Genomic DNA, 72,089 nt, shown 5'->3' with positions numbered 1-72,089 from the left:
GCAGTGTTATCCAGGAAGCATAGTTTGAATTTCACCTCTCACTACAGAGCCAGCAAAGATCGCTCTTCAGAGAGATTGTTAATAATTGACAGAGCCTTTGAGGAGGCAAAGAAGAAATTATCAAACCCTCTGAGGAGCGATGGTTGTTGTGGATTTTCTGGGTTGTATAGCCGTGGTCTTGGCATTGTAGTTCCTGATGTTTCACCAGCAGCTGTGACTGGCATCTTCCAAGGTGTAGCACCAAAAGACAGAGATCTCTCAGTGTCACATTGTGGAGAAGATGTTGGCAGGTAATTCTGGTATATCTACTCAGGAGGGGTGGGGTTGAGCTGAGTCATCCTGTAAGAGTTTCCCAGGGTGTGGAATGCTAATGGAGGGAGGCTTCACTGTATCCTGAAGAGGTTCTTTTGCATATGGATTGGTGCTTGATATGCTAATCGCTCCTCTGAGGAGCGATCTTTGCCAGCTCTGTAGAGAGAGGTGAAATTCAAACTATGCTTCCCGGCTAACATTGTGTATCCCTTCACTTTATTATTTATTTATTAGATTAGATTTTTAGTCCGCCCTCCCCGCAAGCGGGCTCAGGGCACAGCACAACATTTTAATTTACATAAAAACACACAAAAGCAGATAAAATATTACAATAAAATTTAAAACACTACATAAAGTAAAAACTCCTCAGATGGTGATGGAAGAGTTACTTCATTTCAGACATGGCCCATATATCAATATCTATAGATATATATTCGGTGGTGGACAGATCTTTTCAAGTCAAGTCAAGTACTTGAGTATCCTCGTGTAATTTGTCTCGTGTAGTTTAGCTCTCAGTCATCTGCAATGTGGGGATAACAATACTGATAATAATACTAACACAGTAGGAAAATAATATACCTGAAGATATGGAAGTCCTAATCATTGTTGGCTTGGATCCTAAGCACCTTATTCTGGGAACGGTGATTTTTTTGGCCAGTTTTTCCCTCTCAGTGCATCCCCCCCCTCTTTGACTCCCAGGATGTCGCTGTCGCTTCACTCATCCAGAGGGACACAGCTTCAGGAGGAAAAGAAAATAGCAGCAGGACAGGAGGTGGAGAGGGAAAGTAACCCTTCCGCACTTCAGCTGTTTGTGCTTCGTAAGATCCAAACTTTATTTTATTTTTTAGCTTTAGCTGGGAGACAACACTAGGCTCATTATACGGTACTGGAAGCAAGCAAAAGCTTTTGGGGACCTCTGGGTCAAGAAAAGGAGGGAAGCTGTGATCACCTCATTCTCATATGTCCTGCTGCAGATACTTGTCCCGAGCAAGCAGCAAAACTCCATAAATCCACAAACAGATAAGTAACACTACTGATGGATGGTGTATTCCTAAGGAGAATTATATCCTTCTAAGTCTATTGACTGCAATAGAAAAGTGTGACTCTGCTTAGGTTATAGATCCAGAGGAGTTAGCCATGTTTGTCTGTAGTAGCAAAATAGAAAAGAGTCCAGTAGCACTTTTAAGACTAACCAACTTTACTGTAGCATAAGCTTTCGAGAACCACAGTTCTCTTCATCAGATGCATGGAGGGTAAGAAGAAACTGGTCAGATATATAGGTGGAGAGGGGAGGGGGGAGTAGATGCAATCAGTAGCTTCTGAAAATGGGATCAGTTTGCTTCTGATCATGAAATCAGTTACTTCTGATAATGAGATAACCATTCATAGACTCTATTCAATCCAAGCCTGACAAATTCATATGTAAATTTGACTCAGTCAAATTCACATGTGAATTTGTCAGGCTTGGATTGAATAGGGAATGCAATGCTCATTTTCCTCTAGAATTCCTGGTTTCTCAAAACTAGCACCATTTTAACTAGGAATGCTGAGACGGAGAATTTCAGCACGAATGAAGTTGCCAGGTGAATGTATCTTCCATGATTGACTTGCCTAGATATTTTGCTGGTGGCATTCACCTCAAGCACTGCGCTAAGCAGTTTTGCACATGCGCAGTCACCGCTTGTGCTACCAGACCAGACTGTGCCTTGGTAATAGGTAGCATGTGGCTGCCTTCACTCTTGTACAGTCTGCAAACGAAATCATTTTGATTATCAGGGTAAAGTTACAGAGAAGACAATGGTTAGGTCATTAACGTGACCCGCTTGTCAAGCCTGGAATCACTCAAATTTCATCTCTTTGAACTTGTGCAATCAGATACATATTTTAAACAACCCAACAGGGGATATGTTGTCTGCGTCCTCTTTAACCTGAAATGATTGCGAGAATGGATTGCAAGATTAAATAGATTTGTGGGCAGACGCTGAAGAGAAATCTAAGTAATAAGTCTTAACTCAAAAAATCCCAATTTTTTCCTTTTAACTGTGCGCATCTTAATTCGAGTCAATGGCAGACAGGGAAAGGAGAGCATTTAGTGAGAGAAAGAATCTGGATTGTAATTAGAGATGGGCACGAACAGCAATACGAACTAAAAAAAGCCACGAACAGCCCAATCAGCTGTTCGTGAACAAGCTGTTTGTGAGGCCCCATTCTAAATGAACAGGCGGTCGTTGCAAGCCTCCTTCATTGCTGTTGGTTGCTGTTCGTCAAGCCAGACAGTCTGGCACCTACAATCAATTCCCTTGGCAACTGGAGGCAGGGACTGCCTGAACTCTGCCTGAACTCCTGCTGTTGCCCTGGAAAACCCAATCTAAGCCCAATTTAGCTTGATAGGCAAGTCTTTCTTTCAAGCGTGGAGCTCCAAATTTGTTACAAGGAAGTAAAGAGCAGGGGGGAGGGGGGCTCCCAGCTCTGGTTCTGCAGACAGTAAGGGAAAGACAGTTGCTGTTGGCATTTTGAGAGAGAGACAGGGAGAGTGCATTGGAGCTTGAATTTTATTTGTGTGTGGTGGGATAGGGATCTACCTCTTCAAGTTCCAGAGCTGCTGCCAGGCTCTGGGCCAAGCTGTTATTGATTACTGGTACCTTTCCTGCTGCCTGCTCAGGTAAGGTTTCTGGGATTGGAGCGGTAGGGATCTACCCCTTCAGGTTCCAGGGCTGCTGCCAGGCTCTGGGGCCAAGCTATTATTTATTATTGGTACATTTCCTGCTGCCTGCTCAGGTCAGGTTTCTGGGAGTGGTGTGGTAGGGATCTTGATGGCTGGAGGACAGCCTGCTGGCTCCCACGAACAACAAACAATGAACATGTTCATGACAGGATCATGTTTGTCAGTGTTCGTTGTTCATTGTTCGTGGATGGCAACAAACAACGAATACCATGTTTGGTTGTTGTTTTTTTCTGTTTGTGCCCATGTCTAATTGTAATCATGTAAATGGATACGTCAAAAATGTTCAACAAGCTACCGGTTCCCTTATTGGAACCCACAAGCAGAACATAAACCAAAGAGGCAAGTTATTATGCATCCCTCATTTTGACTGTATTTTTATGTGCATGATTGAAAATATCCATAGGTATTCATCTAGTAACACTGTTGATGGTTGCTCAGAATCTACAGGAATACTGCACTTGATTATATAGTTTTCTTGACCTTCTTACTCAGTTTATGAGGCCTTGAAAACTACAGTTCCCATTAATCAAAACAGAAAGCCTGATTAGGAAGAGTACTTTCTTGGAAATGCTGGGTGAGATAGAGCAGGATAAATTACGGGAAAGAGAATCCACTGTTGGTCCTGTCCTCTGTTTCACATGTGCACCCTTTGTAAGGGTAAGTATGGCTGGGGAAGGAGGCAACTGGTGGGGAGGGGGGCAAGGACCAGTGTGGGTGTATACTCATGTTTGCATTTTGTGGCCCCCTTCCTCACTATTTGCAAATGCCTGTCAAACAAACAGATGCGTGCAAAATTATGAGCAGCTCCGGGACAAACACACCTGCCGCTAATCACTATACAAATGCTAAATATATTATTTTGCTTTCCTTTGTGTTAATCTGATGAAGGATTTTGTACAATTCAGAAACTTTCAACCTTCCAGTTTTGATCTGATGCAAAATAAAATCTTGCTGTGCCTCTGTACATGTTTTATTCTCTGTTCTCTACATCATATTCCCTACTTTGAAATTTCTATTCCTGAGGGTAACAGCAACATGGTAGAAAATCACAATGAATCTCACATAATTTTATAGTCTCTTCTTTGGCAAGGGTTTCAGTGGCTTTGTCTAAAAGTCTTAACGGTGGAGCTGTTAAACCGAGAAGTGTATGCTCAGCGTTGTAAGAGTACCATGCAAAATTAGCTATTTAAAAACCAAATTTACACCTGACGGCGATATTTCTCTTTGCTATTCATTCTCTTAAAATGAACAATCTTTGCAATTACCTTGAGAGTTGAAAACAGTCTTTGTCAAAACCGAGAGGAATTGCTGTTCCCGAGCTGCTATTAATGTAATCCTGAACTGTTTACTATTTAAAACAACTTACAATTACTGTACATTTTTATAGCGCAAGCTTTAAAACATGTCTCGAGGTGAAATGGGTATTTTATGGTATTCCATGGTGGAGCTCAGCTATGGAGCTGTTTGTCAGCCTCGCACAGTTGCGAGGAACACAACATCAAGAGGGAAAGAGATGGTAACTTGGGATATTTAATAAGAAAGCAACACAAGGGTGTGCGTGTATTTGTGTGGGCCTGCGACAACAGTTCCTGAAATGTGATAATCAGATATCAGTTTCAATTAACTCTTATCATGGAAACGTATGCCTGAATGAATCTATGAAGCTGCCTTTTACCAGGCCCGTAATACATCACATCAAGTACACACACATCCACATATAATATACACAGGGCTTTTTTTCAGTAGGAACATGGTGGAATGGAGTTCCAGAACCTCTTGAAAATGGGCAATGGGCAGAGGGCAATCTAAACTCCCCTCTGTCTGGAGATCAGGGGGCGGGGCCACCAGCCATGTGACCATTTTCTTCGAGGGCAACCCACTGAGTTCCACCACCTCTTTTCCCAGAAAAAAAGCCCTGAATTGTGCTGGAATGCAGGCGGGGAGTCTGCCACGAGCCTCTCTGAACGTCCGGAGTTCAACCAAGCCGACGGGGGAGCAGGCAGGAAGCGTAGTCCAAGGAGCCGAATGCAAGGGTCAGAGCCGGGCTGGTCTGTGCGCAGGTGCTTCTGCAATGAGGGAAAGGGCGTCCTGGCTTAAGAGCTCTCACCTCCAGGGCAGTGCTGCATCCTGCTAAGACTCAAGGTCGTTACATCGTTGTTTGACTGCCTGAAGCCTTGCACTTTGCCTCCTTTCCTGTGCAGCAAGATGCTGCCTCCCTCTGCACTGCCTATCAGGCTCAGGGGAGCTGGGTGGAGATGCTGCACTGTCTCAGGAGCTGGTGCAGGTAAGGGAACAGCCTCTGTCCCTGAGTCTGCCCTGGATTCCTCAGCCTGCTCCGGCAAGGGTCCCTGCTGTTCCACTCCCTGCTGGTCTTCCAAGCAGCTGCCTCTGGAGGGGCTTGGAATAGTCCCACTCCTGTCGTCCTCCCCGAGGTCTTCATCCTCTGACAACTCAGAGGCCACAACATGAATACACACATGATTTTTCTTCACACATGCATCAAGTAATGAATGCATTATTTTTGCGCATGCACTGAGTAATTCTTATGTCACACTAAATATGTATACAGCTGAACACATCATTTAAACCCTCTGGATGAGATCTAACCAGCTTTCCCACTGTTGAAAAAAGTGAAGAACGGCTCCCTTTTGACCATCAAACACTATGTGGTGGATTCCGGGTCCTGAATGAACAAAAACCACATGAGATGGGGGCTATAACAATGAGGATATGCAACTTCATTCCTATTCAATAATTAATTCAACAGTTGCAGCAGAGGAAATACTAAACATCTCTCCGAGAGGTAGATTTGCATCATCTTCTTGAAACTACAAAATCATTTTGATTTGGAGGTTTTGTCAGTTTTCTTTTTTGAAAAAAAATGGTGTATGTTTTATGAATTACTAGCAACAGAGCCTGATTTTTAATAAATGGGCCCTAGAAAACCCAGGGACACTAGGCTTCCTGCCGCTGCGTTGCTCTCCAGAGGGGCGGGCGGGTTCGCCTGGCCATCCCACCCCTGTGACATCCTCCAGAGGGGTGGGCCGGCTCACCTGGCTGTCTCACCACCGTGGTTCCCTCTAGAGGGGCAGACTGACTTCCCCTGACTGCCCTGCTGCAGCAGCGCCCTCTGGAGGCTGCATTGGTTACAACACACTTTTTATCCTGGTGCTCCTGTGCAGGCGCACCAGGATAAAAAGTGTGTTGCCACCAATACAGCTTGCCTTTTATACAGAAAGATCCCCTTGGGCCTGCACTCTACCCATTTTCAGACATTAAAAGCAAATATGTTGCTTATTTCATCCCACTCCTGGACAATGCTGGAAATGAAGACCCAGATAGATATTGACTGGATGGAATCTAGCAAGGCTGGGGGACAGTCAGCTGAGAATCTAGTGGATCAAAGAGAAGAACTAGGTCTTCCAAGCTGAGCTTAGCAACCAGCAGAAGGGCTGGGGGTGGGGACACAGTGAGGGGGTGGCAGCACACGCTTGATGATGACTCTTCAGCAAAAACCAGACGTGACAGTGTGTAGCTCTAGGAATTGTTAGAAACTCTATGGTAAAACTGCAGAAGTTATGTCATCACACCCGTGATGCTACTGGCTTGCCAGGGGCCAGTTGGTGGCAGACAAACTCCTGGTGATTCCTGCCTCTGCCCACCAATTGCCAGCTGATTGGTGAGAGGAGCCAGACATGGGAGAAGTGCCTGCATGGGAGGAAGGATGAGGCAAAATGTGCGTGTGTGTGTGTGCCCATGGGCCCTATCAATGATGTCATTTCCAGCACGACCCCAGAAGTAATGGATTGTGCTATACCCAATTCTTTAGAACTCGGCCTTAAACACTAGGTTTTGGGCTGAATTTTAAAGAATTGGCCCTGGTACAACAACATGCAATTTATATACCACCCTTCAGGACAACTTAACACCCACTCAGAGCAGTTTACAAAGTCCAAGGCAGGCCATGGCAAACCGTCTGTGTTCATCTCTTGCTTTGAAAACCCTGCAAGGATGCAATATGTCAGCTGCAACTTGATGTCATCTGAAATATACAAACACATCCAATAGATGTGATCAATTCTACTCCAAAGTCCTGGGAGGTCAAGTAATTAAATGATATGCGTGAGGAGAAACTAAGGCTTTGTGGAAATGAGCATTACAATGGACTTAAACACCAGAAGTTAATACTTTTTAAAAAGTGTTTCTTATACCTATTGGCTGACTGGTTTGTTCACTCTCTATTTATATGATTGGCTGTTGAGCAAGGAGGGTCAGATCTGTTGGGGGTGGGGAGAAAATTGGACTTCCATCGAGCTTCGTGAGCAAGTGTGAAATACCATCGTTTGCACTATACTCAGGGCTCATTTCGAGGGGGAACACATAGGAACACAGTTTTGGCAGTTCCCCAAAGAGGTCACATGTCAGGTGGCCCCGCCCACCTGACTCTCAGCCATTTTGGGCCTGTTTCAGCCTGGATTGGGGCCAAAACATCCCAGATCAGGCCTCTGATGGGTGGCGGATCACTCTCCTGCTCATCAGCGGCCTGATCCTGACCATTTTGGGCCCCTTTTCGGCCATTTTCAGCTCCTTTTTGCCATTTTTGGGCCCAATTTCGGCCCTGAATGGCGAGGATTGGGTCCAATACAGCCAGGATAGGTGATGTCAGGGGGTGTGGCATACACAAATCAGTTATGCCAATGACACACTTCCAGTGATGGCAAGGGGCGTGGCATATGCTAATGTGTTCTGCTAATGAGTTCTGCTAATGAGTTCCTCCAGCTCTTTTTCCATGAAATGACCCCTGACTGTACTATTCTGTCCTGTCCTGTCTGAATATATGAAAAGTAACCTGGTAAAGAGGCTCAGACTGTTCATGAACAGCTGATCAATGAAGGATCAGTTCCTTGTCTGCAAGAATCAGTCTCCTCTCCTGGTAAGACCGTGAGATGAAACTATGCTCAAATTTCCCTAGTTAGTCCCCCAAATAAACTGGGAATTGATGCGGCACTATAGGAACTTTCTTATGGCAGAGAAAAGGAAATATATCTTCAGAGATGGCGCTTACAACTTCCTGCGTTAATTGCTTATTATTATTATTTTTAAAAATCTACTTCTCAATTGATACAGAACATCTTTTTTAGCTGAACAAAAGAGTTTAGTTTGCACTCCTATGTACCCTTATTTGGGAATAAATCCCATTAAACTAAATGGGCTTACTTCCCAGTAAGCAGGCACAAGATGGGGAAGTAAATTGCTTCTTCTGCCCATTGCAGACTTCCTAATTAATAGAAATGAACTATACTGAGCTGTGGGAAAACCCTGCAGTGTGAAGAAATGGCTTTTGGGGGGAATTAAATGTGCAATCCTAAAAAGTGTTATTCCTGTCTAAGCCCATGGATTTCATTGGGATCAGATTGGAGTAAGTTGCTTAGAATTACACTGTTAGTACTCTTTGTTAAAGGTCTGTGTTTCATATCCTGCAAAACTAAATATACTTAAGACTGTTAATCCAATGTGTAACTTTTGTGGAATTATATTGCTGAATTTCACTCAGAGAAAAACTGTTGTCAGAAAGCATCGTAATTTCACAGGACGTCTAGCAGGCTCACATTAAAGCAATCACAGGCTTTATTTTTCCCTTAGCAGGCTCTAGGTGGAGACATCCATCTACAGGATTTTAATTTTAATTTTAACCACAGCTCAGCAGACATAGTACACCCTGGAGGGAGAGAGAAAGAAAGGAAAGTAAATAAGCCCAAGAGAGTCATTTTCATTTCTGAGTATATTGCAACTTGCATTTAAGAAGAATATTTTGTGGGGATGAAGTTGATAAACAACATTCCATTTTTTCCCGGTATGCTTCATGACACGGAGTGATTACCCCATGCACTTTTCAAAGGCATGCTTCCTGTTGTCCAGCTAAAAATAAATCACAAAAGGAGATGGGCACAAACAGAAAAAAACCCCGAACATGATGTTCGTTGTTTGTTGCCATCCACGAACAGGGACTCACGAACAACCACAAACATGGCCCTGTTCACGAACATGTTCATGGTTGGCTGTTCGTGGGGGTCAGCAGGCCCTCCTCCAGCCATCATCCAAGTCAAGGTCCCTACTGCACCACTCCCAGAAAGCTGACCTGAGCAGGCACCAGGAAAGGTACTAATAATAAATAATAGCTTGGCCCAGAGCCTGGCAGCAGCCCTGGAACCTGAAGGGGTAGATCCCTACCGCACCACTACCAGAAACCTTACCTGAGTAGGCAGCAGGAACGGTACCCGGTTCTCCATCTGCATCAGAGGCAGGCAATGGCTAACCACCTCTGGTAGTCTTTTTCCTCTGAATTCCCAGCAGGGGGGGGGGCGGGTTCACCATAAGTCAGCTATGATATATTTTCGAAGGCCGGAGAACGTTAGTTGTAGATTTTCTGGGCTGTATGGCCGTGGTCTTGGCATTGTAGTTCCTGATGTTTTGCTAGCAGCTGTAGACAAGTTTACATTGGGACCACACCACATAGCATCCAGACAAGAATAAAAGGACATGAAAGACACTGCAGACTTGGCCAACCTGAAAAATCAGCAGTGGCTGAACATAGCCTAACTCAAACAGGACACAGTATCTTATTCCACGACACTAAAATACTGGACAACACATCCAACTACTTTGTCAGATTGCACAGGGAAGCCATTGAAATTCATAAACATAAGTACAATTTCAACAGGAAAGAAGAGAGTTTAAGAAGGAATAGAGCATAGTTTCCAGTCCTGAAAAACACCAGACTAACAAAATACTCTACATTTTACTAGAGCCCTGCAGATAAGATTAGCATATCAACCACCAATCCATATGCAAAAGAACCTCCTCAGGATACAGTGCAGCTTCCCCTCATTAGCATTCCACACCCTGGGAAACTCTTACAGGATGACTCAGCCCAAACCCACCTTCCTGAGTAGATATAAATTACCTGCTAACATTTTCTCCACAGTTTGACACTGAGAGATCTCTGTCTTTCGGTGCTACACCTCTGAAGATGCCAGTCACAGCTGCTGGCGAAATGTCAGGAACTACAATGCCAAGACCACAGCCATACAGCCCAGAAAATCTACAACAGTCAGCTATGACTTGATGGCACTCTCCACCACCATGTTTCCTTATGTAAGACCTCAAAAAAAAAGCAACAGATGGGAAGGATCCAGGACTGGCTGGTTCTTCCTTGTTTGAAACATTTCCAGGAGGTCTACAGAGATGAGTGGCTCCAGAGAAAATGACTGCTTTGGAGGGTAGACTCTATTGTCATTATAGCCTACTGATCCCCCCACCTTTCTCAAACCCTGCCCTCTCCAGGCTCCACACCCCCAAATCTCCAGAAATTTTCCAACCTGGAGTTAGCAACCTTAATTTTAAGCCTGGGCTTTTGACCAGGCCTGCTCAACTTGAGACCCACCAAGCCTAACAAAGCCACGTATTTCACCCTCAGGTACTTGATTCTTTCCGTTTGTGGCATCCTACACGGACTCCAAAACAGAGGCATAGTGTTTGGCCCTCCCAGTGTTTCACTAGTGGTCTACATCATGTGCAACTCTTCTATGCCCCAGTTTGGAACTAACTGGGTGTTCAGGTCCCCTGGTGGGGGCAGAGATCCCCTGCTCCCAGCCTCTGCCCCCCCCACTGCCCCCCACTTGGCCAGCTGGGGGGAAAGGCCCCAGGGAATGGGCCCAGGAGGCAAGAAACCTCTTGGGCCGGTGCACAGTGGTGCACAGTGGGGGCACTCCCCATGGGCACAGTGACATCACTTCTGGAAGTGATGTGATTGCATCTGCTGGGAACACACGTGCGAGAAGATCAACAAGGTTAAGGGGAGCAGGCAACCCCAAGCAAAGTCCACTACAGTCAAGCCCACTAAGATCCACTGAGAGACTGAAGGAACTGGCAAGAACCTTTGGGCTGAGGACAGACAAGAACACAGCTTAGAAAGCTGTTCTAGCAAAGGCCAAGAGATGTTGTACTGTGGGGAGATGTGTACTCCATGTCCTTTGGAGGGACAGAGGCTGGTGCACTGCTGAGATGCTTCCAGTTGCCTTGATATGGCAATTGAGGAAACTCCCTGCTGTTGATTCTTCTAGGGCAGGGAGTTCTCAGTATGAACATGAGGAGGAGGGCAGGGCTACCTCTTGAGGTGAGGAAGCAGTCTTCATTAGAGGTGTTGCACATTTTGTTTTTGAACATCTTTGATGGTTAACACTACCACGTTTGACTGGAACTCTTGAGAACATTCCACGATGTAATGCAAACTCACCCTATGGGAGTGACACTTCCAAGGAAGTTTTCATAAAGATACTCATGAAGGTAATGAGTGAAGCATGAGTGGAAGCCAAATTCAACATAAATAACCAATTATGTTATTTTCTTCTAGCAGTCAGGGGCTGCTTACTACCTGCCAGCAATTAACCGCAAAATATTACTTTCCTGCCACTGTGAAAATCAGATGCAACCGTTTAATTCATCCCCTTCTTCTTTTTTTAAAAAAATGAAAGTATACCTCTTACCATTGCACACTCAAATGAAATAAAATTTCCCTGGCCGGAGTCAGCCAGATCGGTCCCTTTCATGAATTTTGATTGGTTGCTATGGCAACAGTGACACACTCCATTTAGCACTGGAACTCTTGCCGCAACAGAAGGAACGGCAGAGCAAGACTGGAAGCGAGTCCAGTGCTCAAAGCACATCAAAGTAAGCCATTCATAATCTGATTCTCGTATGATGTCTTCTCCATACTGGAAGAGACCTGCAAGTGACTTCCATTTATGGCTGGATGAACGATTAGGAGCCGTACACTACAGAGAAGGGATCCAGCCAAGAAGTTGTTATGGCTCTGGCCTCTCCTTGATGGACGGGGAGTGGAAAGACTTAGCGGAGAGGGGAAAAAGGAATCCACAAATCAACCAGAAGAAACATAGGAAGTTCCGCAAGAATAGAGTTACCAATTCCACGTTGAGCAATCCTGGAGATTTAGGGGTGGACCTTGGGAAAGTCAGGGGTTTGAGGAGACAGGACCTAAGTGATGTATAATGCCATAGAGTTCACTCTTCAAATTAGCCATTTTCTTCCGGTGAACTGATCTCTTTATTCTGGAGATCAGTTATAATTCTGGGAGATCTCCAGGCCCCACCTGGAGATTGAAAAATCTACTTAAGAAGAGCCCCCCTTCAATGGTCACAAACAGCATTTAGAGACCTAAACTAGGGATGCTGGAATGCTTGCTAGTTCCCCTCCAGTCCTGTTCACCAGTCATGATCAGGCAGCCCATTTTTCAACAGACTTCTATTCCTAGCTGCCTGGCAGGTTGCTTCAATGGGTCCCTTCCAAATCAAACACTACAGCACAACTGGCATTTTGTGCCTCCTATTTCTTCCTGCCCTTCCTGCTGTCAGGTTCTGCCAAGGGCACCACCCTGTGCGACGCTGGCCTGCCTGACTTCAGCCTTAAAGGATCTTCATCTTCTTTCCTCCACCTCCTCTCCACTGCTCCCTCGTCCTCGTCCTCGTCCTCGTCCTCGTCCTCGTCCTCGTCCTCGTCCTCGTCCTCGTCCTCGTCCTCGTCCTCGTCCTCGTCCTCGTCCTCGTCCTCGTCCTCCACAACAAACAACCCACACCACCCTGTAGGTGGACTTTCCTTATATCCTGTCCCTCATTCCTGGCTCCACCTGCCAGCCACACCCCTTGTTTTCCCTCTAGCCATGGCCTTGGCTGCCTCAAGCAGCTGCACCTGGGGTAGCTAGTCTGGCTTCTTTGGGCAGCTACAGTTGTGCTCTCTTGGCTGGCTGTCAAGCCTCCTCTGGTCCGAGCTTCAGGACCCTGGGCAGCTACAGCTGTGCTCTCTTGGCTGGCTGCCAAGCTCTCTCTACTAAGGGCCTCAGGAAGCCCCACCTGTGGCTTCTTTGCTTTCAGCCCCACCTGGTTCTAGCTGATTCCTTCTAGCCTGCCTGGAGGCTGGGGCGTGGTCCTGTGCTGCCCTTCCTCTACTACAGGTAAGGTTACTGGCTGTCTTGCTGCTAGCTGGCTGTCCCTGCTTCCTGGGCTTTCTCCCTCTTGTCTGATCCCCTCCTGGCTGCCCTCACTCTCTCTGCCTGGGCTGTTAGCTTCTCACTGGAGGATGGGGCTAGTCAGCTTCCACCTGCCCCATCTAACCCTCTGAGGCTTGGGTGCTTCTTTCCCTTCCCCTGGTGCTGGTGGGCTCTGGCCCTGTGTGTCTGTTGGGGTGGCTGGGAACCTGTCTCTTGGCTGCCTCCTGTCCCCTCCTCCTGGCAAGTCCAGGGGCTGAGCCTCAGACCCCAGACACCTGCATTGCTGACCTGCTCACAAGGCCATTGTTTCAACACACAGCCAGATCAGTCACAATAACTCCCCATTAACAGATCATTGCAAGTCTTCCCAAACTGGCCAGCCACATGCTAGCTCGAAACTTTATCTGGATAGGCAACCCCTGGCATACATGCTGAAAAGTAGCACACTAGAATATTTTGATTAAGATGGCAGCTCTCTTGACCCACTGAAGAAACTGGGGTGTAGCAAGGCTGGAATAGCCTCAGGCCACAGCTGGGCAATTAAAGGGCAGTATGGAAGCCAGCAGGGTTAGGGAGCAAGCAGTTTGGAGTGTGTCCATTCTAGGAGTTTGTGTATACTTTCCCATTGGCACCTTCGTACCCTACTAGGATCTGCTTGTCACACATCTTCTTAGACTAGAATTATGTTCAAGTCCAGCAGCACCTTAAAGACCAACACAATTTTTCCAAGGTATAAGCTTTTGAGAGTCAAGCTCCCTTCTCCAGACATCTGCATCAACAGTGAAATCACTGACAGCTCTGAGGCAGGCGTATTTTAGCAGCTTCGACTCATACAACCGCAACAAAAATCTATAGCCTCCATACGCAAAATAATTCATTCTTTTTTTCTTTCATTTATATGCAATGTCGGGCTAAATAAAATCTCATCTCCCTTCCCCCTTTTATTACTGGCACACCATCTACAGCAGGTAGTTGTTGGATTTTTAAAGCATTTGGGCCCAATAGTTTGCCAGCTTCTCATCTACAGTGTTTTTTCTACCTGGGAAGGCTTTTAGATTAACCTCTGAGAGCTAGCAGAGTGCAAACGGAAAAAAATAATCTTTCAATGTTGTGATTTGTGTACAAGTTACCTGTAGGGCAGGGTGTCATTTCCTTACAGAGTCTCATCCATAAAAGCTTAGAAATGTGTCAGTCTTTAAAATGCTGGAGGATTCCAGTTAAATGCAAACCAGGAAGATGTGGGAACAGGCTTCCTTGGGAGGTGGTGGACTCTTCTTCTTTGGAGATTTTTAAGCAGAGGCTAGATGGCCATCTGACAGCAATGCTGATTCTGTGAACCTGGGCAGATCATAGGGGGAGGGCAGAATGGGTTACATCAGTGCTTAGTTCTTGTGGCCTCTTCTTACATGCCCAGGGTAAGGGCGAGCACCACCTTGGGGTCAGGTAGCAATTTTCCCCATGCCAGTTTGGCTAGGGATCCTGGAGGTGTTTTGCCATCTTCTGGGCACAGAGCAGGGGTCACTGGGGCAGTTGTGAATTTCCTGCACTGTGCAGGTGATTGGACTAGATGACTTTGGTGATCCCTTCTAACTCCATGATACTATGAGCCAAGCTACAAAAGACGAATTACACAAGGAGGTGCATGTGAAAAGAGTTGTCATGTAAGCAGGGAAGCTGAGTTTAAAACAGATCGGAAGGCTTTGTCAATTTCCCCTCCCTACAGAGCCAGGGAGATCCCTGCTCAGAGGGTTTGTTAATTTCCTCTTTGCCTCCTGAAGGCTCTGCCAGTTTCACCTCTCCTTCCAGCAGGCAAAGAGGATAATAACAAACTGTCCCATGGCTCTGTAGAGAGGGGAAATTGACAAAGCCTTCTGATCTCTTTTAAAACTCAGCTTCCCAGCTAACATTGAGACTCCCTTCACGTGCTCCACCTCCTGTAATTCGTCTCTTGCAGCTTAGCTCTAAGATTCTATGTCTGCTGCAGTTGAATACATGAAGTTGCCTTAGACTGAACCGGACTTTGGCCCATTGCAGCCGATAACATCCATTAAGACTGGCAGCTACCCTCCAGGGTTGCAGGTAGAGGTCTTCCACATTGCCTGCTATCTGATCATTTTGCTGATAATGGTAGAGGATAAACCTGGGACCTTCTGCATACCAAGTAGATGCATTGTCACTGAACCACAGCTCCTCCCCTTCAGATAGTTTCTTCACGCTGCACTCCAGCGGAAAGCATTTTGCCTTGATAAAGACATAAGTAATTTCCTTCTTCTGCCTTGATTTCCATAAGCATGTCTGAAGGATACGCCTGATGTGGAGTAATTATTCCCACCCTTGATTCCAACACAGAAAGATAATTTCCTTCTGTTATTTTGTTGTAAAAAAAATAAAAATATGATTGCATACTCCTCCTAAATAGACTTGCAAAACTTTCAAAGCAAGATGGATTGCTCCTACTTATTCCACCCACCCTTTCTCCGGGAAAGAAAGTTTCTTCAGTACTGAAGGGGATGGCATGCCTGAAAGATCTGATTTATTAAGAATTAAACCTTTTGGGCCTCGTAAAATTAGGCAAACAATTGCAATGTTGCAAAAAAACAATATATATCTGAAACCTCTACTGAAAGGAAAGCTAGAGGCTTTTTGTGAATTTGACATTTAATAAAACTTCATTTAAAAATCAGAGGAGATTAGCAAAGTATACAGCAACTTTCTCTGGAGCCTTGCTATATTGTGAGGTTTTCATTTTTAAAAATGCTGCAATGCATATTATTTTCTGGAGCCCTTGATGAGAAACCATTATAATATGGTTTCTGGATGAATTATTAGCTATATCATCACAACGCAAACCAGGAAGAGAGGGACGGGATAAGTCAACACCAGCTCCAGATCTTCTCAGGGCCAAGCTAGAAGTGATGAGTTACACTTGAATGGCAAGTGAACAGACTGAACATGTATCCCCCCCCTGTTCACTTGCGCTCTACTTGTGCTCCACGCGATCAGAAAGAATTCATCTGTATGCTTGCTTTTCAAATTTTCTGATACCATACTCTAGTGTATCTCTTTCACTGAATTACCAAAGTGTTGTTTATTATTGTACTTTGCTCAGTGAATGTCCTTGCTGTTGATTATATTGTATTTTCACTTGCACTGTGATCTTAGTGCACTTGGATCTTAGTGAAAAAGGTTGACAATAAATTAGTAGTAGTAGCAGGGCTTTTTTTCAGCTGGAACGCGGTGGAACGGAGTTCCGGAACCTCTTGAAAATGGTCTCATGGCTGGTGGCCCCGCCCCCTGATCTCCAGACAGAGGGGAGTTTAGATTGCCCTCCGTGCCATGTGTGCAGAGGGCGATCTAAACTCCCCTCTGTCTGGAGATCAGGGGGCAGGGCCACCAGCCATGTGACCATTTTCCCTGAGGGCAACCCACTGAGTTCCACCATCTCTTTTCCCAGAAAAAAAGTCCTGAGTAGTAGTAGTAGTAGTAGTAGTAGTAGTAGTAGTAGTAGTAGTAGTAGTAGTAGTAGTAAAATATGCTATCCTGTAGAGGCATTTGGAGGTAGACATTGGCATCAGAGGATGTTCTTTGGGCTGGTTTATATCAGTTCTCATGGAATGAACTCAAAGGGTTGCTGTTGGTGAACAAACAACTTTATTGTAGCATAAGCTTTCGAGACCCACAGCTCTGTTCTTCGGATGCATCTCACAAAGGCAGCTGTGGTTCTCGAAAGCTTATGCTACAATAAAGTTGGTTAGTCTTAAAGGTGCTACTGGACTCTTTACGATTTTGCAACTATGGACTAACAGGGCTAACTCCTCTGAATCGATGCTGGTGATCAGCTATCTTCAATGCGAAAATTATCTTGCCAAGTTCCACAAGGCACGATCTTATCCCCATGTTATTCAATCTCTACATAGAGTCTCTAGGAGAAATAATTCAAAGCTATGGAATTGGATGCCAAGGCTGGCATTGCCACAGGACAAGGTGGGGCAGCTGCCAGGGCTCTTGGCTTCTGGCGAGGTCCACTGCTGCTGGTTCCCTCTCATGTATCTCCTCTGATGCCTGTGTAACCCCTGTGAGGTTAATTATTTTAGCCTAGTGGGGTGGAGTCAGAAGCTAAAGGCAGGCTGCTGAGGAGGAGGCTGTTTGCTGGGGAGCTTAATAAATTATAAGCTCTTATCACCGTGAATAAAGTAATCAAATGTTATATGTAAAATATGATTTAAAGTGGTGTTTGTGTATTGTGTTTAGTTGGTGTTACTGGGGTTGTATTATTTTTGCAGGGCTATAATTCCCAACAAGAAGACGGAAGCCTGGGGTACAGTTGCTTCAAATGGATGAGAGAGGACTCCTCATCACTTCCTGGATGTGGAACTGTTTGCCTTTTCAAGGACATTGTTGATTTGGAGAGTTTTTTTGTATGGTTGCACTTAAGAGTTGATTTTTTTTAAGTTGTATTTTATTAATTGTTAAAAAGTTTAAAAGGAAAAAAAAGTTATTTCTTAAAATTGTGTGAAAGTTGCTTCCTAAGCCCCATAGAACCCATGAAAAGAGAAGTTACGCCTGCACTCACTCCTTTCAGCTGCCTGCTTGTGAGTGCGTGATCACCTCTGCTCCCGGCTGCCTAGTTCTGCTGGAGAAGGGCATATGGGTGGCGCACAAAGCACCAGCAGTCCTGGTGGCCATGCAGTGGCACTCCTAGCTGCATCCACCACCCAGCTCCATTAGGGCAAGGATTTGCAGACAACGGCTGATTCCGCACACGTTGGATAATGCACTTTCAATGCTCTTTAGTGATCATTTGGAACTGGGGTTTCATGTGTGAAACACAAAATCCACTTCTAAAGGATAACTAAAGTGCATTGAAAGTGCATTATCCAGCGTGTGCGGAAACGGCCACTATGAGCAGCTGTGACTGCAGGCGGTGGGAGAGCTTGTGAGTAGGGAAAGGAACGGCACACGGGGAGGTGAGAGCATGTGGGCGGGAGGGCAAGAAAGGGAGCCTAATAGTTGGCATGAGGTGTGTGTGTGCGATCTCTAGGGGTGTGCGATCACTGGTATTAGAATTTCAGTGAATACACTCTCTCTGTGGATTTATATAAGAAATGAACTATAGCGTGTAGTGGAGGCTGGCAAATTTGATCCTCTTCCCCATGATGTGATTGTGAGAAATTCACTTTTTGAGCAAAGTTCTGTGTGTTTCAGTGCCATCAAGACTGGAATTACTGTAACATGCTCTTTGAGGGATTGGCTTTAAAATTGCATTGGAGCAAAAAATACTGCAATCAGGATATCCACAGGAGCAGTTGATTTGTATTGTAGCCAGGGCTTTTTTTCAGCAGGAACGCGGTGGAACTGAATTCCGGCACCTCTTGAAAATGGTCACATGGCCGGTGGTCCCACCCCCTGATCTCCAGACAGAGGGGAGTTTAGATTGTCCTCCATGCAGCAGTGCGGAGGGCAATCTAAACTCCCCTCTGTCTGGAGATCAGGGGGTGGGACCACCGGCCATGTGACCATTTTCACCAAGGGCTATTTAAACTTTAAAAAACTCCCCCCTTGTTCCAGCTGGCCCAAAGTGATGTCATTGTGCAGTCCTGAGTTCCATCACTGAGTCCCACCACCTCTTTTCCCAGAAAAAAAGCCCTAATTGTAGCTACTGACCATTTTCCAGTGCTTGTGTAGGTTTCCAGTTAGTTGTGTGGCTCAATTCCAAGTGCTGTGTTTCACCAGTAAATCCCTAACAGGCATGAGGCCAGGCAGCTCAAATCACCTTCTCCCTTACACAGGTCACTGTCAGAGAACCCCCTCTTCCAAAGAGCTAATGGGTTGTTATGTAAGAAAGGGTATTTTCTGTTGTGGTGCCATGTTTATGGAGGGATTTTTGCTTCTCCTCTACTACAGATGTTCTGCGATAAATAAAGGCTCTTTGGGAGACCCTTGACCCTGGTACTTTGCCTGATAACATTTTTTGCTGTGTTCTATTCTTTTGTACTTTTTGTGACCTGCTCTTCCTTGTTGGAGCTTTTCATGGAGCCAGTTGTTTTCTGCTTTTTTGTTTTGTGTTTTTTCAAGCCTTGATTTCAAGCACCCTGGGGATCTTATTGAAAAAAGAAGAGCAGGAGACAAATCTTTAAGTGAATGATAGTTAAGAATGTACGATTCTGTGAGTGCCATACTTTCCCCTAGAAGCAACGGCTTCCATGCCAGGTGTTCTTTTAGAAGGGCTTCTTGCTCATGCTTGCATTCGTCACATGGGCAGTCTCAACCAATCAGGAATCACAGAATGAGAATGACACTGTCAGAATGCTGCTTCCATGCCATTTGTTCTTTTAGAAGGGCTTCTCTCTCATGCCTGCATTCATCACATGGGCTGTCCCAACCAATCAGGAATCACAGAGTAAGCATGACACTGACAGAATGTAGACGAAGCCACTCTGACATGGCAACAGGCTGACATTAATTGAGCAAATATGAAGCTGATTCAAAGGGCAGGAAATGCTCTCTGGATTAGTCCCATGGTTGATCCTAGGCAATCAGGGGTTCATCTATCAAAGACAACGTTGCCATGATAATATGCAGCAATCAGATTTGGCTATGCCCTGACACTACTGAAAAGCAACAAAGTCCATTCAGATTACGTCAATGTTTCCTGGTGAGCATGTCCAAAACAGTTACTGGGTAAAAAAGGTTGAACAAAAGGGTTTGGCTGCCAAAGAAAGAGTTCACAAAATACAGTAAGTCATTTCAGCTCGATATTACGTTGTCATCAGAAATTGCAGACTTTGTAGAGTGTGTAATAACATTCTGGGCAACAGCACTTTCCTTCCTCTGATGCCGTTTTCCCATTCCCCTTTCAACTTGCAGAGCTGTTTTTGTGCATGAGCACCAGCAGGTAAATATTTCAAGACTGGGTGTCACTTTAATGGGAAAGCAAATAATGCACAAACTGTATTGAATGGGAGATTAACCCCGAAAAAATAAACACCTTCAATTTCTTGACCTGTAAGAAACCTTTTAAACAACATACTAATTTTGTTCCCTTCAAATTATAGCCTCCCCTTTTATTTTTTGGGCAGAATCTACCATCTTCTCTTTGGCTCCATTCCCCCCCTCCAAAACGATGGGGGGGGGAGGTCTTACGGTTGGTGCCTCGTTAATTTCTTTTAAACTACAGATGGTAATAAAACCCAGGAATGAAATGCCTAATGGGGCTGATAGGGTTTTCCGAGCATGACAGTCAGCCAAGCAGAGCAAACCAGCTCAAACCCTCCATGGCCAATTATCTGGGCTTGTCTATAAAAGAAAGAGGACTCAGCAGTGTTTAGCTATTGAAAATCTTTGCTTGCACTCATTACTTCTCCCACCTATGCCCTCCCCACATCCCCCTAGAAAAAAAATTGATTGTGAGCACTTCAGTTTGGGATTTGCCATTTGCCCATATCTTTTACATAGGGTGGGACTGCTGTCCTTACTTTCCTCCATAGGGGTCTTCTTTCTGTCTCAGTCCTTGGCAAGTAAATCCCCAAGTTTGGAGAAGCAGGGAAATGGCCATTTAAACTTTCCCTGCTGCTTGCAAGCGGCAGGTCCCTTTAAATGGCCCAAAGCCCACAAACCCTGCCCCCCTACCGCCTGCCAGCTGATAGTTTAAAGGGACCTGCCCCTTGCAAGTGGCAGGAAAGGGCCCTTTAAGCTATCAAATGCCCCTTTCCCTGCCGCTGCTAAGTGGCCAGAAAGGGGCATTTAAACCCCACGAACTGGTTCGTGACCTTGCCCCAGTTCGTGGAGTTCCCGGTTTATGAAAATGCCACGAACCCCATGGTTTAGTTTTTTTGTGGTTCGTGCCCATGTCTAATCTATTCTAGCAGTCACCAGGGGGAGGGGGGAGGAGTTATCCAGATGAGGCTTGCTAAGTGGAGGAGAAGGGGTTATTTCATATTTGACATATTTGCACTTTTAGTAGCCTCTCCCAGGCTGCTGCCCCCCCCTCCCCCAAGAAAAACAGAAAGGTATGATGTTGGGTGGGAGGGAAGGCATCGCCCAATCTCACCAGATCTTGGAAGCTAAGCAGGATCAATACTTGGATGGGCGACCACCAAAGAAGATTATGCAGAGGAAGGCACTGGCAAACCACCTTTGCTTCTCGCTTGCCTTGAATGCCCCTTGCTGGGGTCACCAAAATCGCTTGCAACTTGACAGCAGATACACAAACGCACCATATAGGACAGAGGACTGAGATAACATTAGGAGAAACTCCAAATGGTAAGAGCAGCAGTATCAGTTCCCTCTAGTCCAATCTACTGCTTTGGAACATAAGATGAAGAACAGTAGAAGAAGAGTCCTGTTGGATCAGACAGGTGGTCCATCTAGTCCAGCACCGTGCTTCACACAGCAGCCAACTAGTTGCCCTGGAGGGCCAAACAAAGGCTGATTCCTCACACATTGGATAATGCACTTTCAATGCACTTTATCAAACGTTTGAGGTGGATTTTTTGTTCCGCACACAAAAAAATCTGTTCCAAATGATCTATAAAGAGGATTGGAAGTGCATTATCCAACATGTGCAGAATCACTCAAAACTGAACACAGAGGCTGAAGTTTTCCACTGATATTGCCTCCAGGCTCTGGTATTCAGAGATTTACTGGAGCTGAATGTGAAACTTCCCTTTAGTTATGACGGCTAGTAGCCACTGATAGACCTGGCCTCCGTGAATCAAGCAAGCCATTCAGAGTGTCCTTGACAGATGGCTGTTTGGCTTCTGCTTGAAGACTTCCAGCAAGAGAGAGCTCACAAAGCCCCCAACAAGGAGTGATTCTGCACACGTTGCATAATGCACTTCTAATTCTCTTTATAGAACATTTGGAACGGATTTTTTTGTGTGCAGAACAAAAAATCCACCTCAAATGATTGATAAAGTGCATTGAAAGTGCATTATCCAACGTGTGCGGAATCAGCCTTGTTGGACATCTTTAAGCAGAAGAAGGGGTCAGGTAGCAATTTTCCCCAGGCCAGTTTGGCTAGGGATCCTGACGGTGCTTTGCCATCTTCTGGGCATGGAGCAAGGGTCATTGGGTGTGTGCATGTGGTGAGGGGGGGGGGGAGGTATTCATGAATTTCCTGCATTGTGCAGGGGGTTGGACTAGATGACCCTGAGGTAACTTCCAACCCTATGATTCTATGCATTAGACCATCAGTTCATCAGTGACTGGCAGCAAGACTCCAACATCTCCAGTAGGGGTCTTTTACATGATCTGCTATCTGGTCTTTTTACCTGGTGATTGATCCTGAGACCTTCTGCATGCAACACAGAAGACCTTTCATTGATCCACAACCCCTCTGCTCCAAGGAACTTCTTGGAGGAATAACACCACAAAATGTAATGTGCTATAATAAAAATAGTAGAGGGAAGGAGTTGGCTTCCTGGATTCCATGCCATGAACCTATTGTAGTCCCCCCCCCACACACACCTGTTTGCAAGACCACCTGTCATCACTTCAACTTTGATCTTAAGATGAGAAAGGAAGAGGCTCAGCAGGGGATGGGAAGAGAAGGTGTGGGTTCCTCTGGAAAAGTGAGAGGATCGGACAGTGATGATTAGATCGTAAAAGAGGATCATAAAATCAGGTCTGCCCTGGGTGAACTAAGACTGTAGAAGAAGACGAGCGCATTCCTTTCATTTTTTTCAACTTCATGAACAAAGAGCCGATCAGCACTTTGATAAAATCAAGTCTTGTTATTGAATTTTCTTCTAACTTAAAAATGTTTCCCTGAATATCACGAACAGTTGGCTCTTTCCTCAGAATAGACACTGTAATTTGGACAAATCTGGTATTCGAGCTGCAGCTTTCAAAAACAGGGAAGGTAGGGAAATAAACGCATTTTCTCCCAGGAAAATGATGTTATCACAGGACAGCAAGCAAACTTCCAACTTTAAAGCGATTCTTTGGTTTTAGATTTCTTTTATCCACTCCCATTTGAAAGGAACTGACAATATATTGATGGTATAGTGGACAGAGTATCGAACTAGAAGATTGGAGACCTGGGTTGAAGGCTGCTGGGTAATCCTGTTGGGTGATCCATTATCTCTCTGCATAACTTACCAAATGGGGTTGTCAGATTAGGATCTGGGAGACCCAGGTTTGAATCTCCACTCTGCCACGAAGCTTACTGGGTGACGGGCCAGTCACTCTTGCAGCCTCGCCTACCTAAAAGGGTCACTGTGAAGACAAAATGGAAGTGGGGAAGAATGATATTGTAACCTGATTTGGATTCCCAATGAGGAGAAAAGCACGGTAGACAGATATAAATGAATGAATGAAGAAGAGGAAAGGTGAGATATGAAACTGGTTTTGACTCAATCAGACCAGCATTGCCTATTCAGACTAGCAGTAGCTGTCCAGGGTGTCAGCGAGAGGTCTTTCACATCACCTTCTTCTTGGTCCTTTTCACTACAGATGCCAGAAATTGAACCTATGACTTTCTGCATGAAAAACAGACGTTCTTATGTCGAGCTGCAGCCCCACCAACTATGAAGAATATGTAGCCTTGAGATCTTTGAAGGACACATGGGATAAAAATGTGGGTCTTTTTGCTGTTGGTGGGTCTACCAAGCACTGTTCTGCTCCTGGCCTGAAGGTGGACACTACACACTACTATGTTACTCCGGACTGCACTTAGCAGTGATTCTTCTTGGACCGGAATAGGAAGGTACACAACTGAATTGCCGTTCAAGACACATCTACCCGACTAGGGCAGAAGGTGATTTCCAATGAGGCTTTTAAAATACATCTCTGCCTTGAATTATTGATATTAATTGGAAAGTAATTCCAACTTGGTCCTATAGTAAGAATATTTATTAATTAGTGTCATACTATTGCAATGTCTGGAGTTACTCTGTAATATCTATGGTTGACCACCAAAGAAGGCCAAAATGTGTCTGGTCAGGGTCATATAAGGTTCTTCTTTGAGCTTTTGTATGATTTTAATCTAAATTAAGGCTATATTTGGGCCTGTGTCTTTATATTTTCCTGTAATAAATACATGTTTTTGTATATTGATATATATTTATGTTCTATACTCAGGAATTTTAATACTTGGTCCTTTGATTGGGATTTCTTTAACCTTCTTAATTCATGGGGGGGAATAAAAATGTGCTACATAGACACATGTATTTACATAAAAGCAGGGATCATTTCGAGGGGGAACGCACAGGAATGCAGTTCCGGCAGTTCCCCAAAGAGGTCACATGTCAGGTGGCCCCACCCACCTGATTCTCAGCCATTTTGGACCCATTTCAGCCTGGATTGGGGCCAAAACGGCCCGGATCAGGCCTCTGACGGGTGGTGGATCACTCGCCCACTCAGCAGTGGCCTGATCCTGACCATTTTGGTCCCCTTTTTGGCCATTTTCAGCCTCCTTTTGCCATTTTGGGCCCAATTTTGACCCTGAATGGCCAGGATTGGTTCCAAAACAGCCAGGATAGGTGATGTCAGGAGGTGTGGCGTATGCAAATCAACTATGCTAATGACACGCCTCTGGTGATGTCAAGGGGCGTGGCATATGCTTTTGAGTTATGCTAATGAGTTCATCCAGCTCTTTTTCTATGAATTGACCCCTGCATAAAAGGATGAGGTGGACGTCTAATTTTTTAGGCTGATTTTAGAGAAACAGAATTTTTTTCTTGTCAGACACATAGATTGTGCTAATTCTGAACTTCAAACATATGTGCTTGATGCCTTCATTTGTCATTACCACTGCTGTTTTGGGGCATGTACAGCCCTTCCCTCCCCATTCTCCCCCCTTCCGCTGCTGCTACTAATGTGTCGTTCTCTTCCCTGAAGTAGTCATATGGGGTGACCCTACCCAATAGGTGACACAGCAATGCTACCTCTTACACGATGACATCACTTGAGGTCGGGGTTTTTTTTTCTGGGAAAAGAGGTGGTGGAACTTAGTGGGTTGCCAGCACAGGGGGCAACTCTTGTCGGGAGGTGGTGCCCCTGGTACCACATGTGCGTGCGCAAAGTGCACGCATGCTCCCTGGGTCAATGACATCACTGGGTCAGCTGGAACAAGGGGGGAGTTTTAAAAAATTTAAATCACCCTCGGTGAAAATGGTCACATGGTTGGTGGCCCCACCCCCTGATTTCCAGACAGAAGGGAGTTTAGATTGCCCTCCGCGCTACTGTAGCGGCATGAAGGGCAATCTAAACTCCCTTCTGTCTGGAGATCAGGGGGTGGGGCCACCAGCCATGTGACCATTTTCAAGAGGTTCCAGAACTGCATTCCACCGTGTTCCAGCTGAAAAAAAGCCCTGCTTGAGGTCATTAAAATAACAACCAAACAGATCAGGCCATGTGATGACATTACAGTAGAACAGTGAAGGCAAGTTTGTGAAAACATTTGTCAAAATCAGCGTTCAAGTTTCAGCTCGGTCATTTGTTTTTTAATCATATTCCTGTGCATCTGTTCTGGAAGAGTTTTGTCAATGCCAATTTAGCCTTTGCCGTGTGAAAAAGCTCGAGAGATGACTCGGTGTCCTCTCAAATTTATCAGCATGCCATTCTCATTCAAGGTATAGAACTATGTATCAACAACAGAGCAGAATACAGTGGTAAATAATTTAGATTTAAATTATTGGCTGCTAAATAATTTAGACTCGAGATATGTCGCTGTTGCTTAGAATCTTTCCAACAGTGTAACACGAGCTAAGCAGTATAGTCACTTGCATTTGGATTGGACCCTTTGCCCATCAATGACAGCTAAATAGAACCTTCTCCATGCTCCGAGCAGCGGACCTGTTAGCTGGAGATATGCCTTCATGTCCTGATCATAGGCTTCCTGGTTTCCCATGCTGGAAACTGTTGGAAGAGGACGATTTAACACTGTCCCTTTCCTCAGGTTTCAGAGGGGGACAAACCAAAGAGTTAGAAAGATAGAGAGGTCAGGACACTCTGTTTTTCTGTTTACTGCTCTAACTGTCCTTTGATATGCAGATTGCTATTCTCAGGATTTCCCCCTCCTGACTTCCTCCCTCTCACTTCTCTTTCTGGCTTTGTTCCAGGCAACACTTAACTCCTTTTCCTCCCTCCAACTTGGCAGCAGGGATGCAGGCCTTTCCTGCCATCCATGTCCATCCTTAGACTAGATAAGTAGTTAGGATCTGTCTTTCTTCCTTTCCTATCAGAGTATGGAGTTCCTACAATAAAGAACTCTCATTTCTTTTCTAAATATAAAGCAAGTGTTTGCTTTTATTATTTTCATTCCTGCACACACACCAGCCAGAAGAACCAGCTCACAACTACCTATAATCACGCTTCCTACGCCAAACGATAGCCTCTGCTAACAGCCCAAACATGGAATCCTTTAATTAGGTTTCTGGGGCCTACATAATGATTTATTTATCAGAAATATCACTTTAGAGCAGATGTGCTCTGATCAATCCATCAACTGAATTCTGGCCCTAGATTATCAAAGTAGATCCCCCCCTTTCTTTCTAGGGGGAAATTAATTATGCTCCTTTCTCCCAAGAATCTTCACTCCCATTCCATCAGAAATCTCTAAAAAACTTAATCTAGTCCTTTGTAGGACCAAGCTCCAATGACCGTAGACAGCTCATGGCAACTATGTCAAGTCAGGAAAAGTCAATACAGCAGGAAAACCCCAAATTCTGAAGTAGCCATCCATCAGAGAAGGGGAAAATGCAAGAAGGGCTGGAAGGAGATCAATCAGTCAAAGTACATGTGCAAAAGACAGTCCATTGAACCCCCCCAATGGCTTCTCTAAATTACTCCAAGTTGCTAAAGCAATGTATTGTCGAAGGCTTTCACGGCTGGAGAACGATGGTTGTTGTGGGTTTTCCGGGCTGTATTGCCGTGGTCTTGGCATTGTAGTTCCTGACGTTTCACCAGCAGCTGTGGCTGGCATCTTCAGAGGTGTAGCACTAAAAGACAGAGATCTCTCAGTGTCACAGTGTGGAAAAGATGTAGGTCATTTGTATCTACTCAGGAGGGGTGGGGTTGAGCTGAGCCATCCTGTGAGAGTTTCCCAGGGTGTGGAATGCTAATGGCGGGAGGCTTCACTGTATCCTGAGGAGGTTCTTTTGCATATGGATTGGTAAAGGGAAGATTAGCACATCAAGTACCAATCCATATGCAAAAGAACCTCCTCAGGATACAGTGAAGCCTCCCGCCATTAGCATTCCACACCCTGGGAAACTCTCACAGGATGACTCAGCTCAACCCCACCCCTCCTGAGTAGATACAAATGACCTACATCTTTTCCACACTGTGACACTGAGAGATCTCTGTCTTTTGGTGCTACACCTCTGAAGATGCCAGCCACAGCTGCTGGCGAAACGTCAGGAACTACAATGCCCAAGACCACGGCAATACAGCCCGGAAAACCCACAACAACCATTGCTAAAGCAAATTTATATAAAAGGGAAATGACTTCTGGTTGGTTCCCTACAGTCACCTGACTCCTGAGGTCAAGAAAGTTCTTATTATGTGTGACCTCCATTTATTTGAGAGGGTTCTGAGACATGTTCTAGGACACCTTCAGGTTGTGTGGAACAGATCCAAGGCATCTTGGGCATAGCTAGTGCAGATGTTCGATCCTTTAATCCACTGTCCTGCTGGCAGAGTCAGTAGTTCAGCGGCACTGGAATGTCCTGTTGGAGTGCAATGGTACCTGAGAGAGTCACTTTTCTAGCTCAGCCCAGTAAGATTTCAACACACTGACTGCAGATAAAATGCAGTGGAAACTGAAGCAGATGCTGACAAGCTGAAAATGTACATAGCAACGACATGGAAAGAGTTACGAGAGTGTGCTAAAGTAACTGGTGCTTGTGTTGGCCTCGGGAGCTATGAAGCCCCCTTACTCCGCTGTACATTGATCCAAGCAGAGAGGTAGTTTTCTCTCTGCCATGCCTCGTTAACGTTTTCATGTCAGCTGAACTGTAGCATCTTTCCTAATATCATTGGGTGAATGAGGCCTTCCAAAGAATGTTCTCCACCAAGCCATTGGAATAAGATGAAGCATCTTGCCCAAGTGATAAATCAGGGCAAAAGGAATAAGTGTGTTGCATTTCTTTAAAGTGGTGGTTTTCAAAATGGTTACCCTAACCTTTCTAGGTATCCGGGTCAGGGGTTAGCGTCTTCAGGTACCTACCAGGAGAGACATGCCACTGGTGGGTGAGCTGTGATTCCCATATTGCTGAATCCAGGGCTTTTTTTCTGAGAAAAGAGGTGGTGGAACTCAGTGGGTTGCCAGCACTGAGGGCAACTCTTGGCAGGAGGTGGTGCCCCTGGTACCACTTGTGTGCACGCAAAGTGCACGCATGCTCCCAGGGCCAATGATGTCACTTTGGGCCAGCTGGAACAAGGGGGAGTTTTTAAATGTTTAAATTGCCCTTGGTGAAAATGGTCACATGGCTGGTGGCCCCGCCCCCTGATCTCCAGACAGAGAGGAGTTTAGATTGCCCTCCGTGCCGCTCCAGCGGCACGGAGGGCAATCTAAACTCCCCTCTGTCTGGAGATCAGGGGGCGGGGCCACCAGCCATGTGTCCATTTTCTACAGGTTCTGGAACTCCATTCCACTGCATTCCAGCTGAAAAAAAGCCCCGGCTGAATCTATTGCTGCTTGTCATGTTTCTCTGGGAGGTGCTGGCAAAATTCCTCCACTCTGGGACAAATAGGGCCACTTGCATCTCTCACTGTTCATGAACCTGTGCTGTGCAGCCATATTTATTCATTCTCTACCTGCCTGCTTGTATCTGAAGGAGAAGGAGAGGAGAGGAGAGGAGAGGAGAGGAGAGGAGAGAAGAGAAGAGAAGAGAAGAGAAGAGAAGAGAAGAGAAGAGAAGAGAAGAGAAGAGAAGAGAAGAGAAGAGAAGAGGCTCTGCCTTTCAGAGCTGGTGGGGGCAGCTCTGAAAGGCATATTACCTACAGCCCTCAAAATCTGGAGGTGACCCCTGACGTGTTTATTTTTCTACTCAGAGTCCTTGTGCATCAGAGAGACTATCATCCCCCTCGTAATCACAGAGGACCCTGAGGCATTTCTAAGGTTTGCTTTCAATTTATTTGAGCTATTGTCCAGGTGTCTTGCACCTAGCTGTTGCTCCGTGACACGGTGCCGAAGAATGGGTTTGACCCTCCCCGGTGGCAGAACAATGCAGGAGAAGATTGTTAACAATGTCTTTCTAGCTGTTTGCTCACCGCAACTGAACTTTCTCAATGAAGAACCTCAGGGTTCCTCAGAAAATGCTTTGAAAACCATGGCTTAAAGCCACGTCTGTCAGGGGGGTCTTCACCATAGATAGATTAATAATGGCTCTGGTTTCCTGTGCTTCAAAGAAACCCAGCCATTTCTGCTTCAGAAACATTGTAACCAAAGGCTATTTCTGTCAATAAAAACCCCCAGAACTTTGGAGTAGCTTTAATTGCTCCTTCATGTCCAGGCTTGGAAGGCCAAATGGGTCATTTTCATTACAGCCTATTCATTCGATTGCCAAAACCAACTCACAAATAAGCATGCTCGACCACTCTTTGTGGCAGCGCTGGTTGAATAAGCCACTTTGATTGCAGTTCCTCTTCCAGCCATTAAATTCTCTCTCCCACATGAGTGAGAACCAGCTGTGCCTTCCATATTTCCACAATGCTGATGCAAAAGCTTTCATTAAAGTCTATTTCTGCTTTGACCACTACCCAGTCATATAATCCAAGAATGGTTAGGGAGCTCAACTACAGGAAAATGCTAGGCTGAAGCAAAAATTCGCAGGCAAACATTTTTTGGGGGTCCAACTAGGGTACCAGGGTGAGCCTAACAACTGGCAGAAGGGCTGGTGGTAATGGAGAGTGCCCTCGAGTCATAGCTGACTTATAGCGGCCCCTGGTGGAGTTTTCATGGCAAGAGACGAACAGAGCTGGTTTGCCATTGCCAGCCTCAGCAACTCTGGTCTTTGTTGGAGGTCTCCCATCCAATTACTAACCAAGGAGGACCCTGCTTAGCTTCTGAGATCTGACGAGATCAGGCTCACCTGGGCTATCCAGGTAAGAGTCTGGATAGCCCTGACCTGGCTATCCAGGAGGGCTGGAGTTCAGACCAATGAGATGTGCATGATATCACTGATGTTGCCATGTCACTTTTGGGTACAACCTGGAAGTAGTAAAGGGTAGCTCTAGGAATTGCCAGAAACTCTATGGCTGGTTGCCATTGGACTCAAACAACGTGTCAAACACTTTGCAGCTATGCAGTAGTTGTGATGGGGCCTTCATTGCCGTTTGTCTTGCATCTGATTTTGCATCTGCCCAGAAGGTGAACCTGATTCTCCCCCAGGATCATGGGTAGTTGGGTCAGGTAATTAATTGATGTGGGGAGAGAGAAGCTACAGCTCCCATAAAGGTCTGCAAAAGCACACACATGCAAAATAGCATTGATAAGAGTGTTGGACTGGATGGGCCACTGGCCTGATCCAACATGGCTTCTCTTATGTTCTTATGTTCTTATGTGGGGCTTACCCAAGACCACCTACTGAGCTCATGGCAGTAGTGGGATTCGAACCAGTAGAGTGCTAATTCACAGCCAAACCACGTAACCATTGTGCTACAGTAGCTCCAGCCCCCTCGCAGGCATGGTCATGACCTAGATGCAAGAGAGAATAACAACTGTTGGTCTTTTGTCTGCTCAAACGTGTAGCCCCTACTGTTGCAGGATACCTGGTTTTTGGCCACTGTGTGACACAGAGTGTTGGACTGGATGGGCCATTGGCCTGATCCAACATGGCTTCTCTTATGTTCTTATGTTCTTATAACAGATTGACAAACACCAAGCAATCAGACTTCGGAAAAAAAAAACCAGAATTTATGAACACACGAAGATACCTTATTCTGAATCACTCTACTGGTCCATCACAGTCAGTATTTTCTGCTCAGACCGGTAACAGAGTTTCAGGTGGAGCTCTTTCATATCACATGCTTCTTGGTCCTTTTAACTGGAGGTGCTGTGGATTGAACCTAGGGTGGGACTTTATGTATACAAAGCAGAGGCTTTGCCCCTGAGCCATGGTCCCGCCCCATACATAATTTTTTTTTGGCTGCAAAGACTCACATCAGTCTTTGTGACAATGTGCATAGACAAAACTCTGCAGACTGAAGCACCGCAGTACAGTTGGAATACAGAGCCTGCCAAACATGCTTGAATTGCTCAAAAGAGTCAAATTTACTGACACGCCCCCCCCCCATCTTTCTGCTCATGGCCAATGTGAGCCCAATCAGCAGATCCTCAAATATCCTTAATAAAATATAACATAGAAAACAGACAGCTGGAAGGTACCCCAAGGGTCATCTAGTCAAGCCCTCTGCACAATGCTAGAAATTCACAGCTACCCCCACCTCCCCCAGTGCCCCCTGCTCTGTGCCCAGAGGAAGGCAGAAAACCTCCAGCATACCTGGCCGATCTGACCTGGAGGAAAATCCCTTCTTGATCCCGAAATGGTGATCGGCCTTACCCTAGGCATATAAGAAAGGGCCGTGAGAGCCAAACACCAGCTGATGCTACACCCTCCAGTTCCCTTCTGCCCCTCTGCCCTGAACATACACACATCACTGTGGTTTGCTGGGATACGTCGTTGCCTCACTCCACAAGCATGGCTTACATCACTGGACCTTAGGGAGTGCCCACGATTTTGAAGCTGCAGTTACTGCTCAACTGCTCTCTCCAGGTGGTGGCCGGGACAGAATTGCTCCCCCCAGAAATCTTGCCACCTAGACACATTAAGCCAGCTCACTCCTCCCTTCTTTGGCATGCATGCCATCTTCCTCGACCTCCTGCTGTTCTCTGCCAAGCAGCCAGAAGGCAGGAAGCAGTGGTTGCTCCAGACTACGGGTCATTATTCATACATTTCTCCAAGCTAACAGCAGTGGCAGACAGAAGCAACGCAGCCACCATCTAGACAAAAAAAAAAAAGGCCTGCTGCTGAGTAACACCTTTTGCTTATTCATCAGGGCAGGTGAGCTAGAAGCAGCTATAGAGATGCTGTTTTGGTATTATGGTAGTAGAAAAGAGCAAGAGTCCAGTAGCACCTGTAAGGCTAACAAAATTTGTGGTAGGGTATGAGCTTTTGTGAATCGCAGCTCATTTCTTCAAATACCCTATCTGAAGAAGTGAGCTGTGACTCACAAAAGCTCATACCCTACTACAAATGTTAGTCTTATAGGTGCTACTGGACTCTTGCTCTTTTTTACTGCTACAGACAGACTAACATGGCTACCCATCTTGATCTATCTGTATTATGGAATAGCATGCTTTTTTTAAAAAAAATCCTATACACAGGGCTCATTTCAGCCTGGATTGGGCCCCAAACAACCCGGATTGGGCCTCTGACGGGTGGTGGATCACTCTCTCACTCAGCAGCGGCCTGATCCTGACCATTTTGGGGCCCTTTTCGGCCATTTTCAGCCCCTTTTTGCCATTTTGGGCCCAATTTCGGCACTGAATGGCCAGGATTGGTTCCAAAACAGCCAGGATAGGTGATGTCAGGGGGAGTGGCATATGCAAATCAGTTATGCTAATGACACACTTCTGGTGATGTCAAGGGGCATGGCATATGCTAATAAGTTATGCTAATGAGTTCCTCCAGCTCTTTTTCTACGAAATGATCCCTGCCTATACATAAATAAACCATCTTTACTGTCCTTTCTCAGTTCTTGCCTGAGTGTCCTACTCATCTACAAAAGTGTCACTCTCAGCAGTGAATCCTACACATGCACTGCCATATATTATACCTGACGGGAAGGACTGTGGGGAAGGCATTATTTAAAGAATCCCAATTCCCTCAAAATCTTGGGAGGCTGCGCAAGTCCTCTCAGTTTGATTAGAATCATAGGGTTGGAAGGGTACTCCAGAGTCATCTAGTCCACCCCCCTGCACAATGCAGGACATTCACAAATACCTCTCCCACCATGCACATCCCCAGTGACCCCTGCACCATGCCAAGAAGATGACAAAACAGCGTCAGGATCCCTAGCCAAACTGGCCTGGGGAAAATTGCTTCCTGACCCCAAAGTGGTGATCGGCATTACCCTGGGCATATAAGAAGGGGCCACAAGAACTAAGCACTGATGTAACCCTTCTTGTCCTTGCTCTCATTAGAGCCTCATTGCACCATCAAAGGCGGCATTTGTGGCATCTCAGTCAGTCCCATGCTAGCAAATGTTTGCTGAAGAGCTAGCCATCTACATTGTTGTCAGTAGTCTAGACTAGAGATGGGCACAAACAGCAATACAAACTAAAAAAAAACCACGAACAGCCCAATCTGCTGTTTGCGAACAAGCTGTTCATGAGGCCCCATTCTAAATGAACAGGTGGTCGTTGCAAGTCTTGTTCGTTGCTGTTCGTTGCTGTTCCTCAAGCCAGACAGTCTGGCACCTGCAATCAATTCCCTTGGCAACTTAGGCAGGGATTGTCTGAACTCTGTCTGAACTCCTGCTGTTGCCCTGGAAACCCCAATCTAAGCCCAATTTAGCTTGATAGGCAGGTCTTCCTTCCAAGTGTGGACTGGAGATCCAAATTTGTTACAAGAGGAAAAGACCAGGGGGGAGGGGGGCTCCCAGCTCTGGCTTTCAGGGAGAGACAGCTGCTGTTAGAGAGACAGGGTGTGCACCTTGGAGCTTGAATTTTAAGTGTGTTTGGTGGGATAGGGATCTACCCCTTCAGGTTCCAGGGCTGCTGCCAGGCTCTGGGGCCAAGCTATTATTTATTATTGGTACCTTACCTGCTGCCTGCTCAGGTAGGGTTTCTGGGAGTGGTGCAGTAGGGATCTTGTTGGCTGGAGGAGAGCCTGCTGGCCCCCATGAACAACAAACAACGGACATGTTTGTGACAGGATCATATTCATCATTGTTTGTTGTTCGTGGATGGCAGTGAACAATGAATACCATGTTCGTGTTTTTTTTTCTGTTTGTGCTCATGTCTAGTCTAGACTGGGAGCTGCTAGCCATTCAGCAACCACACATTTGATCTATGCTGCCTAGAGAGATCTCTGGTCTTTGCAATTATCTCCTAAGAGATGCTAATAAAGATATGCTTTCCTTTCCCTCTCACAACACTGGAGGCCTGGCAGTGCGCATTCTGGTGAACCACCCCTCAAGCCAATGCTCAACACAGCTAGAAATAATTTTGCCCGTGTTTGGCCTAGAAATAAATGAGTAGCCAACCAGAACCTGGGGAAATTGATTTGGCTGCATGCTAATCAGGCAAGAAACTTTGCCTCATTGTTATGGATTGGACCTCATTAGCATGAATAGTCCCAGAGATCTTTGTAGCACCATTTGGGCAAGAACAAATGGCAATTCGGGCTGGGGAAGGAAAGGGAAGCAACCAGATACAAGCTTTGTAGTCAAAGGACATCAAAAATGGAGTTTTGGTCTGCAGATTGCTTTTTTCATCTGTTGACCCTCACCGGCCCCCGTGGGCCCAAAATGATCACATACAGGACTGTGCAATGTGTGCTGCTGAAGATGGATTTCTGAAATTGTATTTGCTGCTTTTATGCTACTGGTTTCTATTGTTTTTACGTCTTTTAAATTGATGTGATCCACTCTGAGCCTGCTTGGTGGGGAGTGTGGACTGTAAGTCCAATAATAAAAACAATTAAAATAAATAAAAAGTTTGACCTCTTCTTGACCTCCTCTTCTTCCTCCTTCCAAAGTTGCTCTTGCCAGGATGGGGTAGCAACTATGACTGAGCCAGGCTGTGCTGTAGTGCCAACAGCTTGCGATAGGTATCTGATCAGCTGAGCAGCCAGCTAGCCAATCCGTGGGGAGGTGGGAAGAAACCTCTCTCCACTATACTTCCTCTAAATCTTAAGGCTGCGGAGGCAAGAACTAGACACGCTGCTGCCATTATTGTTGGCAGCCATGAGCCCACAATAATCCCGGTCTTAGCCAAAATACTGGATGCATATCGCGGAGTTGAACTCTGGTCAATCTTTCTTGGCTCAGACTATGCCTTGGAAACCAGAATACCAACGGGACAATAAAATGGATATGAGGCTAAAAAAATAACTACTTCTAAAAAAAAGAAAAAAGGCTCATTTAAATGAGGCCCCCGATGGGAAAGAGATTAGAGAAACATGAATACCCAGAAGGGGCAGTAATTCAGCTAATGATTTCTTTAGATCTCATGCTCTAGTAGCTGTCTCATTTAGCAGAATTCTGGGTAATTTACAGCCTATTTGCACATGCTCAGCAGGTATTTATTTTTCCTCTTCTCAAACTGTCAGATCAGCCTTTTGTTTGGAGCAAAGTATGTTTTTCTGTGATTCATTAGGTCTCATTAGTCCCGGCTCTCCTTCTGCATACAGTAACAGGAGGGGAAAAAAAAACCCACACAGAAATGCAAGAGAAGCTCCCCAGACAGCAGTAACTTTACCTCCTTGCCAACTGCACAAACTTTAAGACATTTCAACTCAGTTAAGTCAATAAAAGCATGCATAGAAAAAGAGGGGAAGGGGACTTGTTCAATCGAGTTCAGTGGCAGAACTTTGATTTTAAAGATGCTTTAGGACTGATTATGTGACCTGAAGTGCAATCTTGAAAAAGACCACAGACTGGAGAGTGATGAACACTTTGGGTAATGGTGGAGATTTATAGAAATCACTGCTCACTGCTTCCTTCTCTCTTTTGCCTCTGGTCTAACAGGTATATTAATGCCCAGGGAGACTCACATCAAACTCCATTTGTTAGCATCCCACACATATGGGTCCAGACCTTGGCTCCTGAGATCTATCAGTCCTTGTACACATGCTTAAGCTTAATATTAGGGATGCTTGAACACCTGCCTCTTCAGCTCCTGTCAAAAGGAAGCTGATTTTTCAATGATCAGTTTGGCCCATTCATGGTTCTTCAGCAAGTAGCCTTACTGTATTTCCACCCCCCCCCCAATCATGCAGAACAATGCAATTGCTGTAGCACAGTGGTGAAGTGGTTGGGTTGCAAATCAGCACTCTGCTGGTTCGACTCCCACTATTGCCATGAGCTCTGCATGTGGCCTTGGGTAAGCCGCTCCTCTCATCCCCAGCTCCCCAGCTGTATCGTGGGGATAATAATAGCACTAACTTGTTCACTGCTGTAGGTGAGGCACTAATCTGTCTAGAAGAGCAGTATATAAGCACAGTTATTATTATTATTTCCAGGGCTTTTTTTCTGAGAAAAGAGATGGTGGAACTCAGTGGTACCATATGCACGTGCACGCAATCCTGGGACCACGTGATGATGTCACTTCCGGGAAGTGATGTAATTGTCCAGGGCATGGCTACCCCTGGGAATGCTCCCAGGCTGATTCGGGCTCAATCTTGGCCATTTTGGATCCGTATCAGCCATTTTCAACCTGTTTCAGCCCAAAGCAGCCAGAATTGGGCTGCTGCTGGGAGGAGGAGTGTTCCCCTAACTGCCAGCAGCCCGATCCTGGCCATTTTGAGCCCAATCCTGGCCATTTCAGGCCCATTTTGGCCCAACCCTGAAACAGCCAGCATCTGGCCACTGCCAGGCAGAGGAGTGTTCCCCCACCTGGCAGCAGCCCAATTCTGGCCATTTCGGGCCTGATCCTGGCTGTTTTGGCCTGTTTTGGCCATTTGGTGCCCCTTTTGGCCATTTTCCCACAAGGGTTACCAAGTCCCCTGGAGCCTAATCTGGGGAACCGAGGATGTCATGGGGGAAGTTCTGGTGAGTTGGCAGCATTTTATTGAGCTGATGCTTAAGGGACAGGGCCCTTATAGTTGTGACTGTAAGATTTGTGGGTACATTGTTTATATTGTTTGACTGGGATCCCTGGCAGCTGATCCGCTCTTGCCAATGCTGGAACTTTCTCCCATTGCAGATGTTTCCAAGCCCAGGCCCCAGCATCTTCCAGATGTCTTGTCAAACATCTGTGTTGAAGATAGTCTCAGGAACTAAGAATTAAATCTGGAAAGTGTAGGGGAATTTAAAATTTACAATTGGGGGAAGGGCTTTAACAGAGCCTCTGCTTGGCAGGGAGAAGGTCACAGGTTCAGTCCTTGGCATCTCCAGTTAAAAGGTCAGGTAGTAGCAGGCGATGTGAAAATCCTCCACCTGAGACCCTGGAGTGATGCTGCCAGTCAGAGTAGACAATACTGGCTTTGATAGACCAATGGTCGGACTCAGTATAAGGCAGCGTCATCTGCAAATGAATTTTCGTTGGGTAATCGTCATCTGTTTTGCTGGAGAGAGTCTCCTTTTCTGTTCCAGGTCTTTAGACTGAGGTGATCTACAGAAACAAAATAAATCAGGAAGTAAATAAATAACCCGAGATGTGACAGAGATGACCGGCATTCAATATAATTTTTCATCTGTGTGCTCTCACTGGTCCCTTCAAAATGTCATGGCATGCAAACAGGAAATGTCATCCGGTTGGAATGAATGTGTTTAGTCACATCGATTCAATGATCAATCTTTCAACAAGGTGACTCCAGGTGACTGCCCAAGGTGTCACATAACAAGGGTCCTTTTGTTTCGAGCTGCAGGTGTTGATGGATTGATTTTTTTTTTGGTGCAAAGGAAGAATGAAAGTCATATGCTACAGGCAGTGTGATATGCATGTAGGATGTTTATGATCCTTCTACATCTTTGGAATTTTGGGTCTTGCACATTTCTGGGATCAAAAACTTGTTCAATCATCCCAGCAGAGACATGTGGCTGAAAAACACTAAAAAGTGTTATGTGTTTTGGGATTCCGATACATTATTATGATTTGTAAGTAATTTGTCCCTGAACTTTTCACCCCAGCACTGACTGCCCATTTGTTTCCCGGTGCAAATTGAAGCGCTGTTTCTTACCATTAAAGCCCTAGTAATAACATAATAAGATTCAATTTATATACCACCCTTCAGGACAACTTGATGCCACACTCAGACCGGTTTACAAAGGGTGTAACTATTATCATCACAACAATCACCCTGTGGATGTAGTAGTTTACATGTAGTATGTAGTAGTTTACAAAGTATGTTAAAATTATCCCCACAACAAGAATCACCCTGTGAGGAAGATGGGGCTGAGAGAGCTCTGAGAAGCTGTGATTGACCCAAGGTCACCCAACTGGCTTCAAGCAGAGGAGTGGGTGAAACAAGCCTGGCTCTCCAGATTACAGTCCTGCCGCTCTTACCACTAGTTCAGACTAAATGGCTTGGGGCCAGGGTATTTGAAGAACTACCTCCTCCCATATTATCCAGTTGACCATTTACGATCTGTCTCACAAGCCGTGCTTTCTTGTATTTTCTGAAGGAGCATAGTATACCAAGTAATAACTCAGAGTAAGCTGCACGCTATAGCAGCCAGTTTTAGGATTCTGCTGCTAATTGGTCGTTCAAGAGGAGGGATTAGTATCCAACTTAGTAGCTGCAGTACGTCATTAGGTATCATTAGATTGTCCAAACACTGATTAAAATGTTAATGTCGGTCTAATAATAATTACTTCCTTCATCTGTAATTTTGAATCCATTGCACACTGAACTATCCATGTCGAATGGTGTAATTTTCGAAAACCTTCTCGAGGAGGAGGGGCACGTTTAAGAGTCCACTGTATGTGAAGCATATGACAAGCCTTCCTAGAGCATAATTAAATGCTCCTTAAATCATATTGCTGAGAAAATGTTTATTCTAATTTCGCTTGATATTATTAAAGAGACTTTGTAACTGGTTACTAATTGCTGGACACAGAGATCAAAGGGGAGTGTGAGTGGAAAGGCATCATTCGAATCCATTAAGTGAACATTGCCAATATCGCCAACCTTCCTTGCTTTGGGGTAATTAATACGAATTTGCGAAGTGTTTTGAAGCTGGAGAGCACCGCGTTTTAACCTCATTATTATTAATTAGTGCCATGCCCAGCAAATAACAGAGATATGGATGGCTTAGCTGCACTGGTTAAAGGCCAGTGAGTAAGCATTTAGAAAACATAGAAATTCAGTTTCAATTCAGACGAGAAGAGTAATAAGACGTCAAGGACTCAATAAATAGAACAAATAGGTTATCAACTCACAGGAATCTGTCTAAGTGCTGTATGACCACACTCATGTTTGACTCTTTAGGAAAAGTCTGAGAAGCACAGCAGTCTTTGCCTCTTTCCTTAGTGTGTGGTTTATTGGTTGCTTGACATACAAATAGGTCTGAGATGAGGGTGGGAATAATTGCTTCTTAATATCATCAAAGCATCAATGCCTCTCTACAGCTCTAGATTTCACATATGCAAGTTTTAGGGGGAAAAGACATTTGAGGGACTCTCTCTAGGGCTGCTAATTTCAAGGTTGAGAGCCAGTTTGGTGTAGTAGTTAAGAGTACTGGGACACTAATTGGGAGAACTGGGTTTGATTCACGACTCTTTCACTTGAAGTCAGCTGGGTGACATTGGGTCAGTCACGGTTCTCTGGAGCTCTCTCAGCCCCACCCACCTCACAAGGTGTTTTGTTGTGGGGATAATAAAGACATACTTCGTAAACTGCTCTGATTGGACATTAAGTTGTCCTGAAGGGCGGTATATAAATTGAATGTTGTTATTGCTATTGCTACTGTTATTAAGGTGGGGCCTGGCAATTTCCCAGAATTACAACTGATCTCCAGATATCAGAGATCATTTCACTTGGAGAAAATAGCTGCTTTGAAGGGTGGACTTTAAAGCATTATGTCCCACTGAGGTGCTTCCCAGGTTCCACTTCCAAATCTCCAGGAATTTTCCGAACCAGAGTTGGCAACCATATATTCCAGGAAGGAGGGAAGGAATCTGGTCGGAAACTGATTTCTGCATGAGGGATATTTGGTCTAATCCGGCAAACAGTTCTTATATTATGGTGTTACTGAATCCCAAGCTAAATATGTCAGTAAGGAGGACCATGTTAGCCTTTCTGAAAGCCAGGGCTTTTTTTCAGGGGGAACACAGGGGAACGGAGTTCTGGAACCTCTTGAAAATGGTCACATGGCTGGTGGCCCCACCCCCTGATCTCCAGACAGAGGGGAGTTGAGATTGCCCTCCGCACCACTCGGCGCGGAGGGCAATCTCAACTCCCCTCTGTCTGGAGATCAGGGGGCGGGGCCACCAGCCATGTGACCATTTTCTCTGAGGGCAACCTCTGAGTTCCACCACCTCTTTTCCCGGAAAAAAAGTCCTGCTGAAAGCCATTTGAAAAAAGAAGGCAAGAAAGAAAGCGTGAAGGCTTTTATGTATTCATGGCAAAAGACAGATGTTTGAGGGTCATTAGGACATTGTTTCGGCTTTATTAACATTATGTTTCCTGATTGCTCCAAATTTCCATTCCTGTTAAGTCTATGAAGGGCTCAATGTTCCCATAACAATTACTGAACATTTTAATATTCTGGTCTTCATTAGTGGTGTCTTGCTGTTGCCATATGAGGTTACTTTGTCATCAAACCCACAAGGGGTACCTAAGGCTGGGAAAGAAACAAGCTCTGATAATGTTGAAATACAGGTGGGTGCAAAGCAGAACCTCGATTAAACTTTATACTGAGTCAGTCCATCGGTTCCAATCAGTCCTGGTAACTTAACTAGCAGCAGGGCCCCAGAGTTTCTCTCTCTCTCTCTCTCTCTCTCTCTCTCACACACACACACACACAGAGAGAGAGAGAGAGCTTTCTCAGTACTTAATACCTGAGCTCTTCATGGAGGAGGTGGTGGAGAGTGCCCTCAAGTCACAGCTAACTTATGGAGACCTGTGGTGGGGTTTTCATGGCAAGGGACTAACAGAAGTGGTTTGTCATTGCCTGACTCTGCCTCCCTGGTCTTCATTGGTAGGTGTAGCAATAATAGGGCATGGCACTTTATAGCATTCTGCATTGTCCATCAATGCTGTCCTTCTGTCTGCCCACCCCACCAGCCCTGCTGCAGCAGACACCATCTTCAGGCCCTGCAGTGCAGCCTCTGGCAGTACCTCAGGTGCAAGAGCCTCTATAGGCCCCCAGGCCTCCCTCACCCTTAGGCCAGTTGCAGCTGATGCCCAGGCACAACTTTGAAAAACAGGCTGCAGCCATTAGGAGACCCACCCGTCTCCTGCGGTTGTCCAGACATCTCCACTTCATCCAGGCTCACAGGAGGTTGCCATCAGCACAAGTCAGGCAGGCCCAGGCCCCAAGCTGCCAGGGGAGCCACTGGGGAGGGTTCAGAAGCAGCAGGGGCAAGCCAGGCAGAGAGCAGACCAAATGCCCCGCCCTAGGTGGGGATGGAGTGGGTGGGGCCAGGAGACTGCAGAGTCTACCCAGCCCTCCTATCAGATAGGTTGGGAGCAGGGTCAGTCAGGGAGACTGGGTGGCGATTGGGGGCTGAGCCAGGGAGGTAGGGCCAGGGGAGGCCTTTAAATTCAGGTTCCTGTGAAGGCCTAGGAAGATTTTGCAGAGGGAGGCAGCTGGAGCGTGCTGCTACTCCCAGGGCAGGAGAAGGAACAAGGTGGTGCAACCCCTTTCCCTGCCTATCTAAGGCCGGAGGACACCTGCCTGGAGAGCTGGTAGGATGGCAGGCCATCAGGTGAGGGTGCCAGTAAGGGAGGAGCCTCATATGCATAAATGAACAAAAACCATGGAACAAAGTTATTTTATTTATTTTATGTCATTTATGGTCCACCTTTCTCACTGAGACTCAAGGCGGATTACAAAGTGTGAGAGTAGTACAGTCAGTATCAAGGACAATTGCATAAACATAAACAATGGCCAGTTAAAAACTGAGAGACCTAGTAATATTAGTTACACAGAGTCACACAAATGTTGGCACATATACAAGAACCAAGTCACAAAATTGATTGCACATATACAGAGATCAAGATATACAGAGATTGGTCCTCTGGGCCTCCCTCTGTGGTCTAATTTGTTGTCCAGAAGGGTGGCATATAAATCAAATATTATTATTATTAATTCTTTGTGAAGAATAGGCAGTGCTGCTCTTCTGCCCATGACTGGGGATATAGGAAGTTCCTCTTCAAGGGAACAATTTGCAAAATTTTGAGGGAAGCCCAATCAAGTTGCTAAGACCAGAGGTGTGTCCCCTACCTGTAAAACAAAGATAACTAGACATGAACTTGCCATCAAAATAGACAGGACTGGTCCAACCTAGAAAATAAATATCTGAATGTACATTCCGTTGAGTCAGACCATTGACATATCAAACCTAGTATTATCTTCTCTGACTGGTACTGATGGACTTTCCAAGGCCACAAGCAGAAAACAGTAGATGTATTGTCGAAGGCTTTCACGGCCAAAGAACGATGGTTGTGGTGGGTTTTCTGGGCTGTATTGCCGTGGTCTTGGCATTGTAGTTCCTGACGATTCGCCAGCAGCTGTGGCTGGCATCTTCAGAGGTGTAGCACCAAAAGACAGAGATCTCTCAGTGTCACAGTGTGGAGAAGGTGTTGGCACGTATTTAGCATATCAAGTACCAATCCATATGCAAAAGAACCTCCTCAGGATACAGTGAAGCCTCCCGCCATTAGCATTCCACACCCTGGGAAACTCTTACAGGATGACTCAGCCCAACCCCACCTTGCTGAGTAGATATAAATGACCTGCCAACATCTTTTCCACACTGTGACGCTGAGAGATCTCTGTCTTTTGGTGCTACACCTGTGAAGATGCCAGCCACAGCTGCTGGCAAAACGTCCGGAACTACAATGCCAAGACCATGGCAATACAGCCCGGAAAACCCACAACAGCCATCAGAAAACAGTAGCTCTGCTACCTGAAGACTCAACAAAATGATATTTATTTTAAAAAATACTCCACCAAAAATCTCATTTTCCAAAGAGCAAAATTTTTTTCCAAACTAAGCAATTAACAGCAAACCGAACCAACCTCTGTTGCTTTGTGATTACCTTGTGATCAGAGCTCAGAATCCTTTTCAAAGGTCGAAGTGGCATTATTTTTAAAGAAGCCGATTCATTAACAGTGCAGGAATGAAACTGTGAAATATAGCAAATCTGGAGCCAAATTATCAAGGCCTCCTGCACAATTCCTGTCAGCGGTTTATAATATATGATTCCACACACTAACGGTGAAATCCTAAATAGCGTTATTCCAGTCTATGCCCATTGTTTTCAATGGTGTAGACTGGAGTAACTCTGCTTAGGATTTCAGTGCAAAGCAAACTTCAGTTTTTTGATGCTTACTGAGAACCTTATTAATAGAGGCAATGGGGACATTTGCACTCTGAATTTAAATGTGTAATAGTAACAACCCCCCGAAAGATACCACCCAAATATAGCATTGGGCAAAACCGGGAGAAGGTGATCATTTTCAAATAAGAGCTAGAGTCCAGTAGCACCTATAAGACTAACAAAATTTGTGGTAGGGTATGAGCTTTTGTGAGTCACAGTTCACTTCTTCAGATACTGAAGATGCCTGAAGAAGTGAGATATGGCTCACGAAAACTCATACCCTGCCACAAATTTTGTTAGTCTTACAGGTGCTATGGGACTCTTGCTCTTTTCTACTGCTACAGACAGACTGACATGGCAGGCTACCCATCTTGACCAGTTTCAAATAAATTAGACCTAGACAGGCATAGCTCACTGTTCAGATTTGCTTCTGGAAGTTCCAATCCTAATTTCCAAGAGGGAATTTAGAAAACTTTTGAAATTACTGGTGCTTTTTATGGTTGTTGAGAAATAAAGTGCATTGTGCTAGAACTCCCATTTTGTCTTGCCTAGGCAAACAGTTTATGAATTGTAAAATTAAAAAAGTAAATTAAGGTGCAGAAGGATAGTCCAAGGACAGCTAGGAAAGACCTTTGCAAGAATGGCCCAGCCATCTATCCTGGACCCCTTGCCTCTCGGTTCCAGGTTCATCTCCAACCCATCTAAGGATCACCCTAGAAGTTACTTCCTTCATGAGTTCTCCATGGAGCCAACCCAGGCTCATGCAGACACACAGCAGCTTTGGGGAACAGCTTGAATAAAAAAAGGAGAGCCCAAATGAGCTCAGAAAGCTGCCCCCCAGGGAGGGAGAGCGCCTGCCTTTCTCCCAAGCTTCTCCCCCTGTGCAAAAACAGTGTGTGTGGGGGGGCAGTGCTCCCATTTCTGCTGCCTCACATGCACATGGAGCAGACAAAATTGAAAACTCTCCCCACACACACTCGTTTTGCATGAGGTATAAAAGCTTGGGAGAAAAGCAAGAGCTCTCCCTTCCCTGGGGCAGCTTTCCAAACACATTTGGGATCTCCTTTTTTTTATGCAAGCCATTTCCCAAAGCTGTTGTGTATCTACACAAGGCCGGGTTGGCTCTGTGGAGAACTCGTGAAGGAAGAAACGTTTAGAGCGGCCCTAAGCCTCCCAATGTCAAGACCCTCCTGTGAAGTTTGCAATAAGGATTCATGATGCTCAGACATTTGCTCGTTCAGAACGTCTCGCAATTGTAAGCAAGAGAGCTGATTTTTTTTTTGGACAAGTGGTTTACAAGTAGCTCAATTGTGTTCCAGGGCTGCCAATTTCCCCTGCTGCCAAGTTCCCCTGCCCCTTGCTCCTGTTGGAAGGGTGGAAGGGTGAGGGGGAAAAAATTATTGTGTGGGAGTAAAAAACTGGAAGTGACAGAGGGTAGCTCTAGGTATTGCCGAAAATGCTATGGTTTTACCACAGAGTTTCCAGTTATTCCTAGAGCTACCTATGTCAATTCTGATTTTTTTAATAGAAGTGATGTGATACTGCATGGCCTCCATCCCCACCCACACCCCTCCCACAGATTGGCCTGGCAACCATACTTGTTTCTCAGTTTTTTTGTGAATTAAAAAAGTGCATTACCGTACAGTACAATGAAATCAGCAGCGTGTTGTCCACAGAATGGTGGGAGTCCTTGTTCGCCCCTACAGCCAATTGTACAAAGAGTAAGCAAATTAATCAGTTAGCCTATAATCAGAAACACTGCCTTTTGTAATAGCTCAGGGCCAAGCTACACATGACGAATGACACTTGAATGGCAAGTGTATTTCTCCCTGTTCACTTGCCCTCCACTCAATCCACTTGCCGTTCAAGTGTCATTCGTCATGTGTAGCTTGGCCCTCACTTTACAGTTCGGTGTTCACTTGAACCTGTGTGATAGCTGAGATCATTTGCACATGTGAGTTCTTGCACAGACTTTGGGGAGTTAGACTACTCCCACATTATTTAAGTACCTGACCATTCATGACGCTGGGAGAGAATCAATTTCACTTACTGTGCAGATGCAAAAGCAGAAAAACAGCTTGTTTATTTATTTATTTCCTCTCTGCCTCCCCAAAGGCTTCTGTCACTCTCACCTTTCCTTCTGCAAACGAAAGGAAATAAACTCCCTGTGCAGTGAAATTTGCACACTCTATAGAGAGGGAAATTGACAAAGCCTTCAGATCTGGTTTTTTTTTTAATTCCTCTTCCAGGAAAACATTGCACTCCTCTTCACTTGAGCCTCCACATGTACTCCGTCTTGTTTAGAGATACTCTCATTGGGGCAATGTTCTAGGATTCACCACTAACTATGGTTATACTACAGAGTTTGGAGTGAATCCTAGGTTGCCCTGAAATGATGACTTCTGGTTTTGTGCTGGAAGTAATGTTGTGTGTGGGGGGGCACTACACAAGAGTCTCTCCCACTTCCCCCTTGCTGGCTTGTCAAACGTTGATCATTCATTCCCAGCCGGGAGGTACCTGACCACCCATAACCCTAGGGTCCCACTACAATGGGAGATCTGACCCTGCCCCCACTTTTGCATTACTTCTCCCTGTTTCTTTCCCTCCATCCTCCCTGATCATTTCTGTACTTTACAAGAAACCATACACATGGAGGGCTGCTGTGAATTTACAGCGCAGAGAGGGCAACTGCAATGTTCCTTACCTCTAGCAATGAGTCCGTTGACGATTAATGAATGCCATTTGGCTCAATTTATATTGCAAAGCGAAACTGTTTTTCTGTTCTTTGTTCAGCTTGCTCATTCATAGTAAATAAAATTGGTCTCTTAACTAAGGAACTCTCTCTTTTTTTCCAGGTACCACATTACAGCAAGCTTGTTTATACAAACTCCAACAATCTTATACATGGAACAGATGTGAACATGCACAGCACTTTAGCATGGCAGTGCTACTTTAGTACCTGCCTTGCTTCATACACACCCCTCTCCCAAGTCCGTGGAAAACACAGGGATTGTATCTAGCCTCTAATATGCCCGCATAAATGGGTGATGATTTGCCAGTCAGTCAAACATTTTGTATTTCAAGAGCTCTGACCATTATTAATAGAAGCTTTATTATGGACAAAGTTCATCCATATTTTTTGCAAAGGCAAAATTTTGTGTCTGAACCAATTTCAATCAGTTCTGCTTCCAGTTCCAAAAAAAAGCACTTGAAAGAAGGGGAGAGACTTCTGAAGACAGCAAGGAGAAACATCCAATATAATTTGTAAAGAAAAAGAAAAGCCTTGCTGCAGAAAAATATGTCATCATGTCATTATTTTGATGTCCTTCCCTCCGTGAAAAGTGAAATTGTCGCACAGGGTAATAATCTTCTATAATAATATTCCATACATCTGTATGCAAGCTCTCTATCCTCTGTGTTCCTCTTTGAACTGCTTACCGGCACAGGCAGAAAAAGTGTAGGGTAAGAAATCTGAAGGGTCAGGCTGGCAATAAATGTTTTTCAGGCCTCTGTAAGGTTTTTTTCCATGGAAAAGTTCCCCCAAATGTACAATTCTCCTAAGAACAGCACTTTACAACAAACTCTCAAAGATGAAAGGCACTTATGACATCACTAGCCCAGATTCCAGCCCTCCTCTGTTCTTTTTTCATGCCTAAAAATTTCAAGCTCCAGTTATCCTGCTGGTTTGCATTGCAGAACACAAAAGAACAAACATTTAAGTTTCAGCCTGTAAACTAGTTTGAAAAGTCTAGGAAATCTGTTAAAAATGGAGAGAAAATCAAGAGGGAGAGAAGGGAAAGAACAGAATGGCACAGACAGCTGAAAAGGGTGGGCAACCCTGTCTCTTTGACCACATTTTAACATACTTTTCCAACTTTTGATAATCACCTTGATAAAATGACAGCAAGGAAGGAAGGCTTTCTAGGTCGCTAACCACAGCTTGCCCCTTTCTCTTACAGCCAGAGAAAATTGGAGGAGATACAATACTGTGGACCGCATCTGCAACATTCTAGGTAATTCCACAATCTCTATGGTTTTACCATGGAGATTGGGGGAATACCTAGATCATCACATGACACACCTAGATCATCACATGACACACTGAGAGATCTCTGTCTTTTGGTGCTACACCTCTGAAGATGCCAGCCACAGCTGCTGGCGAAACGTCAGGAACTACAATGCCAAGACCACGACAATACAGCCTGGAAAACCCACAACAACCATGACACAGTGACTTCATTTCTGGGTCTTCATCTGGAAGTGATGTTATTGCATCATATGCCATTCCCCCTCCCCATGGCCCACCTCCAGTTGCTTCTGGCAATGCCAGGTGCCGATGTGGCATCGGTAAAAGAAGGGCCACAGTTGAATAGGACTTATAAAAAAAAGAAGGTGAGCAGAGATGAGGAATCATGACCTAGATAGCCCAGATGAGCTTGATCTCGTCAGATCTCATAAGCTAAGCAGGGTCAGTCTTGGTTAGGAATTGGATGGGACACCTCCAATGAAGACCAGGACTGCAGAGGCAGACCATGACAAATCACTGCTGTTAGTCTCTTGCTATGAAAACTCCACCAGGAGTCCCCATAAATCAGTTATGACTTGAGGGCACTCTCCACCACCAGCGATGAGGAAGTGGACAGAGGCAAGAATCAAAAGAGATGGAGAGAAGACTTGAGCAAGTGATCTGGGACAGAATGGAGCAGGCAAAAATAAATTGGGTGCTAGGTGTCAAACACAAGCTTCTAGGAACGGTCCCAGTGCCCTTTTCCTGCCACCACCACAGCCACAAGAAAGCCAACCTAGGCCAGAAGCAAGCCACAGCACCACTGAGGAAGTGGCCACTCCAGGAAATGCAATCTGGACCTGACCAGCAGGTGGCAGGGGAGTCAACCAGAACAGATTCAAAGCAACATAAGCTCTGCCGCTGATGACTCTGAAGTAGTTGGCAACCTACAAGTGGGGCCTGGAGAGCTCCCAGAATTACATCGGATCTCCAGACTACCAAGAGATCAGTTATCTTGGAGAAAATGGCTGCTTTGGAGGGTGGGCTCTATGGCATTATGCCTCACTGAGGTCCTTTACCAAACCCCACCATCCACAGGCTCCACCCTCAAATTTCAAGGGATTTCCCACCCAGACTTGGCAAGCCTACTCTGCAGGCCTATTAACATGTCTGTAGTGGAAGGCCTGGCTTTTCTGTGCCTCTGGATCTCTTGCTGCTGTGGGCATGACTTTCACTTGCTGGGCCAGCTTCTTGCCTGGTGAGGTTGAATTCCAGACCTCATCACACTTGGTTCTGAACTGGTGCTTGCCAAAGGCCTATCCCAAAGCGACAACCATAGTGAGAGAACCATTCATGTAGCTGAATGGCTGGTGGGAAAAGGATCGCAGGACAGACCTTGCTAGGGCTGCCAAGTCTCCCGGTATAACGTAATACCTCCCAGCAGCCCCTGCACAGCAGGGTGGCAGTGGGAAAATCTGTTGAAAATTGCCACCAGAGTGCTAGCATGACATCACTTCTGGGACAAACCCGGAAGTGACATCACAATGTCGACATACCACTTAGGATTCACTATCGCCAAACCACCGAGTTTCTGGTGAATCCTTGGGCATGGTGTCAAAGCAATGATGTTTATTGTAGGTCATCACTCTGTTGGTGCCTCCCATGACCCCCCCCCTCCAATCTCCTACTGAGTGGTTGGCAACCCTATATCTTGCTCTTACCCTAAATGCAGTCTGTTGAATATCTGCAGAGAACCACATGGATATAGTTCTATGCACTCTCGATGTGACTGGAAATAATGAAAAGTTGGATTCCAGATTGTATGGGGAAAGCCCTAACTGAATACATTTTACTTACTATAAAGTTCCTGGCCCAGAAGTTTATATGCCTGTGTGTGCATACAAAATCTTACAACATCTCACTAGTGTGCTCTAAGGACCATTACACAAAACCTTGTTGGTCTCTAAGGTGCCACTGGACGAAAATCCTGCTGTTCCATTACACGTTAGTAAGTTATTTTTTGTAACTCAAAATTTAATCACTAAAATAATTGCAACCCAATGAAAACATGGCCATGAATATATGGTGGCTGCAATAAGCCCTCTGATGGCTCGGTCGTTCTGCCCACTGGTACAATGAATGGTTTGATTGTCTATAATGTGCCAGCCTTCAAGATGGCACCCCTCTATAGGGATAAGCGAATGGTCTCCACAAAATTTCGTTTTGTTCAGATTTTTGTCAGCCATTTCAGTTATCCACTTTTTGATTCATTTGCATTGGGTATGCATGTTCTTATAAATGTACACTTTCATACATTGTATGCAAAGCACTTAATATCTGTATAATGAGCTGATCTGAACAATGTGTATATTTTATAGGGGGAGAATTGGTGTAAGGAAACTCAATTTCGTGAGTGTGGCTACGAAAAAAAAAATCAAAACAGTTTCCTCCTGGTTGGGAGAGCCCATGTCAGAAGCTAAAATTCACATGTCAAAATGCCATGGCTGCAAAATTTGGTTGTATATTTACCCTATGGTCGACTGAACTTGGCTAGGTGGTTCATAGTTTGCACGCTTAAACTACACTCCCTTAGAGACACCATGCAACCAGAGCTGTCCTAGCCCATTATTTCCTAGCTTTATAGATTAAACAGCTCTGTCTTGAGCTGCGCTGGCCTATGTTGCAATTAATTTCTGACATTAATGAAAGGGAGTCATATGGCATACACTACATTAGTTTGCTTGCTACATTTCTTTTCCTTTTGACTTGCAAATGATGCGGGAGCAAGCTGGGCGCACACACAAAAAAAGAGTGTTTGCAAACTAGCGCAGCCGGCCTTATACAATTCATTACAGCATTCGGAGCAGTAATACACTTGTCATATTAACTCGGGACACGGAGCCAATAAAAACGATACCTGAAAAACAAGGGTATAATTTGGGTGCATCTGACAGACAGATGTTACTGCTCATCTAGTGGAAAGAAAATGAATCTAAACGGCCCAGAGAATCAGAATCGGCATACCAAGTAATGTGAGATTTAAGAGTCAATGCGGGAATCCTCGTTTTCCGCCAACATTAATTTTCCTTTCTCTTCCAAGTCAACCACATTTTAACATAAAAATGTTAAAGGGTCCATTCATGAATTACTAATACGTCTCTCATGGGAACAGCAAGATGAGGAGGACAGAAGAGTCTGTGGGGCTCTTGTCTCCTAATTATGCCACCTGCTGAGTTGTGAAGATGTGACTGTCACATGCCACAAATGGAGCCAAGCGGGTGGTCAGCAAATTGGGAGAATTGAACTTTGATTAGGTACAGGAATAAGAGCTGTGCACTTTGGGAGGGAAACTCAACTTAGACCCTGTGATGCTCTAAGCACAGCTGGATGACCTGTTTTGTTACATATTCTACAGAACATGTAACAAAACAGGTTACATATTCAACTGATTCGGACAAGAAAGGGGAGAGGAAGCCCTATCACGTGCAGTTCAGTCACCTGCACTTTTCCCATGCAGAGAGTTGACTCATCTTAACAACAACAACAACAACAACATTGGATTTATATACCACCCTTCAGGATGACTTAACACCCACTCAGAGCAGTTTACAAAGTACGTTATTATTATCCCAGCACCAATCACCCTGTGAAGTGGGTGGGGCTGAGAGAGATCTGAGAGAGCTGTGAACTGACTTGAGGTCACCCAGCTGGTTTCAAGTGGAGGAGTGGGGGACCAAACCTGGTTCTTCAGATTAGAGTCCAGCGGCTCTTCTTTCCTCACCAGGGCCAGTTTCAAAATCCTGCATGGTGGCCTCTTCTCATAAAAGAAACAGAGAGAGAGAGAGAGAGAGAGAGAGAGAGAGAGAGAGAGAGAGAGAGAGAGAGAGAGAGAGAGAGAATAAATGAACAGACTAAGGACTGGTTCCAGACCAATTTGGCAATTTTGACTAATCCCCTTCCTGCTGCAGGCCCCCCTTATGTCACTCCTCGGGATCTCTTACTTTCCAAGAAGAGCATTTTGTGGAAATCAGTGAGATGTGGTCAGATCTTAGAAGCTAAGCAGGGTCAGCCTTGGTTAGTAATTGGATGGGAGACCTCCAATGACAATCAGCGTTGCAGAGGTAGGCAATGGCAAACCACCTCTGTTAGTCTCTGGCCATGAAAACCCCACCAGGGGTTGCCGTAAGTTAGCTATAACTTGAGGGCAGGATTTCATTCGTTCATTGAAGGGGGAGTAAGTTTTCCCATTTCAGGTTGGGAAATTCCTGGAAATTTGGGGGCAGAGCCTGGGAAGGGCAGAATTTTGGGAGGGGAGGGACATTAGTGAGGTATAATGCCACAGAGCCAACCCTCCAAAGCTGCCATTTTCTACAGGGGAACTGATCTCTATAGCCTGGAGATCATTTGTAATTCCAGGAGATGTCTAGGCTCCACCTGGAAATTGGGAAAATTTTAGTCTGGATCCAGCCAGGAGAGTTGAGAGCCTGTATATATGTTCTCATTCATCCTACGCAAAAACATTGAGACATGTTCATGATACTTGCCAGTGTTAGCCTGTATCATGAGCAGTTAAATTTACTATATGACAAACCAGATTCACATGTTGAGAATTGTGTTGCAGGAACACAATCTAGACATCTCTGTGTGCGGGGATGGGGGATTGTGGGGGGACTATTTGTTTACAATATTATCCAGGGCAAAATGAGGCAAACCAAGCCGCAAACCCTGTATAGAGGTATTTTGCAGTGAATATTCAAAATGTGGTGAGTTTCATCAAGTCAACCTTCCTCAAGAACAACTTCTCTTCTCTGCAGGATATGAGTCCAGTGGCACCTTAGAGACCAACAAAATTTTCAGGGGATAAGCTCTCCAGAGTTAAATCTCCCTTCTTCAGATACAGGGAGGAGATCCTTGAGCCTTTATATTCCAATCGGGAGGAGGGTGAAGTGAAGCAAAGAAGGGAGTCAAGAAAGATGTCAAGGCACAATGCAGTTTGAAACTTCTGTCCTCTGTTCGTTGCGATGATTTAGATCTCAGACGGGGTATGAGTTGCAACAATGAAGGGGCTACTGTTGTAAAGATCTGTCAAGAATCTTCCCAAAAGACTCCCCAGGTTTAGAAAAGCACAATCACATTTCATAAGTACATATCATTCACAGGCTAACATTCCCCCCTCCCCTCTTCCTAGAGGCTGGCCTCTAGCTGCACAAAGGAGGACACAGAGTTCTAGGTTCTTTCCCAGTGGCTAGGAACCAGCATAGTCTAAGAGCCAAGCTACAAGTGATGCCTGACACAGGTTGGACACTTGTCAGCTTCCCTCAAGTTTTGATGGGAAATGTAGGCGTCCTGGTTTTACAGCTTGGCTCTCCATTACAGCTGCAAAACCAGGATGCCTACATTTCCCATCAAAACTTGAGGGAAGCTGACAAGTGTCCAACCTGCGTCAGGCATCACTTGTAGCGTGGCTCTAAGAGAGAGAACTTTAGACAGAATTCACATCCTGGGAGAGTTGAGAACCACAACTGCAACAGATAAACATAACATCACAACCTCCAGCTCCCTCCGCCCCCCAGATATGGGTATGGCAAGATGCTGCCATCATCTTGACAACTGTGCTATCACAGACGTGGTATGCTTAAGATTTGTTTGTTTGTTTATGTCATTTATATTCCGCCTTTCTCATTGAGTCTCAAGACAGATTACATAGTGTGAGATTAGTACAAGCAGTGGCAAGAACAAGGGCGGGCATTTCCATACAGGGTCAAGAACATTTCCATAAACAATGTCACAGGGTAAATGGATACAAGTTTATAAAGACATAGCATTAGCAAGGATCCAGTATGGGGTTGGAGAACTGCTGAAATGGAATATAGTTCAACATGAAACACAAGTAGTGTATAGGAGTACATATTTAAAGCAACAGATAACATGTAAGACAACATATAGTGAAATCTATGGTTCCTAACTCATTCGCAAAATATCTGGGACCCCTTTCCTATAATACCGCCTTCGTAGCTGATCTTTTTGACTAATTCCGTTTTGCATTGTTAGCAGAAAGCCAGGAGAGTGGGGGCTCTCCTGAACTCCTCAGGCAGGCCGTTCCATAGGGTAGGGGCCACCACACAGAAAGCTCATGTACGGGCTGCTGTTGATCTCGCCCATGTGCAGGCTGACATCTGCAAGAGACCCCGTTCAGATGAGCAAAGGTGCCGTGGAAAGACATAGGGAGGGAGGCAGTCCTGTAGGTATGCTGTACCAAGGCCATGAAGAGCTTTGTATTTAATGACCAATACTTTGGACTGAGCACAGTAACTGATTAAGGAAAATCAAGGCAAACCAATCAGAAGTGTCAGTTGAGTAGCCAAGGGGATTCAAGTGTATTAAATTCATCCTGCAATCAGATTCAAGGGAAAAATTGGATCTTAATCTCTGGTACCTAGGATCTGAGTTCAGTGGCACCTTAGAGAACAACATTTCCAGGGTTCAAACGTATTATAGTCAAAGTTCTCTTCTTCAGATGCAGGGATGAGAGATCTCCATTTCTCCCTGTATCTGAAAAAAGGAGTTTTAACTCTTAAAAGCTAATACCCTGAATTGGGGTCCAAGGAGCCAATGGACTCAAATCCTGCTATTTTACTACAGTCCCTACCTGAAACTCTGGTACCCAATAAGCTCTGCCTGCTGGGAATTGTTCCCCTGTTCCCAAAGGTGATGTTTTTCTGCTTTTATGTGGAAGGGGGACAGAATTAGCAGAGAGAGCTGGATATGAGTGAGACAAGATGGTGGTGGAGATGAGTCCCACATGGAATCAGGCCAAGATTTAAAGTGATCTGAGCCCACCTCAAGAATGAAGCAAAGAGGTCTCTGCTGGGATAGTTGGTCTCATAAGTACCACCGTTCAAAATATAATAGCATTACTTCTTGATGACAACAAACCTTTGATCATTTTCTGAGTGTGTGTTCAAGGGAGCTCTTCACACTTATGCTTTGTTTCTTGAAATCTGCACCTTCTCTGTCTTCAGGTGTGTGTGTGTGTGTCTTTGAATGAATATTAGGAGCTGTCATGTTTGAGACACATATAAGAAAATGCCTTTGTGGATGCTGGTTCCGTACAAAGGCTACACAAATTAAGACAGGCACTGTATTAATATTGCATATGCAATTGAAACAGGATATGAAATTAACAGGGTGTGGGGCATGTCTTTGTTCAGCAGTGCTGGCACATAAACTGGTATTTTTTTTCCAGCTCCTTGCTTGGATCTGGGTGGATCTTCACTTCTGGGGTGTAAGCACTTTGGCGCTCGAATACTGAATTCGCCAGTCTCTCCTTTCTTCTCATGCACTGATCTGATGACCATGTCCTGACCAGGTGACCCTGTTCTTGTCCGATCTCAGAAGCTAAGAAGGGTCTGTTACCAGGAATGGGCCTCCTTGCGAGTAAGTGGGGGGAATTAGTGGCAAGGAGGAAGGCTGTTCAAGAGGGGCAACAACGGGATATCTCCACCAGTATTTATGGGGTCCTTTCCCAAAGGTAGCAGATGAGGCTTGGTGCTTTTAGGGTCAAATAATATTTTTATTTAAAGAGGAAAAACCATCATACACACAAGAGGAAATTAAAAATAGTTGGTACACACACGCACATACACAGAGCCCTAGGAAGCTAGCCAGTAGTTGGAATACAGTGAGGGAGGGGGAAGTATATTTACCAATCTGAGAGTGTACAGTAGTTCACAAAGGAAGAGAGCTTAAAATGTCCAGTGTTCTCAGCCAGAGAGACTTAGGGAAGAAGTGGCCCTAAGGGAGCAGTGCTTGGATCCAATGAGTGTGCATGATTTGAATGGGGCAAGAGCCCTGGTTCTTATATGGCAAAATGTGTCCTGAGGCTGGGGAGCCTCCTTAGCCATTGGAACAAAGACCGTAAAGGTCAGTCTCCAGGAATTACAAAGGTTTGATTACTTTGATTACTTGCTGCCAGGATGTGTGAAAGGAAATGCAAAGTTTCTCCTCCTGCCTCACAAAAGGAGCAGTTTGTTAATGAATCTCACCAGAGATGAGTTGATATTCAGCAAAAAGATAGGGATGGCATCTTCCCAGGAATAAATTATAAACTTATCAGTGCTGATAGATTGATCCTCGATCTTAGGGTAGGGATCTCATCACAGGAGGGTCTCAGAATGTGCTAAGTGGAGAGACACAATGAGATCCTGTCTTACCATTCCTGTTGAACACCCTCCTGGTTCTTCTCTAAAGGACCTATCCTGGTGTATATTGGTGAAGATCTTAGTTATTGATGGAGATCCTGCTAGTTTATTTTTATTTTATTTATTTTATTTTATTTTATCGTATTTATATTCCGCCCTCCCCGTAAGCAGGCTCAGGGCGGATAACAGCATTCTCCTTGTATGCTAATTTCCCCAACTTACAAGGAGACCCCCCCCCCAATTTGGGTAACACTGGGATGCTAGTGATGGCGTATTATCAGCTTATTACTTGGTTATGCAGGCTTACAAGAATGACTGCATTTGGAAATGTGGGTCACGTTGCAGATGAACAGAATCTAGACTAGAATTTCAGAAAGTGCAAACCATCTCAGCAAGGATGTTTCACATCTATGTATTGGGTCATCCCAGATATCTGGAACACCTTTTAAAATACCAGTTCCAGATAGTCAGCAAAAAGACTTCTGGCTTAACACAAGATAGCATATTCAGCACCAAAATGAATGACAGTAACAGACTATTTTGGGCCACCTTTTGTGCAAGAGTAGTCTATCTGGAGCATAATAGATTACCATCTCAAGAGCAGTTCTAAAACCATCCTTTAACTTAGTCTGGTGGCTATGGCTGTGAATATGCGTAATTGGAAACCTGTCTCCAGCACAGAAATTACTATTACGGCATTACCTTTGATGGAGCGAATCTCTCCTGCAGACTGAATGTTGCTATAAAAAATCAATCAGGCTTGGAGGACACCCAATCCCTGTTGCGTGTGCTTGAAATTTAAAGGTACAGCATTGCTCATAATCAATATGTGGTTTGCTTTTGAAATATATTTCAATCCCAATTTCAAGGCTGTTGTTTTCAGATCACTTGCCAGCTACTCCGTGCTCTTCTTCTGCCGTACATTTTATTTTATGATGTTTTCTTGCAGTACGTTTTGCCTGAAATACATTATTATCAAACATGCTGGTTGGGTGAATTAAAGAAGACAAAGGAAGGAGCTTGGAGGGAAGAAAAGTTGGTGCTGATTTTGAAGGGCATTGGTTTCGACTTTAATGCTGTATTTTTATCCCTCCCCCCCCCTTCTTGTGGCTTCTTCGTAATGATTTTTAAACTTCTGCTTATAATACCACGATGAGGTCAAATTCTCGTTCCTATCTGAAACTCTAGGCTTTAGGATGAATTTTTACAAGCAAAATCTCCACCTCAAAGTGATTTATTATTTGTTCTTTTTGCTAAGTTTGAAAAGAGTAGCCAAAGCAGACTTAGACGTGCTTATGCCCAATTGGTTTCAAAGGGTTTCGGTGCTCTTAAGCCTGCATTGGGTTGCTGCCAAGCTGTTTATCTCTGCTGTCCTTTTCCAATTGTAAGAATTACTTCTTTGCTAGAAGTATATTGAATTTGGGGAGATTCAGTTTTCAATCAGGAAGTTGTCACTTCAGGGTTGTGATGGAGGCAACACTCCTCTTCGGCTTCACAAGAAACCACTTGCGTTTTTTGCACGAAACCTTATCAAACACTCGAAAATTCATGATAGCCGTTCCATATTCAGGATAAACACAGAGATATGGTGGCCTCCTTCTGTGCCAGTTCCACCCAGCCACAGCCCTTACCATTCCAGAGGAACAGGGAGTAGACTAGCTTCTGCATGAAGTGGCTTTTTAAACAGGAGACAGTAGTGTTGCCAACTCTGTGTTGGGAAATTCCTTGAGATTTGGGAGATGCTGCCTAAGGTGGACTGAGTATGGGGAGGGGTTGGACCTCAGTGGAGTATAATGCCATAGAGTCCACTCTCCAGAGCAGCCACTTCTCCCAGGGAACGGATTTGTTTAGTCTGGAAATCAGTTATAATTCTAGGAGAAATCTCCAGGTCCCTCCCCCAACTGAGATGTGTTTTTTTCTATATTCTTCCAAATCTTTCCTAGCTTTCCCACCTTGTCATTTTTGTACTCTCCCCAAATGAATCTGCTTTTTCTATTGTCTGCTTTGAGCCTAGAGTTGTTAGCCTCAGGTGGTGGCTGGAGATCTCCTGGAATTGCTACCCATCTTCCAGATATGGAGTTCAGTTTCCCTGGCAAAAATGGCTGCTTTGGAGGGTAGGGTTAGGGTTAGGTATTATAACCTCTTCTCCCCAAAACCCTCCCTCCCCAGGCTCCACCCCCAAGTTTCCAGGAATTTTCCAACCTGGAGTTGGGAACTCTAATGGCATCATTTGATGTACAATGTGGCTGAAAGAACTCTGAACCTGCTGTGCCTTTACTAGTATGGGTTGGGCCCTCGACATCCTAACCTAGGAGTTCCCAACCTTTTTGATGCTTTGAGCACCTTTGGAATTCTGATACATGGTAGTGGGGGCAACCACAAAATGGCTGCTGTAGGAGGCATAGACAGCTGCAAAATGGCGAGGTTATGCATAATTCTAACTGGAGATCTTCGAAGTTTCAAGCAGAAGCTGTGCTTAACAGGATGCCTTTTAAACTACACTGCCAATCCAGTGGCCAATCAAAAGTTCTGCTGTGTAGAAGCCCTAACTGGCCCCACCCACTTTCTAAAACATTTGCTGGGCGCTAGGAAAGGTGTCAGCGGTTGCCACAGCTCCAGTGGGCACCACATTGGAGACCCTGCCCTACACCCTTCAGTTTCAAAAAGTCATTCAAATTTCTCTCTCAGAATTTCTCCTTAAGTCTATTTTAATTGAAGTTAATTTTGTCTCCTGTACAAATCCTACACTTTTATTTGCAATTTTTGCAGTCGCACAGGGACAATTGCCTGAAACATAAAGTTACTAACTTCAAGGTGGGGCCTGGAGTTCTCCTGGAATTACAGCTGGTTGCCAGACTACAGTGACCAGTTCCTTTGGAGGAAATGGCAGCTTTAAATGGCAGATAGGACCACAGCCCTTCTGAGCTCCCTCCTAGGCTTGTTAATCTCCAGGTGGGGCCTGGAGATCTCCTGGAATTACAACTGATTTCCAGACTAAAGAAATCAGTTCCTTTGGCGAAGCTCACTGCTTTAGAGGGTGGAGGCTGTGGCATTATGTCTCACTGAGAGTGGAAATACACATTGTGGATTACCTGAGGATGCTCAAGTGCAGGATTTTAGGTGTGGTCTTCGATTCATGTGCAGGCTCTTCTTGAATGCCGCTTTCACGGGAGCTCCCTTGGTGTGATTGCACTGCAAGTGAGTCCTTTGCTGCAAGAACAAGTACTGGAGGCTCCTTTGATTTGCCAATTTGCATTTCTTTAATGTGTGAGAAAGTGTCAAGATCTGCTTTTCAATGGATGGCTGTGGAGGTGGGGGGAACGGGATACTTTTAGCAGTTGAGGAAGAATTGATATGGATCACGGAGCAAACTGAAGTGTGACTGTGCAAGCGAGTGAATGGAAAGCTGGAGAGGGACACGTGAAATGAGGTTCACTTGAGTATCTCTAAGTACTTAGTAACTAGGGTTGCCAGGTCTCCCTACCCTCCCAGCAGGAGGTAGGAGACCAAGTTTTCATTGTTCTGTTCATGCTCCCACCCTGCATGATGGCATCACTTCCAGGAAGTGACATCATCAGGTAGGGCAGGAGCTGCCCCTTGGAGTGCTCCCACACTCCACAGGTGGCTGAATCGAGCCTGATTTGGGCCTGATTCCAACGTTTAGGATATGGTATAGTGGGTAGCCAGAAATTCAAGGCCTTTTCAGTGGGGGCACCTCAGTTGTAGAATTCACTGTTTAGTGAGGTTCACCCCTTTATCTCTTTCTGCCAAACATAGTCAAATACATTTTCACTTCTCCTATTTCCAATGCAGTACTTTTACCAGAGAGTCATGTAAGCTATGGTCTGATACAGCAGCTTCATCGGCTTGCTTTCTTTTTAATTAACCTAAAATCAGATCCTTTCAAACTGAGAGCAGATGTTTGTTCTGTGTGAATGCAAAATATAAACAGCTGCATCTGCAGTAGTTAAGACAGGGAGACATCTGGGGCCAAATTCTGAGGTGATATAGAAAGTCACGTGAATCAGTGTCAAGTTTCATCAGAAAGGAGAAACCAATCATATGCGCTGAAGGAAAGAGGACTGAGGGGCTCTGGAGAGACAATGTAAGCAGTGCAAAGAATATGTGAAATTCTATTTCCTAGACTAGAGATGGGCACAAACCAGGAAAAAACCCGAACCATGTGGTTTGTGGTTCATCAAATTCCATGAACCATGAAATTTCATGAACCTGCCCGCCCCCCCACCCGGTTCACAGAGCAGTTCATTTAGTTCGTGAAAACGTCACATCCAGGTGAGAAAATGGTCACTTCCAAGTCAACAGATGGTCACTTCCGGGCCAGCAGAAGGTCACTTCCGTGACGGCAGAAGGTCTGCAGGAAGTCCATCACCTGTTGCCTAGGGAATTGATTGATCGGCACCAGGCTGTCTCAAGTGACAAACCAAATAACGAACCAAATGAATCAGCTTAAAGTTTGTGGCAGTTCGTCAGAAAACACAAACCGGCCTGGTTTATCATGAATTTTGGTTCAGACTTTGGTTCATGCCCATCTCTATTCTGGACTACTGCATGGGACCTTTCTGTCATTTGTGTTGCAAAAATCCAAAAGTCAGTTAGTTCTTCTTGGGGTTATATCCTTTTTATTGTTTACCCTGATTTGCAGCACTGAATTTTTTTAATGTTGCAATCCCTCTAGTCTTCAAGTTGCATAATCATTCTCATGCATATGCATTATTGTGATGTAGCATCAAAGCTGGGAATAGCAGGGTTATTACTGAATTTTTGAGTGCTCTGTTTAGACTCAAAGGTAAACTTTCCTCTATGGTTTCTCGACTCTAGGGATGAAATTACAGCCGTCTTTCTCCCAGATCAAAAGAATGCAATTTGGTGCTGATATTTACATTAAAATCCATAGTTATTTCTGAAGATATACGAAATAAAAATAGCACAAAAAGAAATGAATGAAATGGGGAAACTAGCAGAGAAAATAGATGGGATGAGAGTATTCACAACAAATATATATGATAGTTTCTCTTGGGGTTATGGCGATGAAGACACTCACGTTTAAATTCCAGCTCCATTATATCCTCACAACAGCCCTATAAGGTAGGTTACGCTTAGAAACAGAGAGGGTGACTGGCCCAGAGTCCTCCTTTCTCACTGAGACTCAAGGCAGATTACATGGTGTGAGATTAGTACAATCAGTAACAAGGACATTTCCATACAGTGTCAAGGACATTTCTATAAACAATGCCATGGGGTAAATAAATACAAGTTTACAAAGACATAGCATTAGCAAGGATCCAATACAGAGTTGAAGAACTGCTCAAACAGAACACAATAAATTCTAGGACAGGCATTATATTGTAATTTTTTTTCAGATTTTTTTTATTTATTTATTTTATTTATTTCAGATTTCTATTCCGCCCTCTCACGAGCGGGCTCAGGGTGGATAACAACATATTAAAATAGAATTTAAAAAATTCATGTACATTAAAAACAACATAGTTAAAACAGGATGGTGGACAGCCTTCTCAGGGAGGGTTAAGATTTATACACCCCTTTTTTCAGGCCAGTGGAGGCCCAGCCTCAGCCATATGCCTGGCGGAACAATGCTGTCTTGCAGGCCCGGCGGAAGGATAGTAGGTCCTGCCAGGCCCTGATTTGCCACCTTGGGAACCCTATTGGGGTGGAAGCATGGTAGTACATAGGAGTACATATTTAAAGCAACAGATAATATGTAAGGTGACGTACTATTGAAGTCTATGGTCCCTAACTCATTAGCTAAGCATCCGAGATCCCCTCCCTACAATACAGCCCTCCTAGCTGAGTAAAAACACCTTGTCTGGTGTTTGAAGCTATAAGATAACTTAGCCAAGAATGTGCGCCCTTTGGAGTGGGACAGTTGATTACTGTTAAAAGATGGTTGTGAAATGCTATAAATATGAACAGCTGAACTGATCAGGAGCTCCTTCCTAGAAGAATTTCCTGCTTGTGACCTGCTTATTTTTTGGGTAAGACTCATAGTTTCAGGTAGGTAGCCATGTTGGTCTGTAGAAGAAAAGTAAGACTTGGATCTAGTAGCACCTTAAAGACCAACTGGTTTCCTGAAAAAGGGAGCTCTGACTCTTGAACGCTCATAATCTAGTTAGAATGAACAGAGCATGGTTTCCAGTTCTGAAAAACACCAGGCTAACAAAACACTCTATACCCGACAATAGCCCTGCAGAGAAGATTAGCACATCAAGCACCAATCCATATGCAAAAGAACCTCCTCAGGATACAGTGAAGCCTCCCGCCATTAGCATTCCACACCCTGGGAAACTCTTACAGGATGACTCAGCTCAACCCCACCCCTCCTGAGTAGATACAAATGACCTACATCTTTTCCACACTGTGACACTGAGAGATCTCTGTCTTTTGGTGCTACACCTCTGAAGATGCCAGCCACAGCTGCTGGCGAAACGTCAGGAACTACAATGCCAAGACCACGGCAATACAGCCCGGAAAACCCACAACAACAATCTAGTTATTCTTTAAGGTGCTACTGTACCTGATCTTTTGCGCGCATGTAATTAACAATCTATGTAGTTATAATGTATGGTACGTTTTTTTGTCAATTATGCTGATATTGTTGTGTGTGGGTTAGGTGCTGTCAAGTTGTCTCCGACTTAGGGCAACCCTATGAATGAAAGACCTCCAAAATGTCCTATCATTAACAGACTTGCTCAGATCCTGCAAACTGGAGGACGTGGCTTCTTTTATTGAGTCAAACCATCTCATTTTAGATCTTCCTCTTTTCCTATTGCCTTCCAGTTTTCCTAGCATTTTTGACTTTTCCGGAGAATCTTGTCTTCTCATGATGTGACCAAAGTACACTGATATTAAGAATGCTAAATAATCATGTTTTATTAAGAAAGTCTTAGAATGGAAGCTGAGATTCTGTAATAACATTATTTGTGTACTATATCCAGTAACAAACCCCACACATTATTTCTGGTATACTCCTTGCCAGAAGTTAAAACATTTGATATCGGAAAGCTAACTAGATGTTTAGTTTTTCTTAAGTGCATGCGTATATCTGAATCCAAAAGAATATGGCTCACAGATTTGCCCTGTAATTATCATTTGGTACATAAGAAACTCTATGCAGTTAACAACAGCAGTATTGAGATCTCTAAAGTGATAACAAAAAAAAAAGAGAAAGGAAAACAAGAGAAAAAGAGAAGTGGTGTTGGGGGGGGGCAGGGGGGAATACTGTCATTACTTCCAAGCACCAAACTATAGTTTGCAAACATGGCATAAAAGTAAATTTGCACAGTGTAGTCTTGGCTAACTTTGGTTAGCATTAAGATTGGTGCATACCTAATACTGACCACAGTTCCAAAATGAATGAGAAGAGAGAATGTCTGCTTGTATGAGAAGTGCACAAATCGACAAATGTCACATCAGCAGCACCAGGCCATAGAAACGACAGCCAGGAAATAGTCAGGCCTCTACATCCCTATATTTTAAGAGGGAAATGATAATTTATTTCTGTGTGAACCTTGCTCGATTCATGGCATACACTTGATTTTCTGAAACAAGATATTTGTCCAAAATTACAAAAAACATTGTGTGAAAAGATGCCTTAGTTTTTGCCTGTTGCAGGGTTCCTTGAATGTCTGATCTTCAGATGCTGCGGTATCACCCGTAAAAAAACATTGTTATTTGCAATATACTCAGCAACTTTTGAAAACTTCAAATCAAATTCCAGCATGCTATGCTTGTAAGCGAACATCAAGGTTGCTATTGAGACATCTATCAAGATGATAGAAGAAGTGAGCTGTAACTCACCAAAGCTCATACTCTACCATAAATTTTGTTAGTTTTATAGGTGCTACTGGACTCTTGCTTTTTTCTACTGCTACAAACAGACTAACATGGCTTCCCATTCAGACACTAACTGAAGTTTCTGGACATTCATCAAGGGTGGCCCATTGCAGAGTATACTACAGTAGTCTATGCATGCATCAGACATTTTTTGTTTTACCTAAAAGTATTTATTTATAAAGAAAAAACTCCAGTAATCATTTCATCTTCATTGTATCGAGACCTGCTTCTGAAATTCTGCGCAAAGGATTACACAAACAGCGCCAACGTACTGTGCCATCCTAAGTGGAGTTATGCCTCTTTAAGTCCATTGATGTGTCTAAGTCAATTGAACTAACCTGTTGGCTGCCTTTATACCTTTGGCTGGGTTTTCCATCCATAGCTCATCCAGTATCTGAATTGTCAACATTCTGATGGGAAAGAGAAGAGAAGCTACAAAGAGAATTGAGCCCTTAAAAGATTTAGTCTTATGTGCAAGCTCATTGTTATTTCAAGACTTTGGGATCCAACTTGCTTGGAAAATAGTATGCGATGAATTAGCAGCATGTAGCCCAGCTGTATGTTGAATGGAAAATCTTTGTTATATTCTGTGGATATCCAGGTCATGTTGGGAATATCTCGAAAATCCTCTGGACTTCTAGTTTATTTTGTATTACTTTTCTCTGTATATAATAGGAGTCGCAATGCATTCCCAAGGTACTTCTTGCAATAACACCAACTTTTCAGTCATGGCTGGTTGAAAGTCTGAGAAACTCTTGACTCATAAAATATAGAAGGGCTTTGTTCCCCGAGGTATCCTTGTCATAGACTTAGACCAAGAAGGAAGGGGAAGATAAACCTGATGGGGGAAGCAGTATGAACTCCTGACATATCTATTAATGTGCTGCAAACAGCAAACTTTCCCAAGAGATCTCCAGATCGAATGCGAGGGAAGGAATTTTGGAACTCTGGCATGTGTTTTTGCGTCTCAATGCCCATCGGTTCTCTCCTGAATTGGAAACTTCAGCCAACATTTTGATTTGAAAATAATAATGAAAATAAATGTCTGCCAATTTGACCCCAGCTTCTAAACTTAACTTTTGCTTGTTTACTTCTAAGTTTGAAAAATCTCAACATGTGACTCGCTAAGCCGAATGCAGCTGGGAATGGCTGTGATCAGGGAAAAGCCTGTATAAGCATCTGAGGAAAAAAGGATTGAATAAATTTCAATAATATTGGCAGCCCTTGACAAAGCAGTATGCGAAACGATGGTCTTTGTTGGCACTGAATTCGTTGTCGAGCGTGGCCACAGTAGGCGTCGAGTTTCTGGTGTCTTTCTGTCGTGCCTATTTAAATAGGATAAAGCACACCATTACTGAATCAACTTGAATTGCTTCTTGTGAAAACAAACCTTCAATATATACAGTCTTGCGAAGATCCATCTGACTTGATACATCTGCAATAAAGAACATGCCAGTGGACTAAAGTTATACCCTAAAAGCATGGTACCTTTAAGAAGTCTTGCACGGTCATTGTGGACTTAAAGCTAATATTATTAACTAGATGTTGTATGTTGCCTCTATGATGTTTACTATGATATCAACTATAGGTAAATTTGTTTAGCACTTTAGCACATTTTAAAAAAAAAAATTAAAAAATTCTATAATATTTATTATGGCTGTATAATATTTTTTTTGTTCTATTCAGAATAGTGTACTTAAATAATTTTTGCACTGTTGCCCTGTTGGGGTGTATTCCCCTCACTTTTGGCATTCCGTTCTTCTTCTGGTTGTGCCAGCCTCCCAAAGTGCAACATGTGAATCATACAAAATATACAAGGTCATAAACCACAATACATATTCAGTCAATGAACAAGAACAAGTCATTCAAATTATAAACCGTCCAACTGGTGAGAGAATCACTTATTATTTTCCATATGTCCTTTTCAGAGAGCAGACAATTCTCCAGATGGAAAAGGAGCTGTAATCAATCTTCAACAACAGCACTTTGCACTTTAAAATTTCTAAAACCTGATATATACATAAAAAATTATGTAAGTATTTAGATAATTATACTGCCTCCTTGTGGTAGTTGGTGTGTTTGCTTGCTTGTTTGTGGAGGCGCCCCGGTTGTGCTAGCAGGCTGTGCCTGGCAACAGGGGGAAGAGCTACGGATGGTGAAAAGGGACCTACATGTGATATCAGCAAGAGGCTGGCATTCCTAGTGTAATCTGAAATATAATCACGTCATAACTGCGGTATTTATTAATACATGTGTGTCAATAATATGGAAGAAAAGTGACAAATGAGCTGAAGGAATTCCTGTTGTTGTCTTTCGTCAGCAGGTGAAAGCGTTCTTGTTTTGTTTGACGTATACCCAATAACCGTACAATTTTTTTTAAAAAATCTATTTATGTTATTTATAGTCTGCCTTTCTCACTGAGACTCAAGGTGGATTAGGCAGTGTAAGATTAGTATAGTCGATGTCATAGGGTAAACAAACACTGAACAAAGGAGGAAATTCCTAAGAGACCACTAATACAATAATGAAGATTGTCTCAGTATAAATAAATACAATTTATAGGTCAAACCAAGTATAGCAATATTGTGGTCAAAACGTATGTAATAATGTAATATCCTTCTACTACAATTGAGCAATAGTTTGTTCATATCACAACCCAAGCCTTTGGAGAAATGGCATTAGTAGTCAATTGTCACAATGTCCCTTTCAGGTGAGTATCAATCTTCAGGTAAGTATCGATCATCTGTTGATTTCAATAATTGTCTCTTTGATATGTTTTTCTGTTTTTAGGCAGAATTTCCGCTGACATCCAATGATGGGTGAGTATGCTCCAGGAGGAAAAATCCCCAAATCTCCTGGGCAGTTGGCAGTATGCTCCAGGAGGAAAAATTCCCAAATCTCCTGGGCAGTTGGCAACGGCTGCGCCAGCTCTTTAGACAGCCCGTTTCGCAGTTGCTTTTTCAAGCCAAGAATTCTACTGCTCCATTATTCCTGGTCTTTTTATGTGAGGCAACAGTGATTCTCTATGCCATTTTCTCTGAGTTTCAGTGTATATTGGGGACCACTTTCCCTCGTTATTATATAGGGTAAATAAATACAAGTTTACAAAGACACAGCAATACAGAGCTGAAGAAACGCTGAAACAAAACATAAGCAATTCTAGAACAGGCGTTACATTTTGTTCATGTTTGCCACCTTGGGAACCCTATTTGGGTGGAAAGGTGGCATTGCAAAGGTTTTAGATAAATTAAATAAACCAAAGGTTGTGCATGCACCATCTCTGTACAAAATTCAAAAATTACACACATATTAAAGGGCTCATAATGCATTGGTTCCTCTTCCGAAACAAATCCAGGTATTTCAGAGGCCCAAAATCAGAAGAGAAGTTGGGTTGAGGAGAATTATAGAAGCACCCTTTCTGGTCTGCAGCTGCTAGAGGAGGTAAGGGCTTTTTGCCTTTCTTGGCTGTGGTGGGTTAAGCTGAGAAGCTAAGGGTGGTCCTCTCTAGCTTTGGGGCTTTTTGTGTGTAGTTTTGTGTTGATTTGAGTGTAGTTTTGAGGCTAAGTGTGTTTGGGCTTGATTGTGTTTGAGGGTGAGTGTGTTTGTAAGGCTGCTGGGGGTTGCTGGAGTACAAGCCACACACCCCCTTTGTGCTCACCTCCTGTGCTTAGCAGGAAGTGACCTTTTGCATTGAAAAGGCAACTGCTGGGCAGGGGCGCGAACCTTTGGCGCGAGCCGAAGGGCGAGAGCTAAAGGGCTCTTGGCTGGGGGCTCTTGGCCGGGGGATCATAGCCGGGGGATCATAGCCGTTTTCTTTCCTCTTAGTGTGTTGTTCCTAAAACAGAATAATGAAGTCAGAATGCCAGCAGGGGGTTGGGGGCTTTCCAGTGTATTGCACTGAGTGTCACATGTATGACTATCTGCCTTCTGGTCAGAAGTCCTGGATGTGTGCTCGCTGCAAGGAGCTCCTGGTTCTTAGGGAACGAGTACGTACCCTTGAGGCCAAGGTGGCTGACCTGGAGAAGCGGAGACAGTTAGATAGGCACGAGGACAAGATTCTCAGGGACAGGATAGATGTGTCCCACTCTAAAAATGGCAGCGTTCTTGTTGTCAAGGAGAATGAGGATCTTGTGGAATCAGGGCACCGTACTGAGGATAAGGGGAACATGCCCTCAGAAGGGACCTCTTCTTCAGTTGGTGAGCAGGTTTCCTTTCGCATCAAGGAACCATCCCTGGGTGGGGTGGGAGGGAGGCTCTTGGTAGTTGGTGATTCGATCCTTAGACAAGTAGATAGCTGGGTGGCACAACCGCGTTCTGACCGTATGGTGACTTGCCTGCCTGGTGCGAAAGTAGCGGACATTACGCGTGTTATAGATAGGCTGGTAGATAGTGCTGGGGAAGAGTCAGCGGTCGTGGTCCATGTTGGAACCAACGATGTTGGGAAATGCAGTCGTGAGGTCTTGGAACAAAAATTTAGGCTGTTAGGCAGGAGACTCAAGGCCAGGACCTCCAAGGTAGCCTTCTCAGAAGTGCTACCTGTTCCACGCGCAGGGCCAGAGAGACAAACGCAGATCAGGAGTCTCAATGCGTGGATGAGACGATGGTGTAGGGAGGAAGGGTTCAAGTTTGTTAGGCACTGGGATTCTTTTTGGGACAAGCGGGAGCTGTACAAGAGAGACGGTCTCCACTTGTCCCGAGAAGGAACCCAGCTGCTGGCACTTAAAATCAAAAAGGTGGCAGAGCAGTTTTTAAACTAAATGCTAGGGGAAAGCCGACAAGAGATATAGTGTCTCTGGTTCAGGATGGTTCATCTCAGAGAGATGAAGGGCTAAGTATAACACTTCTACAGGGAGATAGATTAGAGTTGTCAACTGAGATGGAGACAAACAGTGCAGATGACCTAACTACGTCTCGAGGCAAAGTGTGCCGGGGAAGTTACAGGTGTTTATATACAAATGCTAGAAGTGTCCGAGGTAAAATTGGGGAGCTGGAATGTTTAGTGTTGGGCGAATCCATAGACATTGTGGGCATATCAGAAACTTGGTGGGATGAGGAAAATCAGTGGGACACGGTGATTCCTGGATATAAATTATATCGGAAGGATAGGGAGGGAAGGGTTGGTGGTGGGGTGGCTCTATATGTCAGAGAAGGTATACATTCCAGTAAGATTGAGAAGGTAACTGAATTAGATTCGCTTCTGGAAATGCTATGGGTTGAAATTACGGGCCCAAATGGAAACTTAACTGTGGGAGTTTGTTATCGCCCTCCAGATCAGAAAATAGAGGAGGATTATAAAATGATGACAGGATTAAAGATGGCTGCTAAACAAAAAAACTGTGTTGTAATGGGTGATTTTAACTACCCACACATTGACTGGGCCAATGGGTGTTCGAATCGGGGGAGAGAAAGTGAGTTTCTAGACTGTCTCAATGACTGTGCTATGGAACAGATGGTTACAGAACCTACTAGGGGGGAGGTGATCCTGGATTTGGTCCTCAGTAATGCTGAAGACCTGGTGAGAGATGTAAATGTGATTGCACCACTTGGGAACAGTGACCATAATGTTATTGAGTACAACATATGTATAAATAGGAAATTGCCAAATAAGACCAACACAGCCATGTTTAACTTCAAAAGGGGTAACTTTTCTGAGATGAGGGGGTACGTGAAGAAGAAACTGAAAGGGAAAGTAAAAAAGGTCAAAACACTTGGGGAATCTTGGAGACTATTTAAAACTACAATCCTGGAAGCTCAAATTAAATATATACCGCTGGTTAGGAAAGGCACAAATAGGTTTAGGAAAAGGCCAGCATGGTTAACAAGCAATGTAATAGAAGCTGTAAAAGGTAAAAAGGATTCTTTTAGGCAGTGGAAAACTAGTCGGAGTGAGGTTGATAAAAAGGAGCATAAGCTGTGGCAAAAAAAGTGCAAGTCTGTGATCAGACAGGCAAAAAGGGAATATGAGGAGCATATTGCAAAGAACATAAAGAAAAACAATAAACAATTCTTTAAATATATTAGAAGTAGGAAACCAGCTAGGGAGGCTGTGGGGCCCTTGGATGACCAAGGCGTAAAAGGATTACTAAAGGGTGATAGGGAAATGGCCGAGAAGCTGAATGCGTTCTTTGCTTCTGTCTTCACTGTGGAAGATAAGAAGTGCATGCCCACTCCAGAAGCACTGACTTTGGGAGGGGTTTTGAAAGACCTGAGTCACATTGAGGTGACGAGAGAGGAGGTTATGCGACTGCTAGATAATTTAAAAACTGATAAATCACCGGGCCCAGATGGCATACATCCAAGAGTTCTGAAAGAACTCAAGTGTGAACTTGTAGATCTCCTCACAAAAATATGTAATCTGTCATTAAACTCTGCATCTGTTCCTGAGGACTGGAAGGTAGCTAATGTTGTCCCCATCTTTAAAAAAGGTTCCAGGGGAGATCTGGGAAATTACAGGCCAGTCAGCCTGACGTCAATACCGGGTAAGTTGGTGGAAACTATTATCAAAAATAAAATTAGTGGGCACATTGATGACCAAAAGCTGATGAGGAAAACTCAGCATGGGTTCTGTAAGGGAAGATCTTGTCTCACCAATCTGTTAGAGTTCTTTGAGGGAGTGAACAAACAAGTGGACAAGGGAGACCCGATAGATATTGTTTATCTTGACTTCCAGAAAGCTTTTGACAAAGTTCCTCATCAAAGGCTCCTAAGTAAGCTCAGTAGCTATGGGATAAAGGGCCAAGTCCTCTTGTGGATCGAAAACTGGCTAATTAATAGGAAACAGAGAGTGAGTATAAACGGGCACTTCTCACAGTGGAGGGTGGTGAGCAGTGGGGTGCCACAGGGGTCGGTATTGGGTCCAATGCTTTTTAACTTGTTTATTAATGATTTGGAATTGGGATTAAGCAGTGAAGTGGCTAAATTTGCAGATGACACGAAATTGTTCAGGGTGGTGAAAGCCAGAGAGGATTGTGAGGCACTCCAAAGGGATCTGTCGAGGCTAGAAGAGTGGGCATCCATGTGGCAAATGAGGTTCAATGTAGCCAAGTGCAAAGTAATGCACATTGGAACCAAAAATCCAAAATATAAATACAAGTTGATGGGGTCTGAACTGGCGGAGACTGACCAAGAGAGAGATCTTGGAGTCATGATAGATAACTCACTAAAAACGTCAGCACAGTGTGCGACTGCCATAAAAAAAGCTAATGCTATGCTAGGGGTTATTAGGAAAGGGATTGAAAACAAATCAGCCGGTATCATAATGCCTCTGTATAAATCGATGGTGAGGCCTCATTTGGAGTACTGTGTACAGTTCTGGTCGCCACACCTTAAAAAAGATATCATAGCACTGGAAAAAGTACAGAGAAGGGCAACTAAAATGATTAAAGGGTTGGAACACTTTCCCTATGAGGAAAGATTGAGGCGCTTGGGGCTCTTTAGCCTGGAGAAAAGACGACTGAGGGGAGACATGATAGAGGTTTACAAGATAATGCACGGGTTAGAGAAGGTAGAGAAAGATGTGTTTTTCTCCCTTTCTCACAATTCAAGAACTCGTGGGCACTCTATGAAATTATTGAGCAGTCGGGTTAGAACAGATAGAAGAAAATACTACTTTACACAAAGGGTGATAAACACATGGAATTCGTTGCCACAGGGGGTGGTGGCAGCTACAAGCATTGCCAGCTTCAAGAGGGGACTGGACAAATATATGGAGCAGAGGTCCATCAGTGGCTATTAGCCACAGGAGATAGATGGTATTCTCTTTGTGGGGAGGTGGTGCTCTGTTGTCTTGGTGCTGGAAGGAAGGCAGTGGGAGGGCATCTGGTGTCCTGGCCTCACTGACAGTCCTTTAGATGGCACTGGATTTCTAGCCACTGTGTGTGACAGAATGTTGGACTGGATGGGCCACTGGCCTGATCCAACATGGCTTTGCTTATGTTCTTATGTTCTTAATAAATGTCATTCTGCCTGAATTCTGAAGGAGTCAAATACGACACTACTGTGCAATCCTTTGGAGAGTCGGCTAATTTTGACACTAATGTGAACATAGAAAAAAATGTGTCTTCTATGCAAACGGCCTCATGGTCGTCTGGAAGAGCTTAGCTGTGTGAAGCCCCCTCCCTTCCCACCCTTTCGAGAAGCCATAGAATTTTTTATTAGCCTAATTTCCATTACTCAGCAGCGGCCGTAGGAATCTTTGATCAAACTAATTAGAAATAGTTACTCTCTGCACTCACAGATAGATCAGATTTATTAGCAAAATTATGTGCGTGCACACGTAGCAAATAAATAGGAACATTAAATACAAGAAATATGACATTTATGCCACTTTTTAGAGTGAGGAAGCATTCCAATTAGGCAGTGAATATTTCAAAAGGGTAAAGGTTTTTTTCTCCCCCCGACCCTGTCCTCCATGAAAACTGCTTCATTCAGCTAATATATTTTGAGAAATGAAACGGGAAAAGCTGAGCTGGGCAAAAGGGTGAACCGAATATATTCTTCCCGGGGTGAGGGTTATTTTCTTCTCCTACCTTCAGAGGTTTCCACAAAGCATGTGGCTGTAGAAGAATACCTTCACTTGTGGTCTATTCCGAACATCAGATATTCAGAACTAACAACTTAACACCTACTCAGAGCAGTTTACAAAGCGTGTTATTATTATCCCCACAACAATCACTCTATGAGGTGAGTGGGCCTGAGAGAGCTCCAAGAAGCTGTGACTGACCTAAAGTCACCCAGCTGGCTTTAA

This window comes from Eublepharis macularius, chromosome 10, assembly GCF_028583425.1.
Source record: "Eublepharis macularius isolate TG4126 chromosome 10, MPM_Emac_v1.0, whole genome shotgun sequence".
Taxonomy (NCBI): Eukaryota; Metazoa; Chordata; class Lepidosauria; order Squamata; family Eublepharidae; genus Eublepharis; species Eublepharis macularius.
This window is presented reverse-complemented; position numbering follows the sequence as displayed.